Source organism: Phacochoerus africanus, chromosome 11, assembly GCF_016906955.1.
Source record: "Phacochoerus africanus isolate WHEZ1 chromosome 11, ROS_Pafr_v1, whole genome shotgun sequence".
Taxonomy (NCBI): Eukaryota; Metazoa; Chordata; class Mammalia; order Artiodactyla; family Suidae; genus Phacochoerus; species Phacochoerus africanus.
In genome coordinates, this window is record NC_062554.1 from 66,705,865 (window position 1) to 66,776,778 (window position 70,914).

Sequence of the window (70,914 nt, forward strand, 5' to 3'; positions counted from 1 at the left end):
TTGGTTCTGGGCTCTCTTGGTGATTTTCTCAAGTCTCACGCTTTCGCTGCCATCGCTACAGCCAGGACACCAGGCTTACTGTGCTTTATGTAGTCACTCGGAGAGGATGCACCTCTCTGTCCAGCTGGCCACTTGGGACATATTCACTCAGAGGCACCTCCAACTCAACTGGGTCAGCATAGAGAGTATCAGCTTCCCCTTCAAACCTGCTTCTTCTCTCTCCAGTTGTTCAGGTCAGAAATCTGAGGTTCATCTTGGTCATTACCTGCCGTCACCACACTCACTTAAGAAGCTGCTGAGAGTTCCTGTCGTGGCTCAGTGGTTAACGAATCCGACTAGGATCCATGAGGTTTCAGGTTCGATCCCTGGTCTCGCTCAGTAGGTTAAGGATCCGGTGTTGCCGTGAGCTGGGGTGTACATTGCAGACATGGCTCGGACCCTGCGTTGCTGTGGCTCTGGCGTAGGCCGGCGGCTATGGCTCCGATTTGACCCCTAGCCTGGGAACCCTCCATATGCCGTGGGAGCGGGCCGAGAAAAGGCAAGAAAAAAAAAAGACAAAAAAAGAAGTTGCTGAATATCTGACCACTTGCACTTCTCTCAATCCAGACTACGGTTTCCTCTCGACTGAACTGCTAGCAAATAGTCCCTAAGAGGTGTTGTTCAGAAAATCCATCTTTTCCCCTCTACTTAGTAGCTTTCAAAGTCTTCCCTTTGCTCTTAGGTTAGAGTCTCAAAATGTTACCCCTGCCTGTTGTTTCACATTCATCTCCCTCAGGTGTAATGTCCCCACTTGCTGTGTTTCACCTTTTCTTTCTTCCTTTCTTCCTTTCTTCCTTCCTTTTTTTTTATTTTTAATTTTTTTTTTTGTCTTTTCTAGGGCCACACCCACAGCATATGGAGGTTCCCAGGCTAGGGGTCTAATCGGAGCCATAGCCGCCGGCCTACACCACAGCCACAGCAACACGGGATCCGAGCCGCGTCAGCAATCTTCACCACAGCTCACAGCAATTGCGGACCCTTCACCCACTGAGCGAGACCAGGGATTGAACCCACAACCTCATGGTTCCTAGTCGGATTCGTTAACCACTGAGCCACGACGGGAACTTATTTTCTTTCTTTCTTTCTTAAAGCTGCACTCTCGGCATACGGAGGTTCCCAGTCTAGGGGTTGAATCGGAGCCACAGCGGCCGGCCTGCACCACAGCCACAGCAACATGGGCTCTGAGCTGCATCTGAGACCTACGCCACAGCTCACAGCAACATTGGATCCTCAACCCACTGGGCGAGGCCAGGGCTCGAACCCGAGTCCTCATGGATACTACTCAGGCTTGTTACCGAAGAGCCACATTAGGAACTCCCAACATTCTATTTTCTTATATAGTTTAAATTCTGTCCCATATCAAGGCCTCAGAACATGAGAGGGGATGGCAAGGAGAGGGCTATCAGTACAGTTAGTGCCAGCACGAATCTACTTTGCTTCAGAGGCACCCTCTCCTCCTAGTCTTTGCAGTTCTAAGGGGTGTTTAAATATGTGCCTCTCTCTGCTAAGGTTCTCATCCCCTCCCTCTTCATTGGCCAACTCCCACTCATCTTGCCTGTCCAGGTGAAAGTCACCTTCTCATGGACGCCTCCCCTTAACCCTGAGTCTAGGTTAACTGCTCTGTTAAAAGCTCCTACTTCTCATTTCATAGATATCACAATTATAATAAAATTGTGTAGTTAACTTTGTAAGGTCTATCTCCATCCCTAGCTCTGAAATCCATGAAGGTAGTTTCCATGTTTGTCTTATTTACTGCCTTTTCTTCAGCACCCAACATAGTACTGAGACCATAATAGATTTTTTTGTTGGTTGCATCCATGGCCCATGGAAGCTCCTGAACCAGGGATCGAACCTTCACCACAGCAGTGACCTAAGCCACAGAAGTGACAATGCCAGATCATTTGCCACTTAGGTCACCAGGAGACTCTGAGCATAACAGGTTCTGAGTAAATAAATGCACATCTCATGCAAATGCTGATCGGGGGCAAAGTCCAGGGAGAAGCCAGTCTGCCTCTGTTTTAAGTCTCATCCTTGTCATATGTGTATGTAGAGAGTATTCTGTAAGGAGATTTGATTAGTTATTTATGCTGCATACTAACCTCTATTACTAATTCAACCCTGGTGAAGAGATTAATAGGATCTGGTTGGGAAAATGAGGTCCCCCTCTGCATAATTCAGGAAGACGTCTTCAAATAGATGTGAGATTCTGGCTTGTGTATTGGACAAACTAAAGTAGGCTCTCTTATGCAATGGCTTCTCGATCTTGGGAAAAAAATATATGTTTTTCTTGAATAATGGTAAGGAAAAAACCAGAGCAGTAGATGGTCTTGCTTTTTCAGGTTGTTAGCAGGTAAGCAGCAATGATGGAAAAGGAGCACATATGAACAAAGCCCAGTGTTGTAGTCCAGTAAAATTGTAGTCGACCCAATCCACAATTATTGTTATGTGTAACTATTATTGCTTTGAATGGGATTAGGCATTTAGGTTAAGCAGTTCATTTGATTTATGCAACTCAAATGGTTGTGATTCATTTGTATATATTTTTAACTTCATCAAGCCAGGTATTTCTGAGACCAACTTCAGGCACTCAAAAAAATATCATTTCCCTCTTTCCCTCTCAAGTAAAGGGATTGTCCATTTTTTTTTTTTTTGCTTTCCACATAGAAATGGTGGGTAGGGAGACAGAAAGCATTATAATGAAAGGTTAGGGTTTAGTGATAGGCACACAAGTTGTGTTCAGCTGTTTTTCATGGTGTTGGCACCAGTCTTACCATCTGGTTGCATGTGAATATTTTTCCAAATGTCTAAGAATAGAGCTACTTTAATTAAATATTTCTTCTGTGAAGTTCCTGCTGTTGGTGCAATGGGATCGGTGGCATCTCGGCAGTGCCAGGATGCAGGTTCAATCCTGGCCAGCCGAGTGGGTTAAAGGATCTGGCCTTGCAACGCAGGTCACAACTGCGGCTTGGATCTGAACTCCATATGCTGTGGGAGCAGCCAAAAAATTTTTTTTTTTCCTTCTGTGCTTTCCATGTATTCCTGCCTTTATTTCTTATGACAACCACACTTTGAAGGAATGATTTTTTCTCTCCTTAGGTCTCAAGGTCATGTAGCTTGGAGCAAGGTTTGGCAGATTCCAGAGGCTGTACACGTCATTGCTGTGCCACGGAGTACAAGGTAATCTGTGTTACTTTCCCTCAGGTCTTTTCTCTCCCCTGCTTCCTCTCCAACCAGAGTCTGGAAGCTCAGCCCTGCTTGGAGAGGGGAGCTGCTGATGATACACAAATGACTGGGAAACTGTTTAGAGAATTCCTGTGCAGACCTTGTAGACACAGGAATATGTCCTGGAGGAAGGAACAAATGTGAATGGGGCTGGCGGACGGAAGGATGCTGGAATTCGCAACTATGAGCTTGAAGGAGACTTAGTGATGTTGAATCTTTGGACCACAAAGGACCACTGAGATTAATTTTCCTTAGAGACTCTCTCTTTTAAACTGTTTTGGTTGGTTGAATTTTTTTTTGTTTTTTTTTTTTTTTTTTGCTATTTCTTGGGCCGCTCCCACAGCATGTGGAGGTTCCCAGGCTTAGGGGTCTCACTGGAGCTGTAGCCACCGGCCTACACCAGAGCCACAGCAACGCGGGATCCGAGCCGAGTCTGCAACCTACACCACAGCTCACGGCAACGCCGGATCCTTAACCCACTGAGCAAGGGCAGGGACCGAACCCGCAACCTCATGGTTCCTAGTCGGATTCGTTAACCACTGCACCATGACGGAAACTCCTTGGTTGAATTTTTTTAAGGGGATAATTCCATTATCTGATTTGGTTCATCAAGCATATGAAACATAACTACCAAACAGAGCTTGCAATCTGTAAGAAGCAACCTGTTTTTATATACAATGTGGCTATTATTCTAGCCAACATGAAGCAGCGCTTTGAGCCTGTACAGACTTATGGAAGGTAGAGGTGACAAATGCACGGTTCCCACGAGGCTTTTTCGAATTTTCAAAATTGTTCAAACACGATCCTCCCCCTTACCATGAGTGCCTTCAAGAAGCCATGTAAATGGGAGTTCCCATCGTGGCTCAGTGGTTAATGAACCCGACTAGCATCCATGAGGACTCGGGTTCGATCCTTGGCCTTGCTCAGTGGGTTAAGGATCTGGCGATGCCAAGAGCTGTGGTGAAGGTCGCAGACGCTGCTCAGATCCAGTGTTCCTGTGGCTGTGGTGTAGGCCAGTGGCTACAGCTCTGATTGGACCCCTAGCCTGACCTCCGTATCCCACAGGTGTGGCTCTTAGGGAAAAAAAAAAAAAAAAGAAAAAAAGAAGCTGCTTGAATGTAGTGGCCCCAGTTGGAAGCCATCGATCCAGACCCACATCCTTATTTTATTATTGAGGACCCTGAGGCCCAGACAGGGTAAGTAAAATCTCCAAAGTCATCATGTGCGTCAGTGCTGAAAAAGAGTATTGAATAATGGAACATAGACCACCTGGGACCCACCGGCCACTCAGAGATACAGAGGTGACCGGTTCATTCTGTAGATAGTTCTGAAGCTTATGTAAGTTCGGAGATCTTCTTGCCATTTTTGATTCTGGGTGTATGTTCTTATGATCCAGCTCCTATTTCCTTGCAGTGTTATGTCTGATTTTCCAAAAATCACCCCAGGCCTAGAACTGTTCTCCATGTTCCACAATTCAATCCATATACACAAGCATTTTGAGGCGGAATGTTCCATCAAACAGTTTCTGCCATCTGGGCAGTCTTCCTCTTTCCTCTTTCTCTTTGTCTCTGATCTCACGCCCTTCCTTCCAGACTGTGCCTCATTCCTAGGCTGGGAGAACCTGTTTGCTCTTTCTCTGTCTGATCTCTGTCAGATAGGATAACCATACCGTCATCAGAGATTTTTGGGAGTGCTTCTCACTGGCCCCGTCCTGCTCACCTCAGCAGCCGGAAACACAGACAGAGATTCTCATTCTCCACTGATAACCAGACTCTGCTGGGAGGGGAACTGATTGGCAAGGGTGGAGATGAGGTGGTTGCTCTTCTTAGAGAATAAAGATTTGGAAAAAAAAAAAATCCCCATCCAAACTTCATGTCTACACTTTCTTTTGGAAAACACATGTAGATCTTCATACCTGATGTTCCATTTGACCCTTTTTTTAAAATTTTGTCTTTTTGCCTTTTCTAGGGCCACTTCTGCGGCATATGGAGGTTCCCAGGCTAGGGGTCAAATCGGAGCTGTAGCCACCGGCCTATGCCAGAGCCACAGCAACGCAGGATCCGAGCCGCGTCTGCCACCTACACCACACACAGCTCACGGCAATGCCGGATCCTTAACCCTGATCACTGAGCGAGGCCAGGGATTGAACCCGCAACCTCATGGTTCCTAGTTGGATTCGTTAACCACTGAGCCACACTGGGAACTCCTCATTTGACCCTTAAGTCACATCTGGTGTATTCGTCAGCTCAGGTTGACAAGATAAATTCATTTTCTCAGTTCTGGAGGCAGGAAGTGCAGGAATAGGTGTTGGGAAGGTAAGTTTCATTCTGAAACCTCTTCTCTTGGCTTGTAGCCCCTGCCATCTTGCTGTAAGCTCACACGACCTCCTTTTTTGGTGCTAGGAGAGGATGGCGGGGTGGAGGGTAGCAGTGGAGAGAGAGCACACATGAGTAAGCTCTCTATAATCTCTCCTTATAAGGGCACTAATCCCAACATGAGGGGCCCACCCTTATGACCTCATCTAATCTTAATTACCTCGGAAGGAACTGTCTCCAAATACCATCACACTGGGGATGAGGGCTTTAACATGTGAATTTTGAAGAGACACATTCAGTCCATAACACCTGGGAAAGGAGTTTTGCTGCTTTTTCAGATGAGACACTGAGGCTCAGAGAGGTAACTATGTTGGGCTGAGCTGATGAGAGAGGATTGAAGGAGGACCATGTCCGTGACGATGCACTCTGATGCTTACCCAAATCTTCCCCTTCCCCTCCCCATCTAGGAGCCTGATGTGCCATCCAGCTCAAAGCAATTTCTTCTAAATCCTTAGAAGGGTGTGGTAGTTTTAAGACTATGCTTTCTTTGGTACATCTCCCTTCGAAAGGTAGAATCAAATTCGTCTTCCCCCAAATGTGGGCTCTCCTTACCAACGGGCCTCTCACAAATGGAATGTAAGTTTTCTAAGATTAGATCTAAAAGACACCACGACGTCCCCCTTGCGCTCTCTCGTGGATCACTGGTTCAGGGGAAGACAGCTGCCACGTTGAAAAAGACACCCTCGAGACCATGTTGAAGAGGCTCATGCGGCAAGGAGCCAAGGCCACCTGCCAACAGCCAGTGAGGAACTGATGTCTCCCACCAACAGCCCTATGTAGGTGCCATCATGGATGTAAATCATCCAGCCCTGGTCAAGACTTCAAGTGATTGCCACCCTGGCTGTCATTTTGACTACAGATTCATCAGAGACCATTTTGGTCCAAGATGCCCAACCTACAAAAACTGTGAGATGATAAATATTTGTTGTTTTAAGTTGGCAAATTGGCGAGGGGCAACAGCAGATAATGGATACAAAGGAAAAGGTATTTTATGCTGTTCTCTGTTGTCTATCTTCCACATCACCCACGTGGCCAAGCCACGTCAACACTGCTGAGCATCAGTCACCTCTTATAGAAAATAGCAATAAAATACTATATGGTGTAACTGATACTGATAATTGGTATATACAATGCCTGGTACTGACTCACTCGAAAGAAGGGCTCAAGAAATTGTTGTTGTTGTCAGCATCTTATCAGCTATGTGGCTTCTCCAGGTGAGTTTCAGATGCCCACTTCCCTCACACGAGGTGCCAACCTCAAAATGAAGTTAGTGTGCATTGCCTACACCTTCCAGGCCGAGAGGCTCATGGCTTCTTCTCCATTTCAGTAAAGAGAGCCTCCCTCCCTCTCTCATGGTCTTCTGCTAGCCTCCATTATTAACCCTAATCTTTCATCTCAGAATTTCAGCTTTGATGCTTCCCACTTCCTTCCTATGGTTACTTTAACCGAAGTGCGTCAGGTCTTACTGAAAAACTGACCACAGCCACTGGGCTCCCACCCTCCCCTAGACCAGGGTTGCCTGGGCAGAGCGTGAGGGGATCAGTATTTACTCAGCCCATTCTTTCCCCTCTCTACCTCAAGGCATGGGGCTTTGCATAGGGCTTCCCCAGCCACCATGCCCCTCCCAACAGACCGCAGTCAGAAGCCAATCTCACATTTGTCTGGCGGCTCAAGGAGAGAACAGAAGTGCAGCAGCTTGTCCTTGGGTAGCCTATCCACTGGGCTAATTTGCTTATATTCCACTCCATTGGGTCTAGCCTGTTGCCTCTGATCTCAGTTCAAGGAGGATTTGGTGGGAGGTTTTAGGTGTGAATACCGGTGACAGCCAAGTGTGTGTACTAGGACCACCTCCTGGTGTCTGGAGCCACACAGTATTTTATCTTTTATTTTTTTTCCAAAGACAAAATGCACATTTTGTTCATTTGTTTGTTTTTTTGTCTTTTTGCCATTTCTTGGGCGGCTCCCACGGCATATGGAGGTTCCCAGGCTAAGGGTCTAATCAAAGCTGTAGCTGCCGGCCTACGCCAGAGCCACAGCAACACGGGATCCGAGCTGCATTTGCCACCTACACCCCAGCTCACGGCAACGCCAGATCCTTAACCCACTGAGCAAGGGCAGGGACCGAACCCGCAACCTCATGGTTCCTAGTCGGATTCATTAACCACTGTGCCACGACGGGAACTCCCAAAATGCACATTTTAATTCAGCTTCAGAAAAAGTTGTCGCATGAATTTGGATTAGAAAATATAATGGGAGTTCCCGTCGTGGCGCAGTGGTTAACGAATCCGACTAGGAACCATGAGGTTGCGGGTTCGGTCCCTGCCCTTGCTCAGTGGGTTAACAGTCCGGCGTTGCCGTGAGCTGGGGTGTAGGTGGCAGACGAGGCTCGGATCCCGCGTTGCTGTGGCTCTGGCATAGGCCGGCAGCTACAGCTTTGATTAGACCCCTAGCCTGGGAACCTCCATATGCCGTGGGAGCCGCCCAAGAAATGGCAAAAAGACAAAAAAAGAAAAAAAAAAAAAGAAAATATAATGAGGCTTAGTTTTTCTGGAAGTGCAAGGACGAGAAATAACCATTAATAGGTTCAACAATCATTTTCTGGATCTTCCTCTTGCATCAAAAACTATGTATCTTCTCCCAAAGCACCTGCTCCAAGAGGCGACTTGCCCTCTTTATCTTGCTCTAGCCAATACAATCTCATTCCCTTTCACCACACCCCTCTCCTTTCAGTCACACTGTGTGGATGCCAAAGACCATGAGCTCTGACCAAAGGACAGAATTGTCCTTGAAGCCAGCCACCCACAGTGGTGGCACCCAAAACCCCACTCCCAGTCCCCATGGCAGGGGTCACAGAGATGGTATTGTTTCCACTGTCTCAGAAAGTAGGAGCCAAAAGCTGACCCTCAGCACAAATAAAAGCCCAATGTGGAGAGAAAATGAGGGCTCTCAGGCCTAGACTAGGTTGCAAGTTGGGGGCGGGAAAAGAGAATTTTTGCAGTCATTCCATCTTTAGAAATAAGGGGAAAACTGGATTTTCCTACTGCTACGGTTCTACAGGGTTCTCCACTGCTGAGCTCCAAGGGAAACTGCAAGCACAAAAGAATCTAAACAAATCAGAACTTTGCCCTGGCAGAAGGTAATAGTGACAAACAGGAAGATAGGTCAATGTAATAGTTTGTGGGAAAATGCTGTTGGGAACTTCAGCGCTTCACGTGGCTGCCACTCCTACAGAGGACAACACAGTAAGAACCAGTGCAACCACTCCAGCCTGGGGTAGCTGGGAAATCATCAGGCCTTTTCATAGGTCCCACATCAAGTGTCAGATCCCATCCTGGGTGTGATACATGAAAGGGAAGACAAGTGCAAATTTGGCTGTGGAGATAATGCTGGCCCCAAACACAGGGACTCACAAGTTCAAAAGAGATCCAAAGTTTCCAGGAAACAAGAGGGCTGACAAACCAAAGAGAGACACCCCTGCACTCAAGGAAATACCAGTGCCGTGGTGGCAAATGGACATCGCCATGGGAAGAGACCAGCTGTAGACAGTGAAATGGGGAGACAAAGGATCGTTTGAACTGGTGTTCTTATTCCAGAAGCTCTATCTTCTCTTCTTAGGCTGGGGTTCCCAAAGAAACAGCATTTCTTTCTTTTTTTTTAAAGGCATGTGGAGGTTCCCAGGTTAGGGGTCAATTTGGAACTACAGCTGCCGGCCTATGCCACAGCCACAGTAATGCAGGATCTTAGCCGAATATGTGACCCACACCACAGCTCATGGCAACACTGAATTCTTAACCCACTGAGCAAGGACAGGGATCGAACCTGCAACCTCATGGTTCCTAGTTGGATTTGTTTCCACTGTGCCACGATGGGAACTCCAGGAATAGCATTTGTGATATATTTCTGATACAGTGTTTCTGAGGACTAAGGTGGGCACAGAGGCAATGATGGCCAACTTGTCTCAACAAGAGCACTGCCATCTTGGGTTCCGGCCTGGATGGAAGTATCAGTACTTTATCTTAATCCTCACAATAACTCAGGCCAAGTTTGCCCCTGGAACTTTGGAGCTTATAGAAGCAAACAAAAGCAACAACAAACAAAACAAAACAAACAAATAAAACCTCGCCAAACCCCACAAGCAAAACACTCTGAAAAACTTCCTCTATCTTTTTAATTTTGGTACATACAGAATATCATCCTTAGCCTTGAAAATCAGCATGATCATGAAGGATAATTCTTTTTTTTTTTTTTTTTTTTGCTATTTATGGCCATGCAAAGTTTCCCAGGCTAGGGGTCGAATCGGAGCTGTAGCTGCCAGCCTAGACCACAACCACAGCAATACAGGATCTGAGCCTCGTCTGTGACCTACACCACAGTTCTTGGCAATGCTGGATCCTTAACCCACTAAGGGAGGCCAGGGATCGAACCTGCATTCTCATGGATCCTAGTTGCGTTTGCTAGCTGCTGAGCCACGAAGGGAACTCCCACCAAGGATCAATTCTTTAAAGGATTGAGTTTATGGAAGATGGCTTTTGAAGGGAGAATAGCTTTTCACTGATCAGATTAGGAGGCTCCCCTCTCTCCAGAAGAGGGGTGCTGATTTTCTTTCTGGAATGTGGAGTTTATTCATCCAATTTCTTCTTCTTAGACACTTTGAGGGAACAATTTTAGTCAGACAGAAGTCAATGGACACCAAAACATTTGAATAAGACCATTTATTTATTCAAAATTAAAATCTGCTATGAAGACAGACAAACAATGTAACATTCCCAGAGGAATTGAATTGCTTCTAGTTAAAACCGAGTTCTATTAGAACCAATTTTAGGTTGTTTTAAATAACAAGCTGGCCACAGCTTTCAAGAATGAAGTGTTTGGGGAATGAGGTCAGGGGAATCCCTCAGGGCCACCGGAATATTAGCTGTCAAAGGGGCTCCCTAGTTTCTCTTCCTATGAGCATAAGCGACTTTGTCACACTCCGGAAGCCCCAGCCCAGGGACAAGAGAAAGTGGGGGGCAGTCAGGACAAACAGCCCACTAGCTTTCCCGGGTGGTTAGGCTTGGAATGGAAGCTGCAGTTGGCTCCTGAAGGAACATTTTTTTCCCCCCTTATATAACTTAAAATTTCTCTTAAAACAGTTGAACACCATAGGGCACACCCTATGGAAAGCTTAAACACAGGTGAAAATAATAAATACTGAAAAAAGTATAATACTGTGCTTCTTCTAAATAGTTCACAGAGAGGCTCGGTAAATAAATAGAAATGGGAGCTGAGGTATCAGAGGTAATAAATATCTCAGGGGAGAGGTACAGCAGGGTTTCCCAGGGTGCTGGTTCTGCTCCCTGGGAACCTTGGAGCAGATTTTGAGAGTCTCCAATTTATATCCTAGAGTTTAGTAGAGTCGTCATCCTGGAAGGTTTTTCTTTGGTTTCCCTAGAATGCTTCAGTTCTTCCTCATCTTCATCGTCATGTAGGCTTCTATGTAGTTGATGAAGATGTCAAACTCACCCATGGCTTTGTAGACACCCCTCTCTTGGAGCTGTGTGGGGAGATAAGAAATACTTAGTGGAAACCCCATCTGAGCAGGGGCGGGGGGGGCCCTTGCTTGGTGGGGCATGACCTCGGGGCTCAGAAGCCGCCTTGCTCCCTTGTATTAGGAGGTGAAGGAAAAACCCTGGAGACCCGAGGATACGCCTGACTGTCTGGAGAAAACGCGGCACAGTGGCCAGTGAGCAGCAAGAGGAACAGCCCCTGCACAGAGTGCAGTCTTCCAAGTGGTGCCTGTGCAACAACAGTTTGAAAGGTCATGTGCTCACGTGATGCTTATTCAAAATAGGATGAAAAGGCATTAGAGGAACCCCTTTGCAAGCAGGACAACGAGAGGAGGCGAGAAGGAAGCATTTTTATGTTTATGCTCCCCTACCCTTGGGTCCAGCAGGTCCTGCCCGGTTGCCCTGGCCTGCTGTTGCAGATTCATGGCCCCTGATGTTGGAACCCTGCCCAGAGTCTGTCTCCAGCCCACGCAGAGGACGGGGCCCCCAGGGCTTCTGGGAAGTAGGGTAGAAGGGTTCACGGACGGTTGGAAGCGAGAACCCCCACTTGGTTTGAGAGCTGCCAACCTCAGGCGCCTTGAGCGGTCCAAGGGGCAGATGGAAAGAGGGGACCAGTTCCAGATAAGGGCAAACCTGGCTCCCTGCTCTGACTTTTGGGGCGTTCGGGCCAGAGCCTGGGGTGTGTTGGTAAGAGCACGTACACGCGTCAGCTTCCTGCACGTGTGGCTTCAGCCTAGATTCCCAACAAGCTACTTTCTGTTTCCTTTGTCACTCTCCCCAGCACCCAGCTCACTGTGTTCACAGCTGGCTGGCCGGCCCAACCCGCAGGCCTGCAAAGGCGGGGTGCAGTCATTTAGAAACCCCCAAAGAACACTTCACAGAAAACAAATATAACTGAGGCGGCAGCTCCTCACTGGCTGAGGAGGTCACACCATTTCTCGGGTTCCCACACTCCCTCCGAGCTAAGGACAGGGCCTGCCGAGCACCCGCTCCCCAAGGGGCAGAGGTCATGGCCCCCTGAAACCTCCCCACCCGCATCTCCAGCTCACCTTGCTAAAGGCACTCTTCACCTCCTCCACGGCCTTGCTCTTGTTTTCACAGGGCAGAAATTGATGCTGGGGAAGGAAAGAGAAAGTGTGAACGACACTGGCGCCCAGCTCCCAGGTCCGGAGAGCTTGGGGAGAAGCTGGTTGCAGGAGGAGGCCAGACTCATCCTGAAGGTCTATACCCCGCAGAACTCCTGCGGAGGACTGAGCATCCCGCTTCCTTCCCCACCGGAGAGATGACACCTAGCCCAGGGAGATGAACTGCCGTTCCCCCGAGGTTTACAAGGCTGCAGCTAAACCCGGGTCTTGGCGCTTCCTCCCGCGCCTGTGCCAGCGCTGACCCGAGTGCTGAGCCAGCCCTTCTGTCCTTTCCTGCTTCTCTGTCCTGTCCTTCTCCTTCGGTCCCGGGCACAAGGACCATTTCTAAGTCTCCGAGGGATCGAGACACAGTCTCAGCTCTGCCCGTCAAGCCCTTTGCACTGTCCTGTCCTACAAATAGAGACCAACTGATTTCTCCGTGTCACCGAGAGAGCAAAGGAAACCAGCAGTGACAGTATCGTGTCCGTTGGAGAAAGAAATCATCCTGGGGAGTTATTCACAGATACTAGCCTAGGGTTGCAGGAAACTCCCCCCGCCACTGCCACCGCACCGCCCCTCAAAAAATACCAAGAAAAATCCTGTCCATCAGCTGGGCTTCCCTTGAAGCTCTGCTTCCCAAAGTTTAAGAAGAAGAGGAGAGTGATATTTCCTCTCTGGGATCCTCCCCTCTGGCCTCTCCTGCAGGGCCCAGGTCCCAGATCCCAAGGGACCAGGGAGCCCTGTCTGAAGCTCGGGGCCCCTTTCATGAAGACAGAGGGGAATAGCTAATAACCCACAAATGACTCACAAATAACAGGAAAGCTGTTGCAAATGTTCACATGTAAATGCCTAGCAGCCACCCCCACCCCCTGCTCAGAGAGAAATGAGCAAGAGACAGGACTCCAACGCCTGCCCAGAGTGAGAGCCAGCCCGCCCGCCCGTCTTTGTGTGTCTGGGTGTGAGCTAGCCGGGTCAGGAGACGTTTCGGGAAGCGCCGAGAGGCTAAGGAAGGAGCTGGTCTGCTACTCACACAGCGCCGCAGCCTCAGCCTGAGGGTCTTCAGCTTCTCCCCCAGGGAGTTCACGTGCTCCTTGATATCCTCCCCATCACTCTCTGCCTTCGGCATTACATCTTCCAAGTAAAACTGGATCATCTCCGACAAGGCTTGGCAACCCAGGTAACCCTGAGGGCAGAAGCACGGGTGGTTGGTGACGGGGAGGAAGCTTTAGAGGACAGCATTGTCCCTGAGGACCTTCTTAAGTGGCCACCTCCCCCCACCCCCCGGGACTGAGGTCTTTGTTACCCCCCATTCCCACCCTGCACCCTCCGGCTGCTGGCTCTGTGCTGAGTTAAGATCTTCCCACTTCTCCTTTTCTGAAGCAAAGGAAGCGGGGCCCAGCTCCTTGCGGGCGAGAAGCAGAGCCTCCCTTAGTCACGCCGCACACTCCCTCCCAACACCCACTGCAGCCCTCACCTTAAAGTCCTCCAGCAGAGACCCGGTCAGCAACAAGTCGCCCATCTGGTCCTTCGTTTGCTGCAAGAAGAACACAAGGAGAGTGAACCCGAGGTTTGGGGAAATACTGATAATGACTGTCTTTCTGATGCCCTTTTATGTTCTGCCCCCGTCCCCTGCAAATGGACAGGCGAGCTTTCAAAACAGGACGTGCAGCGGTGCTGGGAGCTCTTATTTCAGGCAGGTCCTTCCTTGAAGGATCCAGTCATTAAAAAACAAAAACAAACAAACAAAAAAAAACTCTGATTTTGAGGTCCTGCCTGAGTCCTGGTATTCCTTCTGCAAAGCCGTGTCAGGTGCCAAGGGGCCCCCATGCTAACCCCTCGGTGCTCCTTCTTTTCTTTCTTTCTCCCGGCAGCCCGTCGGGACAACTGATTGCAGTGTTTGCTGCAAGGTCTCTGGGAGTGGGAAGCATCGAATGCAGGTTTCTTTCCTGGGTGATGCTTCCCCAAACCAGTCTCTCAGGTTCTGAAAATCCTCTAAGCCAAGGCAACTTTTGTTTCCCTGCCACAGGGCATGGCGAGGGAACATCTTTACTTCCAACCACGTCCAACTCTTGGTGTGCTCTCCCTGCCAAAGATGCATCATGCTCCAGCCAAATCTTATCAAAGTTTCTGAGCACAAGAGAGGGCATATACTTTTTTTTTTTAAAAGCAGCTTTTTCCTGCACCATTTGCTGCATCACCAAGGCTTAGAATTAGATTACCTCACTGAACCCACGGGCTGGACCATGGACTCTCTTAAGAATTTAAGTTTGCAAGGGGAAGATCATGTGAAAATAAAATTAGGTGAGGAGGAAAAAAAAAGGTTAAAAAAAAAAGAATTTAAGTTTGGGGGGGAAAACGGGTGCTGGAGTTGGAGGTTCTCAGAGCACACGCAGCATGCCTGGCTCAGGAGCTCCTAGGGAGGAAGAAAGGACGGGGGGCATCATACTTACAAAGAAACTCTTCACTGGGCCGAAGGCAGCTCGGAGTTCCCGGAGCATGTGGGGCAGGCTGGTTGGGAAATGGATGCAGCTGTTCTCAGACTTAGTGCTGGCTGCCACCCCTGCCAGGAAGATCAGGCAATAGAGCAGTGCTGAGCTGGGCATGGTAGAGCTGTGCCTTCTTCGTTGAGTCGGACTTGTGGTTTGGTTTTGCAAGAGCAAGCCCCTGTTGTATAGACCTTCACCTACTGTTGTCCCCCTTTTATATTGTGGGTTCAGTGAGGCCTCCCCATTCATAAAAAGCCACAGGTCACAGATTTCCTGGCAAGGTTTCTTCTGATTAAACTCCTCCCTTCCCTAGACCTCTCCAACTTTGCATTCGTTGAACCTCTTACTCAAAGTTTTTAATTTTTGCATCGTAAGCAAAAGAGATGGTTGAAAAATGAAGTTCTGCATATGGTTATTTTTAGGAGAGGCTACCTCTCTCCCCTTAAAAATAAATTTTCAGCTTCTCTTAATAAAAAAAAAGTTGATTTCCTGGGGTGAACAGCTGTTCTGTGCGCAGAGCCCCACAGTTGTGGGTTCCATTCACGTGTTCCTAGGTCACAGTGACGTGGACAAATTGGCCATTCCAGAATACACTGGGATTGAGAAATAGCTGGGTCCCCTCCCCAACCTGGGTTGAGTACTCAAGGGTTCTCCTTGCTGGATTGGGAAGTCACCTCACCTCTCTGGACCTCAGTTTCCCCCAGCGAAAATGGGGGAGTGAACTAAGTATCCTTGAAGCTGCCTTTCTTTCTTTCTTTCTTTTTTTCTTTTCTTTTCTTTTCTTTTTTTTTTTTGTCTTTTTGCAATTTCTAGGGCCACTCCCGCAGCATATGGAGGTTCCCAGGCTAGGGGTTCAATCGGAGCTGTAGCCACCGGCCTACACCACAGCCACAGCAACATGGGATCCAAGCCGCATCTGCAACCTACACCACAGCTCACGGCAATGCCAGATCCTTAACCCACTGAGCGAGGCCAGGGATCAAACCTGCAACCTCATGGTTCCTAGTCAGATTCATTAACCACTGCGCCATGACGGGAGCTCCGAAGCTGCCTTTCTGGTTCTTTTGTTTTCTGTTCCAAGCCCGCTCCTTAAAGAGGCCAGCTTCTCACAGGACAGGCATGGGCATGGGCTCTTCTCCAGGTTGCTTCTCTGGCCCTGGGTTCACTTAGACCCTCAGATCTGCCTTCCCAGCCCCCTTGGCCAGCGCAGTCCTTGGGGGAAGTTAGGAACAACGGGTCATGCTTACTGGAAGCTGTACCTGCCAATCACGGTGCCCTTCATCTCCACTTTACAGTGAGCAAACCGAGGCACAGAGATGTTAGGTGACCTGCCCAAGGTGCATGCGTGCCGATCGAGGGAGCCAGAATTGGTCCCCAGGCCTGCCTGACCCTCATGCCATGTGCCTTCCCCTACTGTCCCCCGTGCTCGGAATGGAAAGTTTGGATTAAGGAGTCATTAGATTCCTTCGGAGTTGTGAGCTTCCACAGCCGGAGACTTCAGCTCGAAGGATAAGGAGGAAGTAGAAATAACAGGGATGGTTCGTTGGGATTCCATGAAGGCTGGATCAGAAGCCCCTCTCTCTCTCCTTACCTACCCCTTCTCCTCCTTCCAAAGAAGCCTTAATTGTCTTGCTTTGGATTTGCACGTGTGAGTGTGTGTGTGTGTGTGTGTGTGTGTGTGTGAGAGAGAGAGAGAGAGAGAGAGAGAGAGAGAGTGTGTGTATAGGGACAGGGTAGCCAGAGGTGGTGAGGAATGTCACTCTACTCTTAGTAAGGGAAGGACAGGGTGGTGACATTACTGCTGTATCGGGGACATCTCTGGGGGTCCTTTGATTGTGTCCTGACCTCCCCCTTCTGCAGGGATTTCTCTCACCACCTCTGTGAAGAGTACCACCCTGGGCAGGGTGGGGGGTGGGGGGGACAGGAGGCCTGGGCTCTGCCCTGGTTCTGTCCCTCTTTAAATTCAGGGCAAGTTGCTTGAGCTCCCTGGGTTGTCCATCTATCCCTCAGGCACAGCCGTACCTACCTCATGCCTGCCAGGGGTCTCTGGGCTTCCCATGGGATGGGGCTGGGGGAGATAACGAGTGGACTCAGACAGGGGATGTCTCCAGTGTTTCTGTTATTTCCTTGCCTTCCTGCATCCGCACGGGGATACCTGGGTGCAACTGGGTTCTGAGCCTGCCCCATTCAAGATGCTTGCTGCACCAGGCAAGGGTGCAGACATACTGGGGCCAGGGCCAGAGTGAGTGGGAGGGAGGAGTCAGAGGGTCCAGGTCCACCCTGTGGATGTAGCTTGTGGGTCAGGATTGGGGCACTCTAGCTTCTCTTCCCAAGCCTCTGCGGAGAGTTGAGGCAGAAGCCTAAGAATTGCAAAGGGAGGAAGCACCTTTAGAAATCAGGGTGGCTGGAGTTCCCGTTGTGGCGCAGTGGTTAACGAATCCGACGAGGAACCATGAGGTTGCGGGTTCGATCCCTGCCCTTGCTCAGTGGGTTAACGATCCGGCGTTGCCGTGAGCTGTGGTGTAGGTGGCAGACGAGGCTCGGATCCCGCGTTGCTGTGGCTCTGGCGTAGGCCGGCGGCTATAGCTCCGATTTGACCCCTAGCCTGGGAACCTCCATATACCGAGAGAGCTGCCGAAAAAATGGCAAAAAGACAAAAAAAAAAAAAAGAAAGAAAGAAATCAGGGTGGCAGGGAACCGAGTTCCATAGCCTTTGAGAAACCATAATGGAGAAGAATGTGAAAAAGAATGTAGGTATGTGTATGACTGAGTCAGTTGGCTGTACAGCAGAAATGACCACAACATTGTAAATCAACTGTACTTCAGTAAAATTAAAAAAAAATAAAAGAAAGAAATAGGCTTGGAGTTCCCATCATGGAGAAGTGGTTAATGAATCTGACTAGGAACCATGAGGTTGTGGGTTCGATCCCTGGTCTTGCTCAGTGGGTTAAGGCTCCAGCGTTGCCGTGAGCTGTGGTGTAGGTCGCAGATGCGGCTTGGATCCCGAGTTGCTGTGGCTGTGACATAGGCCGGCTGTAGTTCTGATTGGACCTCTAGCCTGGGAACCTCCATATGTCACAGGTGTGGCCCTAAAAAGACAAAAAAAAAAAAAAAAAGAAAGTCTTGGACCTGACTCCAGAGCTGCTGCTCCTGCTAAATGTACACTGGACTTAGGAGTTCTGAGTTCTGCCACCAGGAACAGAGGGAAGGGGTCGGGGGCTGAGATTTATATCCCTTCCCCCATCTCCTTCCCTTTTGGCTCCTCGGTCTTCTGGGCTGTGTTTGCTTCAGCCCAGAGGGCTGACCCCTCTCTGAGTTGGGTGTTCCAGGTACAGACCCCCTGGCAGCAAACCAGACGACTCGAACCTGGGTAAGACTCTGAGGCTCTATTTCCCAACCATGGCAGCACAGACATCCCTCTTCCCTTTGTTTGCCACCGTGCCCTGTGCTCTTCCACTACTAAATCCACAACCCGAGGTCACTGTCACCCTGTGCACAATGCCCCCGAACCCCATCAGCTGGGAGCTCTCTGAAGCAGGGTGTGCTTCATTATCCTTTGTGTGACCTGGTGCCAGGTACAGGGTCTGGCCCATGGGATATGACAGGGACACAGCTTCTTTTTTTCTATGTTGGGGTGGGCATAGCAGGATACCCTGTGAGCCTGGACCAGGGTTGGAACAGCCTGGACCAGGGGTGGTCTGGAAATAGGCAAGCACTCAGAGAAACAGGGAGAGCAGCTCAAGGAGGAAGGCAGAATCTCTTCCACTTGCTGCTTACAATTTGAGGTATGTGTGCAAACACACACACAAACACACACACACATGCATGCACATGCACATGATGGCAGGAGAAAGGAGGTAGGCAAGAGCCATTTTTATCTTTCTTTATTCCATCATCCATTAGGTAGGGTTAGGGTTAGGCTCAGACTTCTTTGCCTAGTTTCAAATATGTTGTCAATGATCTCAAGCCATTTGTCAGAGAGTGGATCCTTTCTCTGTTGATTTGAAATCATTGTCCCCTCTCACCTCAAAATGTTCAGAATCAGAAACCCTTTGGGCAACTTCGTTGATGCAATTACTTAATTCACAAATGGAGGTCCGACATCTTCCCTATCCACACATCTCATAGGACTGATGTCAAGCTGTTACGAGAGAATAATAGATATGAATGTTTCAGGGAAACTTAAGACCCTCGGCTCATATGTTGACAAAATAAGAACAGCACAGATGACTCCTATTTCTTAAGATGGTGAAGGTATCGTTCATCTGAAAAGTCATTAGGATCCATTGGGAAAAGTCCCAAACTCCTAGGTCATATAAATGTGACGGAAATGTCAACAGCTTGCATGTTCATCCAAGAGAAGAGCCTGAGCAGGGAAGAGAATGAGGGAGCAGACACTTGCTGTGGATGGATGGTGTGTTCCTCTGGGCACCACTGGGCCCTGTGGATTTCAAGATAACACAAATGCCACTCTTTAGACCATGAGGTCTTTGAAGGAAAATGGCCTGAGTTCAATTTTCCCTTAGGTCCAGATGCATAGGAGGTGTCTATTTTAATTTAATGCTTATTAAATTGAATTTTGATGATTTTTCCCCCCCATGGGGACTCACTGGGAAATCAGAGGAGAGTGTGGGAGGGGAAATAACTCTTCTCTTCCACCCCTGCTCCAGCATATTCCCTAAAGTCCATACTCAGCAGCAAAAGAAAGAAAATCTGACTCACCACGGCTCAAAAAGAAAAGATATTATATTTTTTGTGTCCCTTGACAAAAAGTTCAGAGGTAGGCAGTCTGGGGCTAGAACAGCACTCAGATGTCATCCAGAACCTACCTTTTCTGCTTTCCTATCAGTTGCTATTAGATATCCGGGGGGAGGGGGGAGGAAAGTGGGTCAAGTTCAAAGGTCCAAAGGCATGTCAGGCCAGCAGATCCTAATGATCTTTATGGAAAGCTTCACTTTGTGAGTTTCACCACTTTAGCTGTACAGGACTCCAGGCACACAAGGACTGCATGGATTAGGGAGGGCCCTGTCTGTAGTACACAAGAGCTTATGAAGAATCACTTCCTGCCACCCTCACGCTCAGCGCAGTGGCAGCCAGGCCCTTGCAGTAATTCTGCAACTTGGACCCAAGAGTGGGGAACAGACTGGGAGTCACATAGGGAAGGCTTTGGAATTCAAGCTTACTGGCCTCAGGGTTCAGCCAGCTCACCTGTCAACAGGGATGATATGCAGATCAGTGAAGGTGGGAGGATGCCCAGGGCAAGGGAGCTGAAAGTCCCAATGAAGAATCACCTTGGGGCTTGGCTCCTGCTTGCCCATTTTGTAGTCATTATTTTAAGACTGATAATGGGAGTTTCATTTCTTCTTCAGGACATCTAGAATGTACAATCATTTCCCCAGCTGGAAAATTCTACCATTCCCTTGAATAACCTTCCTTGGCTCCCTGAACGGAGACTTCCTCAGAGGCTGTGCTGCTGCAGGCCTGGTCAACAGCGCAGAGTAGTCTGGTGTCACAACTGGCCCCCACCCCCCACCCCCCAAGTATGGCTGGGTGGGGGCCCACGGGGACAGTGCTCTGTCTTTGACTTTGGCCTTGTGGCTGAGGTGCTTCAGAATGGAGGGTGAGAGGTGTAAAAGGCGCCCGAGTTGGGGCTGGCCCCTAGGCCGAATCAACCAAGGGTTATGCAAACTGGAGTGGGTGCCCTTCCGAAGATCGTGGCCAGCAGACTCTGCAAACCACAGCGGAAGGGTGATCTTTGGACAGCCAATGTGGAATTCCCCTTTGTGCAACGGTGGCGCCAAATCAGGCAATTTGGATTTTCCTTAGGGGACGGACACTGCGTTCTGTAACTTCTCATATGAGAAATTTGGCTACAGGGGCCAGGACCCCAGGTGTTTGGAGCCCTTGTCACCCAGAGGATACAGCTGTTTCTGCTCTGTCTGCATGACTACCTAGAGTAGCTAGTGGGTTCTTGAGCCTGGGGCACAAACAGACTCCTTCAGCTCCAGGGCTGTCCCTCTGATGGGACTGAGCGTACTCCAATTTCCCTGGATGACTGACACCTAAACCCAACATATCCAAGTAGGACATGCGACTCGTGACATGAGACACAGAGATCCCATGCTTGGAAGGGCCCTGCCTTTGCTATGCTGTCGCTATCTTGAAGTTCTTTTTTTTGGGGGGGTACACATGTGGCATATGGAGGTTCCCAGGCTAGGGGTTGAATCGGAGCTGGAGCTGCCAGCCTACACCACAGCCATAGCAGTGTGGAATCCGAGCCATGTCTGTGACCTTCGCCACAGATCATGGTAATGCTAGATCCTTAACCCACTGAGCGAGGCCAGGAATCAAACTGCATCCCCATGGATACTAGTCGGGTTGGTTACCACTAAGCCACAATGGAAACTCCTTGAAATACTTAACAATTGTTGAACAAGAAGCCCCACATTTTCACTTTGCGCTGGGTCCCCAATTTATGCAGTCTGTTCTCTATCAGAAGCTAAAACTCATCAAATTCTTTTTCTGGTTTCGCCTTCATCCAGTGACATGGGGACCTAACTCAGCAACGGCGCCACCATCTAGCGCAACATACAAGCCAGACATTTAGAAATAATGTGTTCGTTCTTCCCTCCCCCTTGCCAACCTATGTCCAATCTATTACCGGGTCCTCCAGCTTGTTCTTCACAAACATCTTTCTAATCTGCTTACTTCTCTCCATTTGCATCAGCAGCAGCCACAACTGTCTGGTTCAAGCTGCCACCTCATCTCTCTTGGGCTTCAAAAAAGTGCCTAATTGCTCTTCTATCCATTCTCCAAACTGTTCTCCAATCTGTAGCCCAAGTGATTATTTCCAAATCCCAATCCGATCATGACTCTCCCCCTGCTTAAACCCTTCAGTGACATGTCACTTTGCCTTTCTGGATAAGATAGGGACTCATATTCTTATTACTGTTTACAACTCACTTTATCATCTGACTCTATTTCTTTGGCCTCAACGTCCAGCATTCTCCATATCCCTCTGAACTCCAGCTTTATTGGCTTTCTTCTTTCTTCTTCTTCTTCTTCTTCTTCCTCTTCTTCTTCTTCTTCTTCTTCTCCTCCTTCTCCTTCTCCTTCTTCTTCTTCTTCTTCTTCTTCTTTTTTTACCCCCCAAATGATCCCTGCTCTCTCTCCTACCACAGGGCCTTTGCATGTGCAGTCCCTCCTTTCTGGATCATGCTTCTCCCGAGCTTCATCCTTCAGTCCTTAGCTTAGGTGTTACTTCCTCAAATGAGTTCTTCCTTATTTTCCTTGGTCTGGGCCAGGTCATTTGTGTCTTCTCAGGACACCCTGCTCCTTTTCTTATGTCAGTTTGTAATTACTTACGTGGCGATGGGGTCCCTTGATTGTTCTCCATCTCTCCTACTAGGCTGCTCTCCACAAGAGCAGGGCTCGTGTCTCTTTTTGATCATCATTTGCCTTGTATGCCTTGTACTTAGCACAGTTCTGTGTATGGCTAAGGTTCTCACTAAATATTTGTTGATGGACTGAGAGACTAAGTGTGTGTTTCCCAAATTTTTGTAGCTGTAACTGGCTGTGTTTGTCTTCTAGCTCAAAGTAGAGAGAGAATTTGGGAGTTTTCGTCGTGGCAAATCCGACTAGGAACCATGAGGTTACAGGTTCGATCCCTGGCCTTGCTCAGTGGGTTAAGGATCCGGCGTTGCCGTGAGCTGTGGTGTAGGTCGAAGACGTGGCTCGGATCCCACGTTGCTGTGGCTGTGGCATAGGCCAGAGGCTACAGCTCTCATTAGACTCCTAGCCTGAGAATATCCTTGTGCTGTGGGTGTGGCCCTGAAAAGACAAAAGACAAAAAAATGAAAGCAAAAACAAAGTAGAGAGAGAATTCATTTGGGGAAACAGCTACCTTCATAACTATATGCCTATTCTCACTTAGTTTTTCCATTTTTAAAATATTAATCCTATTATGCATCTAAGATCTTCCTGGCAGATATTAACCGAATCCCCTATGGTTGTCGGAGTGCTGAAAATATCCTATGTCAGAATATGTCAGAAGAGGAAGGACTTTAGATATTATCTGATCCATATCTCTTATTTTATAGGTGGGCAAACTGAGGCCCCCAAAAAGAAGTGATTTTCCCAGGCACAAGGGATAGTTAATGGCAAAGGTGGAATCAGAACACAATTCTCATTGTGTTTTCCTTCTCAAACCAGTACCTAAATCCTTGACCCAGACACGTGTTGGTTCATTTCCCCTGGTCAGCACCAACAGCCGGGGGGGCGGGGAGTTGTCTAAGACCTGAGCAGTGTGCGGGGTTGCAGTGGTGCGGAGAAGTTGAAAGTCTGTGAAAATAAGTTTCCACCCATAAAACAATGATGAATCTATTAGGCCCTGGCAGGGCACATAGCCCTGTGATTCAGAACTGGAGATGGGGTTGAGGGTTGCTTAGATCTTTTTGTCTTAGGGAAATATTTCAAGCCTGCAAATAGTTGCAAACAGAAAGGAGCCTCTCCTGGAACCTGGCTCGAAGACACGACTGCAGTGGAGTTAAAGACGTGGTTTGGCATGCCCCACCCCACCCCGCAGTACCTCTAAAGCACTGTCTCCTTCTTGAAACCTAATTCAAGAGAGCAGAGAGCCAAGGATTCTCCTTCCTCTTGGACTATTGTTTTTTTTTTTTTGGCCTTGGCCACAGCATGTGGAAGTTCCCAGGCCAGGGATGGAACCTGCACCACAGCAGTGACAATGTTGGGTCCTTAATCTCTAGGCCACCAGGGAACTCCCTCCTCTTGCCTAGACTGATCTTTATTTCTAAGGTGTACCCTGACTCTAAATTCTCAGCCCCACTTCACGTGTGCTAAGGTGCATATCTGCTTCATACGTGAAGAGCCAGCTGCTCCCTCCATCCTGGATTCAGGCCATTTCTACAGTGAGTGTGTCATTTGCACGCCAGTCTGAGGTGCTACACTCTCTGGGCTAGGGAGTGGGAGTGTGCGATGGTCATCAGTGTGGTTCTAGATTCCCTAAGTCAGCTCTTCTCAAGCTATTTTCATTCAGGACCCCGTTACATTCTTCTTCTTCTTTTTTGCCTTTTTAGGGCCACATCCATGGCATGTGGAGGTTCCCAGGCTAGGGGTCTAATCAGAGCTATAGCTGCTGGCCTACACCACAGCCACAGCAACTCCAGATCCGAGCCACGTCTGTGACCTATACCACAGCTCATGGCAACGTTGGATCCTTAACCCACTGAGAAAGGCCAGGGATTGAACCTGCGTCCTCATGGATGCTAGTCATTTCTTTCTGCTGAGCCACAATGGGAACTCCCCCTTTACATTCTTAAAAATTGTTGAAGACTCCAAAGAGCTTCTACTTTGGTGGGTTATAACTATCAATATTTATCATATTAGAAACGAAAACTGAGAAATGTTTAAAAAGCCACTTATGACATTCTACAGGAATAATCATAAAAAACCCATTACATGTTAACCTAAAAAACACATTTTTTTTACATGAGAAATAACTTTGTTTTCCAAGTCAGAACATATTTAGTGAGACGAGTGCATTGTTGGACGTGTCTCCCCAAACTCTTCAAATATCTGGTTTAATAGAGAAACTTATTCTTACATCTGCTCTTACAGCCAGTCTTACAGGTGGTGTGGGTTGAAGCAAGCGGAGAAAAATCCAGCCTCACAGAGACATAGTTAGAAAAGAGAGGACCTCCCAGGGGTCCTTGGACCAGGCTTTGAGAACTGCTGAGTTAAGCATTTCACAAAAATCTCTGAGTGAGGATGACTGGGAGGAGGGTGATCAAAGTTTGGCCTCAGAGGAAGGGGTGGAGGAGGTACACCCAGGCACCTGGACTGCAGGGAGAAGGGAGAAGCCCACTGCTTCACCGCTGCGCCTGTATTCAGAGTTTCCCAATAGCCTCTGCACGCCTCCTGCGCAGCAACTCCTGCGAGCATCAAGTTTTGTCCTGGGAGCTGCAGGGCCTCACATGCCGCATTTGTGGTTTCCAGTCAGAAACCATGGGAGTTTGGGGGCTGATTTGCCGTGCCCCCCGTTACCATAAATCCCCTTACCCAGGACGAGGTTGCAGGTTTCTGTGTGATCAGGGGACACCAGGCTGTAGGAGGGACTCTTTTCACTTCCACTTTTAATTCTTTTCTACCTTTCTCTCTCTCTCGCTTTCTTTCTCTCTCTCCTTCCATTCTGAGGGGCAGTTAAAAACCCTGTTTTCTCTTTGGTTCATCTTGGGCTTTCTCGGTTTTTAGAACAATCTTGAAAATAAAGTCAGGCATTTCCCGGTCCAAGAGGGCAAGGCGAATCCAATCAAATCCTTACAATTTGCTTTCCATTCTCTTCTGCTTGCCTGCAAAGTTGAGTGGCATATGCGGTCAATAGGCTTTGACTGATCTGGCTAATTCAGAAATCAGTTTCAGGTGGGCACATTTTTAGGAATGGGGTTCAGATAAAGCTTGGTCCCTGGTCTCCCATGTCACTGTGGGAAACTCTACAGATTGAATGGAAACAAGTTCTATTTTTTTCCCCCCCCAGAGCTGGATTAAGAGACTCTAAGATGCTTTAACCTTCAAAGGTAGTTCAAAATAAGATATCACTAAACTATAAAATAAATTTAAGGAAGTCCAACAAGGTTCTGGTATTTTTGATGATGATATACATCAATGCTTAAAAAATAAGATCCTTTCAAAAAAATTGAACAGGATCTCTTTGTGCCTGGCTTTTTGGTGATTCGGGACTATTCCTTCAGGTGCCTTAAGCAGGAAGTTGGGTATAAAATAGTTGATTGATTGGTGTCATGACAGAGTGGCTAAGGATTGTGTACTCAAGGTTCCATTGTGTGGCAGACCTCCTATACATCTGATGGCCAAGGCTGGATCTTTAGCAGCAAAGCTCTCTCTTCCCCACTTGCTGGATCTTTGACAGCAAAGCTCTCTCTTCCCCACTTGCCACCCCACAACCCTCTGGGGCCAAGTGTTCAGTTACTGGAAACCACGTGATATACCCTGCCTTTGGGCTGGTCTTTGCTGGAGAATGCGGTGGTTAAATGTGTGGGTCCTAGAGTCAGACTAAATTTGCAACCCAGCTCTGCCCCTCACCATTGGTGTGACCTTGGGCAAGTCATCGAGCTTTCCTGTGCTGCAGTATCTACTGCTGAGGTGATGGCCAACACTGCGGGGGCCTTTAGAGGGACTGGGTGCAAGAACGTGTGTACAGAGGTGCTTAGGTGAGCATCTGGCACTTCCCAAGCAGTCTGGACATCTCAGTTTTAGTGGCTGATGCTTTGCCATGGGAATGTGCAGCTGCCAGAGCCAGAGGGATGTTTTCGTGGACCTAAAGTCTTGGAGCAGGACAAGTGATCTCTCCCAATATTCTTTTTTTTTTTTTTAATAGATATTGGGATTATAGAGGATATTTATTTTCCTCAACCCTTTTTTTTTATTACTCAATGAACTTATTACATTTATAGTTGTACAATGATCATCACAACACCCCAATATTCTGAGGATGTCACAGGGGGCAGAGAAGGCAGCCCCATAGTAGAAAGAACTCTGACTCAGGAGTGCTGGAGGATAGCTTTCAGCCCTCCTTCCTCTGTGAGATCTTGGACAGATCTTTTCATCTCTCTGCCTCGTTCTCGGCTCCTGTAAGTGGGAGGCCTGACTGAGTTGTTTCTCGAAGGTACTTTTCGAGTTTCACCTCGTAGCATTTTGTGATGCTCCTCTTTCCCCCGCCCCGTCTGCCCTCCTGGCAGGAGTTAGCTGGCACGCGTGGTTCTGACACTCCTTCCCCCACCCCCGCCCCTACTTGTCAAATCTATGAGGTCAGCTCGACACGGTGCCCTTTCGGTCGCTTCCAGTTCAGAGGTGGTGCCCAGGCCTGGAAGTGCCATTCTGTAAGAGGAAAAAAAACCTTTTCCCTCAGGCAGCTTTTGCGTGTGTTCACCTGTATTTCCTTCTCGCAATCCTGGCCCCCAGTGTTCTTGAGGTTGCAGTTTCGTTGTGAGTCAGAGCTGCTGAGAGCAGTGGAAAGGAGAGAGGCCTCCGTTCGGTGGGAGGACATGATGCTGCCTTTTCCTCAAGAGCGAGGCCTGGGGAGGGGGGGCTGCGGGGGTGGGGGGGGGTGAGCACCTTCCGGAAGTGGATTTCTCACAATGACTGTCTCTGGGAGGAAAGAATATTACTGGAAAGCCCTCGAGATCGCTTGACATCTCCTTTAGAAGGGCCTTCATATCCTCAAGAAATTATTCGCAAGATGTCTGTCATTTTGATGTTGGCCAGGAGCCAGCTGTTGCCGAAGAGGGGGTTTCTTGCTGTGACTGGCTTGGAACCTGGGGCCTCACACTGCAGGTTTTCTTGCTAGAGGCAGCCTGGGTGCTGGATCCCCCTGGGAGAGCCCAGCGAGTTGGCTGGAGGACGGGGTGGGGGTGGGGGGGCTGCCTTGGGTGGCTGTTTGCCAGTGCTATGGGCTTTGAAGCATAAGGTCCCTCACCCCCTGGTTAGATCCCATGGGGGAAAAGGCAAGGAGGCAGGGAGGAACGGCCAGGGCTGGAAACAGGATCCTGACCATTGTGTAGAAATCACTTTGGAGAACCTCTCCCCTCATGTAGGCTCCGAAGCAGCAGCTCTCCGGCTTCAGCGAAGGAAGCTCCACGGACAAGTAGGTTGGACACCCATAGGCAGTGACGCATAGATGGTACCCAAGGACGTTCAGGCTGCCCCCAGGTTAGAAAGGCCTGTTTTCTGTAGACTCAAATGGCATCTCTTGGCTCTTTCTTATCCTTCTGAAGTAAAGAACCCCTTTCCTCAGGGTTCTGCTTCTGAGAAATCCTTCATGAAGTAGCCAGTACTTTCTAGAGAGCCGTATGGGGTCATCTTCAGAGGTGGGGGCGAAGCCATGCAAAAGAAGCAGGAACCCCTTGGGTGTGCAGACCCCAGAGTCTAGGCTCTGTGTGGGGCCGGATGGCGAGCTGGGACAGGTGTACAGAAGAGTAAGTCACCTGGGAGCTCTTGGTCAAGCAGGGCAGAAGGCAGGGGTTTCAATAGAGGAGTTTTCAGTGAGGGTCCCCTAGGAGGAGGAAGTGGACAGGGACCTCGCAGAGCGGGGTCCCGCAGAGAGGGAGTAGAGTGTTGTAATAAGAGGTGACCCAAGGTGACTTTGTCTATTTCAAATGTTCCCCAAGGCTGGTCATATATCCAATAGGAGAAAGAAACCGTCCTTTGTAAATCTTGTAGACTTCAGGTCCCAAGAACCTGAGCTGAGGTTGGTGCTATTTATTGTATGACCCAGCTGCATTGCAGGCTAGGAACAAATCCGCATTTTTATTTTATTTATTTGACCATGTTGGTGGCAAGCGGAAATTCCTGGGTCAGGGATCGACCGGCGCCACAGCAGTGACACCACCAGATCCTTAATCCACTGAACCACCCGGGAACTCCACATCTGCATTTTTAAAATGAATTTTTATGAAGATATGGTTCCAGGTTCCAAAAAATGACTTACGAACATCTGTGCCTAAGCCAAAAGCTACCCGCCCCGAAGTGCACAAACGCAGACCTGATCAAAGGAACTGCAAGGTTGGACTGTGTGTTGGGAAGGGGTGATGATGGGGGCTTAGGGCTGGGTACATGGAAGCGAAGGGATACATGGACATCTTTAGCAGGGTGTCATGGGCAATGTGGCCCGCTAGTCCTGCATTGGAATCCAGAACCCCATATTCACCTCCACCAAGGAAACCCTTTCGTAGCTGGAAGGTGGGAGAAATAGTAATACCCATCTCCTGGTCATGAGAAGAAAATGGGATAGAAGCTTGTCACAGCGCCTGGCACTTAATGAGCACTCAGTGACTCTTAGCAGGTAGGCCATCCGTGGCTTACTACATAACTATGCTGCACCTCCTACAGCCACAGCTACTAGAACAGCTATGACTGTTGATACTGCCACAATTTCGCCTTCCCACCTGGGCTTCTTGAAATGACTTTGAACATCCTAAGAGTGGTGCAAGTAGAGCTGGTGGGGGCTGCGGGGGACCAAGGAGGCTGGGCTCTTGGCAGAGGGACATGAGCCGGGATGCAGCACATGGGAGTTTCTGGCCACTGTGACCACAGCTAGGGCTTCTGTTTCATTTCAGATAAAATCAGAGTGCTTCAGAGTAAATTGGGAGGTGAGGAGGGGGAGCTGGGCTGCATGTCAGAGGCCACAAGGAGCCAGGGCTTGTTCCTGGATAGGCTGCCATGGTGGAAGAGTTGGGCTTGAGGCTATGGGGGCCACGGTAGCTGAGATCTAGGGCTGCAGAAATGGTGAGGGTGCCGAGTTCTTCACATCAACCCCACCTCTGGTCCCCTGCCCTTCCCGCCCTGCCTGAGCTGGAGGTTCAGCCATAGCTGGTAGTTACTGCCATTGCCACTCCGAGGGCACTCGGCTTAACTTTTTATGCGGATCGTTCCCTTCAATCCTAGGCCTCCAGAGAACAGAAAGCATTCTTTACCGCATTTTCGATCTCTCCAGACCATGGGCTCATCTTCCTAATGCACCAGTATCCTCACCAAACTCCCATTTGAAGGATCATCCATGAGAGCCCAGTGCCTTCCGAACAGAACCCAGCCATGCAAGCTTGGTATTCATACTTCCAAATGCCTTTGCAGCCTTCTCTCCCACAGATTTTCTACACAAGGTCTTTGGCCAAAACAAGCAGGCTTTCGCCTGTTGTCTCTCTCAATTCCTTGCTTCGACCCGTGGCTTTACTTGTCAGCAATGACCGTACCCCTTCCCCCCATTCCATTCAACAGAATCCTCCAGAGCCACCTCTTCTATGAGCCTTTCTTTACCAATCTGATCCTACTGAGCTAGCTTTCTCTTCCTCCCTTCCTTCCTTCCTTCCCTCCTTCCTTTCATCCTCCAGGGCTTACGATCATCCTTGGCCAAGCTTCGTGTGTACCACCACCTAGAGTTGTGAAGCATCTTTTCCTGTGTATGCATTTGTGTGTGTGTAGGTGTATATTTTGTTCTTGGGGCCTGGACCCTTGTTTCACATATGCCAGGGACAGGGAAGAGAGAATCTAGCTAGGTGGGAACATTTTGCTCCTCTTGGCTAGTGGATGGGCTTAAGATTCTCAAATGGTTGAGATCTGGGCCCAGGAGAAGGATATCTGTTTGAGTTTTAGCCTTTCTTCTCTGTGAATATGGAGATGACTTCTAACTTCATTGTGCCTCAGTTTCTGTCTCTTTGAAATGGGGAGACTCCTTCCTTGCAGAGAATCAAAGAGACTTGCCAATACGTTGAAATACTTTAAGGCCACAAAAAGGCTAAAGACATGGAAGAATTAGCCCCTTGGTGGTCTTATCATTGACTCAAGAAGGGAGGCCCTGGTGGCTTTTTCCAGATCCAGCACTAGGCCTTGAATCCAATCTCCCTAGCCAGGCCCCAAACCACTAAGCCTTACAGCCCTCTTCTGGGCTTTATCATTCCCAGTGCCCTGGGTGGTACAGTCTGTCTGGCCTCGCTTTCCTTTCTCCGACCACATTACAGCCATGGGTATCTGAGCTTTTCAGAGAGCTTCCTTCTAAAATCCCCCTCTGCCCAGGGCTCCCAAGGATGCTGAGGACCTTCCTTCTTGTGACACGGCTGGGGAAACACGCTGGTCTGCAGACCTCTTATTCATCTTCTCAATCAGGAGATGGTGAGCTTATGCAATCCAATGTGTTGTGAGTGTGAGAGTGTGCTTGTCAGTGTGTGTGGTATGTGACTCTCTGCAGCTCTTCTATGACTAACTGATGCCAGCTTCCTGCTGCCATGTAGCATGTGTCTCCTGTGTACCATGGATTTGGCCCAAGATGACCCAAGGCCAAGAGCACTTCGGCTCCTGCTGATGCCCATGGTCAACCACTACCTGGCCCACCTGGTTTTCCTTTATCATCACACTGTGATGCCTTACTATGTGCCAGGCACTTTTTAATACTATTGCACTTTAAGTTTTACAGCAACCTCAAGGATTTATTATCCTATTGTCATTCCCATTTTATTTATTTATTTTTTTTTGTCATTCCCATTTTGAAGAAGAGTAAAATGAGGAGTTCCCGTCATGGTGCAGTGGACACGAATCCAACTAGGAACCATGAGGTTGCGGGTTTGATCCCTGGTCTAGGCTCAGAGGGTTAAAGATCTGGTGTTGCCGTGAGCTGTGGGGTAGGTTGAAGATGTGGCTTGGATTTCGCCTTGCTGTGGCTGTATGGCTGTGTCATAGGCTGGTAGCTACAGCTCTGATTCGACCCTTAGCCTGGGAAGCTCCATATGCTGCGAGTGTTTGGCCCTAAAAAGCAAAAAAAAAAAAAAAAAAAAAAAAAAAGAAAAGAAAAGAAAAAGAAAAAAAGAGCAAAATGAGGCTCAGGTAACTCACCCTAGGTCATAGCATTCATAGTGATGGAGGCAGAAATGTGAATCCAGATTTGATCCCAAAATGTAAACCTTAAAAAAATAACTATACCACGTACTTCTTATAAGAGCAAGAATTTTCTCAAAGTGTCATACCTGCTCACTGAACTCCTCTTTTGGGAAACTACTAAACTATTCCTCTACAGTCCTTCTTAATCTCATTTGTTCCCACTCTACCCACCTTCTCAACCTATTGCTTCAGAAGACACTACCTGTGCCCTCACACCCTCTAAAGGCATCTTCTAGGAAGCCCCTCCCACATTCCAGTACATTTAGAAATGGAAATGGTCCAGTTCAATTCCAAAGGGCTGTTGTAGATTATTTCCCAGTCTAACCCTTACGTAGGAGACTTAAAATTTCTTACACTGGAAGAGTAGTCATGCAGTCCAGGTCCTGGCTTTCAGGATATGACCAAACAACCTGGCACCAATCCTTGTTTATTCTTTTCCTAAAGCCTTTGAGAAAAATGCCCTAGTGTTTAATACTCCTGTTGGTCAGAAGATTTTCTTCAATCCATGAAGCCTGTTGCTAGCTTCACGGAGCACTGGGAGGTCCTTCTTCCCAACCTTCTTCCATTGCCATTTACCCAGGGAAACGGAATGTACACAGACCATCTCTGTGTACCTAGAGCATCAAGGTTTACGAAGTGCGCTTACATGGTTCTCCCAGCTACCCGAGGAAGCAGGCAAGGCCAGGGTTCTTCTTGCAGTTTTACAAAGGAAGAAACTGTGGCTTAGAGGCATTAACTGACTTGCCTGAAATCAGATAGCCAGGATGTGCAGAGTGAGGACTTGGCTCTAAGTGCTCCCTATCTGATTTGGGGGTTTATTTTCCAGCTTATTTCCATATTGACCCTCTCTTTTTAAAAAAATTTATTTTATTGAGGTATAGTTGATTTACAATATTATGTTAATTTCTGCTGTACAGCAAAGGACTCAGTTATACATTCATACATATATATGTATATTCTTTTTCATATTCCTTTCACTGTGCTTTATCACAGGATAGTGAATATAGTTCCCTGTGCCATACAGTAGGACCTTGTTATTACCCATCATATAATATATATCTAGACATATTTTGTATCTGCTAGTTTCAAACTCCCAGTCCATCCCTACTCTGTCTCCTTTCCCCTTGGCAACCACCAATCTCTTCCCTGTGTCTGTGAGTCTGTTTCTGTTTTGTAGTTAAGTTCATCTGTGTCATGTTTTATTTTATTTTATTTTTTAAATGATTTTTATTTTTTCCATTATAGTTGGTTTACAGTGTTCTATTAATTTTCTATTATACAGCAAAGTGACCCAGTCACACACATATATCGTGTCATATTTTAGAGTCCACATAGAAGTAATATCATACTTCTATGATACCCTCATACCCTCTCTTTTTACAGGCAAGGATGCTGAAGTTCAGGGCCTTTAAAGGATCTGCCTGCGTGGAATTCGAAATTTGCTCTAATCAGTTCATTTCTTTACCCACATCACCATACTGAGATACGAAACAATGTAGCTTCAATAATTTTTAAAAAGTTAGAAATGTCATTATAGATATCTCTCCCAGGGCAACTCTGCCTTCTGTGACAGATTGCATTCTGCCTGTGGAATGTGTATCTCTCTCCACAAACCTGCTCTCACTTGAAAAAACATGTCCTTGCAACTGAAACCAATAGGATGTTATATGTCAATTACACCCAAAGAAAACACATCCCAGGGGTGTGGGCCTCCCCTCTAGCCACCCTCTCAATGGCCCGGTAGAAAGCCCAAGCCCCATAAAAGTCCATCACTGCTGCTCTTCAGCCTCTTCTCTGGCTGTGACCTGCCCAAGGTCATGTAACTGCAGCCCCCTCCATTGCAACGAGAGGAAAATACGTGCCACCTCCCAAATAGAAAAAGAGTAAGCAAAAAAAACCCCCAAACTCGGCAACCATAGAAGATAAACACATTGAGTCTAAACATGGTTCACTGGCAGAATTTTCCCCAGAGCCAACAGCCCGTGGCAGAGCGATATTTTCCACTCTGGCTACTGAGACCTGGTTGTGGCATACTTGCTTTCTTTCCTTTCGATGGAGACAGACTCTGACGCAGGTTTAGGGCTCTGGCAGGTGTCTGGGGGTTTACGTGCCTACCTCTGGCCTCTGACACCTCATTCCCTCGCCCCACCCCCACCCTCCCTGACACGACCAGACCAGCCAGGGCAGAAGCAGTTGGAGGGAGTTAGGGTTTTGCCATCTTCAGAATCCCCTTAGCATGTGCCTGTAGCCTAAAGGCAGAGCAGGCAGGACAGAAAAAGAGCCTGGATTCCATAGGGGTTGCTCTTAGAACACATTCCAGAAAGTGCAGGGGCACTTCAGGGATGACATTTGGTATCTTTCCTCATTTCTTCTCGCTAAGTCGTTCTCTCTTGTGTGGTGCTTGTGTGGGGGAGACATTTGTGGACAGGAGGGCTTTGCTGGGGCTGCTCAGATTTACCCACTCCTCTGCTGGTCCCCATCGAAAGATGAAGAGTGCCTGTCACAGCCAGCAATAGTCAGACTCCAAGTGGAGGGCCAGGCTGACCTCCTCCGCTTCCTCCTTGGGAAAAAGAAGACCGTTTCCAGGGGTGGTGATTGCGCTGTGATAGGGAGAACCAATCCATGAACCATCGGTTCATTCTTTGGGCAAGGCTGGGCACATTCCCGGCAGCACTGCTGCCGCTCTATCGGGGGGCGGGGGGGTCCCCCCAGGTTTTGACTTTAGTTCTCTGCCTGCTGTGCTGAGCGCCAGCTCTTCCTCTGCCCACGCCCAGCCCTCCAGGGCCCCCTCTTCAGCTCCCTGGCTTCCCAACCTCAGTGTGATTTCCTTCACCAACTGCTTCACCCTTAGTGCGTGTTCCCTTTCCCCCCTCCTACAGACACCCTCTTTTCTTAAAGGTAATTAGCCAACCGAACACTAAAAAAAAAAAAAAAAATAGGTTATAACTGCAAATTTCTCACCCTCGCATGAAAGCGCGTATAGTTTTCACCAAAAACATCACACATAGGGTATCTAAGTAAACTGGTGTGTGTGTGTACGTGCGTGCGTGGGGGCAGGGTTGGGGGGAGACCCTGGACCTTCCCAGGCTGGATGGATTTATCATCACATTGGCCCTTTCCAGGACGAACGATGAACAGTGCCAGTCACGGACAGATGTCCACTGCGTGGAATTGCCCCATCCTGGTAAGTGCTGTGGCTTTTAAGGGCTGAGATTTTTCTAAGTTTCCGAGGGAGCCTGGGAAGAGCAAAAAGTCCACCCTGGAAATAATATATGAGCAAACCACCCACCCGCCCATTTCCTGAGTGAATGTGGCTGGGTATTCCTGAGCTTGGGGGTAGGTCTGAATTCCTTAGACCATCTTCTCCTTCCCCAAAGCCAGCCTGGGCATGGTCTCAGCCCCCTTCCTGCTCCTGTCACACCGGAAGGCTGTATGTATTTCATCGGGTCCGCTCCTGGTGATGCTCCCAGGGCTGGTCTAGGAAAAACTGGACAGTGATGAACAATGGCTGCCCTGGCTGCCCCTTTGGGGTTCAGGACATTCGCCTTAGTGCCCTTGTCCCACTTGCTGTCTGTGTCGGGATGGTTTGCCCTCTAATAACAGTGGGATGAAGGGCTCCCAGGATCCGTCATGGAGCAGAGGGGAAGGGTTTGGGCTGTGAGCACGTTTGGGGGTTCCTCAAGCAAGCCACAGATAGCCAGCCACCTGGGAGGTCCTGGGTTTGGCTTGTGACAGGGCCTCCGGCACATGACTGCGAGTTTCCGACATTTCAAATCTTTCTTTTTCAGGTGGAGTTTTGTCGTCTGAGGCGTTTGGGGGTGGGGGTGGGGGTGACTGCTTTAAAAAAATTGAGAGGCAGCACGTGAGCCGAGTCCCAGGAAGGGAAAGCCATGAATCAGGAGTCATGTAGCAAGACAGGGTTTTCCTTCGGGCCGGCTTTGGTCAGCACAGGTCCGCAGTTTCCTTAGGGATTCCCCGACGACACGACCCAGCGGCCACGCTCTAGCAGAACGCCTCTGATTCCCCCATCTGACCTGACTCACCCCAGCCCCCAGATTGCTCAGCGATCAAGGTGCTGTTTGGAGAGTCCACCAGAGCCCCAGCAGGCATACCCCTCCTCCACCCTCCACCAGGCTGGTGTGTCCACTCAATTCCCGGAAGGAAAGGCTGGACCTTCCTAGCCTTCTTCATCTCATGCTTGGAACCTCAAAAGAGGGAAAACACAAAGGCTGGAAAAATAGTAGAATAATTATCACTGCTTTCTGAATCTCTGACATTGTTCGATTAGTCATAGCCGCAGTTGGGGTGGCAGTGATGATAACACCTCGCTGACCTCCTTAACAGTTAGTTGGTGATGATTAATTAGCTCGTCCAATCTCTGGGCAGGGGAGGAGGGTGCCTGGTGACAAGATGGAGATGCTGAGCACCAGGTGAAGGAGAGCCGGTTGGGGCCAACACCAGGTGTGGGTGAGGGCCCTAGGGGCCAAGGCTAATTCTAGTGCACCTGAGTCATGAAGGTAAAGTCCCTGGTCAGGGATCACCACTCAGTGGGTCATGTCTCCTCTTGATTTTAGGTGGTAGATGGACAATATTCTCCAGCATCCTGGCTACCATGGCCAGGGCCATCTTATTCCATCACTTACTCTTACCCTCAAGCTTCTCCCTGGTTTGGCCACTGGCGGAGGCGTCTTTTTTTTGTTTGTTTGTTTTTTTGTTTTTTAGGGTTGCACCCTCGGCATATGGAGGTTCCCAGGCTAGGGATCAAGTCGGAGCTACAGCTGTCAGCCTATGCCACAGGCACAGCAACGCAGGATCCAAGCCGCATCTGCGACCTACACCACAGCTCATGGCAGCACCAGATTCTCAACCTACTGAGCGTGGCCAGGGATCAAATCCTCAACCTCATGGTTCCTAGTCAGATTCTTTCCCGCTGTGCCATGATGGGTACTCCTGGCAGAGACTTCTCTCATTGACCACCAGCTCAAGTCTTATTCATAGAGACACCTCAGTTTCCCGCTCTGCAAAAGGCAAATAAAAATACTACCACTTTTCTTGGGAAGATAAAATGAAATAACAGGTGGAAAGCACCTGGCACAGTGAGGGCAACAGAGTAGGCATTCAACAAGTGGTGGTTTATTTCATTTCAGCCTCTCTCTCTGTCCCGTCATATACGCCAGGGTTCTGTCCCCTGCTCCCTAAACCACTCTTCCTGCCTCTGGACGTTCACTGACGGCCACGCTGCTGTGCCCTAAGTGGTTCTCCTCCGTGAAGCCTCTTCCCACTGTTTCTGTTCTCATTGACCTGCCCTTCTCTGAGCCTCTTTTGTTTCCATTTGGCCCTTGATTGTTGTGTGCCCTCTTGGGTCCTCTCTACCTGGGGCATGAATGTAAATCTATCTTCCCATGTAGGCTGTCGTTTCTCCAGTTTAGGACCTGGACTCATCGCCTCTTTTGATTTTTCTACCCAACAGGTCACTAAGTGAACAGTAGGTTCTTTAGAAGAGATCTAGGGGGTGGCAGTGGGTGTGTGGCAATGGAAAGTTACCCAAAATGATGAGGAAACCAGCTGGGGCACTTCTGTTTGGGGATTTCCCTCCACCACATTTCATGACCTGTCCCAAGTCCCCTGGGCTTTATCGAACGGTAGTCCTGCCACACTCCCTACTTTCTATACCTGTTTGTGCCCATGGCACCTGTTTGAATTGGCAAAGGCGATGTGGGCTGGAGAAAGTTGGGAATCTCAGGGCAAAGGTCAGTGAGTACATCCTTCAGGGTAGGATGAGGGGCCCCCAAACTTTGTGCTCTGCTGATCACTCAAGGGCCACCCCAATCCCACGCCCACCTCTCTGTAGCTATTGAAGACATCCTGACCGCCCTGCTCAGGACTAGGCCTCTCTCTCTGGGGGGACGCTCTTCTCTCCCTGCACACAGCTCAGGCCTAGGGGCCCGTCTAGGTCCAGACCCTGGGGCTCACTGAAGAATTTGTGAGAAATACAGTAACACCCGGCTGCCAGGGCTGGTACTGTTCACCTGGTAGAGGTCTGTAGAGAGTGGTCTATCGTTAGAGGGGATGGATGAGTCATCTTAAAGCCATAGTCTTTCTAGACTTAGCACCCCACCCCCATGCCTGGACATGTTTTATTTTATTTTATTTTTTGCTTTTTAGGGCCACACCCATGGCATATGCAGGTTCCCAGGCAAGGGTCGAATCGGAGCTACAGCTGCTGGCCTACGCCACAGCCACAGCAACACAGGATCTGAGCTGTGTCTTCAATCTACACCACAGCTCATGGCAACGCTGGATCCTTAACCCACTGAGCGAGGTCAGGGATCGAACCTGTGACTGGACACATTCTAGTTTCTTTGCATCCAGCTGGGTTCGTTGTGTCTTCTGCTCTGGGGCTCCTTTCTAGGGACCAGTCCTGGATGATGCTTGGCAGGAGTGAGATTGCTCAGCCCTAGCTGATATATTTAAGATTAGGTGCCTTGAGATGCCTGTCCCCTCCTATTTAGCACCTGCTTTCTACTCTACCCAAGCCATCTCACCCATGGACCCGTCCCTATAGTTAGGAATTGTAAAGTGCAGAACGCAGGAGCTGAAAAGGGCTGTAGCCGGGCAGTTCACCTTCTTCCTCATTCCGTGAGTGGGGAGACAGACCCAGGGCTGAGAGTAACTTGCTGGGAGCCCACATGGCCTCCACGCATGGAGAACTGAGTGCATGCCTATCCCGGGGAGTCAGAGCCCACCTATTCCCTAGAGCCCACTCTCAGTCTATCAATTGTGTCTGAATCAATACCTCCTTTCTCCTTATTCCTTCTGCTACCAGTCTTAAAACTCACCTTCTCCAAGAAGCCGTCTCTGATTAATTCAGCTCACTCTCCATCCTTTCTTAGGTGGGTGCCTTGAGCTATGCTAATTTTCATTTAGTATTATTTTCTCTCCATGAGCTCCTGTAGGATTTGTCATGCCCATTAGTCTGGCAGCTCCTGGGGCATAAGAGTCCATTGGCTTGCTTCCTCCATCACTCTAGGGGCCCTGGAAAGGCATCATCTTCTTTCTGTGGCTCTTTCCCCTTTGTTCGGCTCAAGGATACAAACCCAGGGAGGCTCACCATCCGGGAGGTGGGTAGCATTGCCTGAGAAGCCAGGTCACAAAGACTCTGTGCTAGGAGTGAGGCTGGGATAAGACTTCGAGGAAGAAGAACCTTCCCTGACTCCTACACAGGGGTCAGCCTCTAAGGGTGAGGGCTCGCCTCCCCCACCCCTGCAGCACAGAGGCTTTGTTGCTGGACAGGATGTGAACATCCTTGATTTCTACTTAATGGTCAAGTTAAGTAACGTGTCTGGGGTCACGCTGTGACACATTCATTGCCAAACCTGGTCATTTTGCCAAGTCAGTCCTCCTTTGTACTTTCTTGCTCAACCCACATAGAGTTCTAAAATGCTCAGGCAGGAGGGGACTCCACAGTGGGGGCTGGGTAGAGTAAGGATGGCCTTCTATGTCCCAAGCAGAACACATGGAAGTCAGAGGCACCAAAGTAGTCCACTTTTACCTGGGGTCGGCCATGTCAGCATCCCACACTTCAAAAAGTTCTGCTGCCATTTTTTTTTAACTAATTAATTTTTTATTTAATTAATTAATTTTTTTATGAACATATCAGAATTTATTTCACCATTTCTTGGAGTTCCCATCGTGGCACAGTGGTTAACGAATCTGACTAGGAACCAGGAGGTTGCGGGTTCGATCCCTGGCCTCGCTCAGTGGGTTAAGGATCCGGCGTTGCCGTGAGCTGTGGTGTAGGTCGCAGATGCGGCTCGGATCCCACGTTGCTGTGGCTTATCCTTCACTGCCTTCTCCTGAGATTGAAGCCTACACATCTTTGTCAAGTGCCTGGCTCAGAGCAGGTGGCTGCTAAATGCTTTTTCCCATCTCTCTGTAGGCCGGTGGCTACAGCTCTGATTAGACCCCTAGCCTGGGAGCCTCCATAGGCCACAGGAGTGGCCCAAGAAATGGCAAAAAGACAAAAAAAAAACAAAAAAACAAAACAGAATTTATTTCACCATTTCTTGCTGTTGGACATTTACATTATACCCGTTTTGGGGTTTTTTTAATTATTAAAAAAAATTTTATTGTTATTTTTTAAATTACCCAATGAATGCATCACATCTGTAGTTGTATAATGATCATGACAATCCAATTTCACAGGATTTCCATCCCACAACCCAAGCACATTCTCCCAGCCCCCAAACTGTCTCCTCCGGAGACCCTAAGTTTTTCAAAGTAAGTTCTGCTGTTCGTGCCAATGACTATATTTCTGCTACTGTAATTTGATCCCGAGTCCCTCGCTTTGTTTTTCCTGCTGATATAGGAATGGGCAGATGTCTACGCTCACCGACCTGAAAAATATTCCTTGAAAAAGTGCCCTCCAAATTGAAGCACCTCGGTTCCCTGATTTTTTGTTCTTGCTCAAGGCTCAGCCAAGCTTCCCGCTGCCCCTTCCAGGCCCACTGCTGTCGCTCACAAACACTGCCCAAGGATGATAGCCACTGGCCATTTCAGGCCATGTCCCCGCAGGGAGCAGGACTCTGGGAAATGACCCGGCCCAGGAAAGGGTGTGGTGTTTTGTCGGAAGTGCAACTTTCTGAAACATTAGCTCTCACTCTTTCTCTAAGTGACTTTGAGATGAAGCAATTTCTGGAGAGGTTTAAGATAAGCAGCTTGGATGTCAGAAAGGCCAATCTCTGATTTTAGAGACGAAAGTACTGAATCACAGAGCCAGCTGGTGACAGAGCTAGGGATCAGGGCCATGGACCTCCTGACCGCTCAGGGAACTTGGAACCTGCTCTGTTTGCTGGTGGTGAGTTGGAGCTGAAGGAGGAAGCAGGCACCCCTGCTGTAGGTTGTGGGGACAGGTGACTTCCCCTGGGCCTCCTTGACAGGGTCCCACACGGAGTCAAAGTGTCCATGGGGACAGTCCTCACCTGCTTCCCAATCCAGAGACTCAGAGCCATAAGGCTTTGGTTCTGCTTCTAGATATACTTTTGCTTTTTCTGAAGCATTGGCCCTGGCCCTTAACAGCCCTGGGCCTTACCCCGGGTCAGCTGTAAAATCAAGAGAATCGCGCATCGCTCCAAGCCTGCAATGCTTTGGGTTCTTCGGGGACAAGGGTGAGGGAAGAGGCTTCTCCAACAGAAGGGCACGATCCTCATGAAGGTGGGGGGCCCAGAGCATTCAAGTTCAACAGCCGTTGGCCTGCGATGCTGACTAGTTATGACGCATGGGAGTCAACCTTACAAGCATTTACTGAGTTGGACATTTTTCTTGAATAATTTGCACAATAACGCTAAGAGGTGGGGTCCATTTTTATTTCAGTTTTACAGAGAGCAGAAACTGGAAGTTAGAGAGAAAGCTGAAATAACTTGGCCCAAAGTCACTCAGCTAAGAAGTGGCTGTGTCCAAGCTCACATTCTGGGCTATGCTGCGTCTCTAGACTGAGGCTTGAAGCTGTATTTGCAAAGATGGGGGTTGAGTTGCCCTTGCCCCCTGGAGACCTTCCCGCCCCCCCCCCCCATAGAAAGGGATTGTGTGTTTTGGGGTTGCCAAAGGGGGATGCTCTGTCAGAGGTAGAAGTAAAGAGATCAGGATAAAAAAGCCTGACAACCACTGTTAGAGGAGTGGCAAGAATGGGAGAGAAACGGCTCATTTCTCTCCTGCTCAAGCTGCCCTATTGGTGTTCTTCACCTGGCCAGGTGTTTCTCTCTAGCCAGCAGGGGACTTGTCCAAGGCCCACCATAAACCAGGCATCACCTTCATAAAGGATGTGCTCCATCGGTGGACCCACAATCTTTTGGGGACTTCAGTTGCTATGGAGATGACGAGGACAGAAGAAAGGAAAGTGAAGCTTAAGCTTGAGCTCCCATTCCCCCCAAACTAAAGTGCCAAGGACTCTCACTTGCACCAGCCCTTTCCAAAGCCCAGGACTCAGTGCTTTTTTGTTTTTTGTCTTTTGCCTTTTTAGGGCCACACTAGCAGCATGTGGAGGTTCTCAGGCTAGGGGTCCAATCAGAGCTACAGCCACCAGCCTATGCCACAGCCACAGCAACGCCAGATCCGAGCCGTGTCTGTGACCTACACCACAACTCATGGCAATGATGGATCCTTAACCCACTGAGTGAGGCCAGGGATCAACCCCGTGACCTCATTCTTCCTAGTCAGATTCATTTCTGCTGCACCATGACGGGAACTCCCGGACTCAGTTTTATATTAGTAATTACTATATTTTATAGTAATAAAAAATATTTTTTATTTATATTTTTTCCTTAGAAAGAGGGCTCCCTTCAATCGCGTATGTCCCAGGGCCCCATCAAACCTAGCCATCCCCTCCCCCACCCAATCAGCCAAATGTCAGAGTCCCACAATACCGCATCCCTCCAAGAAACACCACAGACCCCTCTTTTCCTTGTGGGGCCTCCCACATAGCATGAGCCTTGATTGAAGGTGTGATTCACCTCTGAGTAGCTGGGCTAAGTTTTTGTAAAGAGGTTGCTGTGTGCACACTTTTGTAGACCTCAAAGCCACCAGAGGATGGGAGCTGAGTGTATTTTCTTTGTAATATGACTCTCTATGATTTTTCTCCATAGATAGATGCTTGCATGTGCTCATAGGATTCCAAGAAGATGTGCAGTGGGAGCATTTACAAACGAGTCTGTCTGTCTTCACCACCAACATGTGTGGCTGTAGGTAAGTGTGCATGTATGCAAATGCTTCTAAACTCCCATAAAATGAGTTGCTGCTTCTTTTTTTTTGTCTTTTTGCCATTTCTTGGGCCGCTCCCGCAGCATATGGAGGTTCCCATATGCTATAGCCGCTGGCCTACACCACAGCCACAGCAACGCGGGATCCGAGTCGTGTCTGCAGCCTTCACCACAGCTCACAGCAACGCCGGATCCTTAACCCACTGAGCGAGGCCAGGGATCGAACCTGAAACCTCCTGGTTCCTAGTCGGATTCATTAACCACTGAGCCACGATGGGAACTCCTCGGTGAGTTGCTTCTGTTCTAGGGACCTTGGATGGAGAGCCATTGCCTGGGACTAGGGATACCCAGTTTACTCTCGGTATAGACAGACACCTATATCACCAGGAGGGCCTTTGCCGGGCCGGGCCAGTCCCTTGCTGCTGGACTGCTGGCCAGGTTTAGAGGAGAGGGAGGGCCCCTGGAGGGGAGATGCTGAAGGGAACCGAGGGAATGGACATGAATGTCAGTGAGCTCTACCCTCATACCCCTTCTCCAGTAACCCCCAGCCTGGCCATGGCCCATTTCTTTACATGGCTTTCACCCAAGGTTGCTGGCCACGGTGCTACAGTTCAGCTAGCAGAAGCAAAAAAAAAAAAAAAAAAAAGGAGGGGGGGTATTTATTGTAAGGAGCCTGGGATGTCTCAGAATATCCATGCTGCAGGTTCTTGAGGGCTGCAACCAGGAGCCGAAATCCTCAGAAAGTCAGAATCTGACCCTCAATTGCTTGAGGCCACACGGCTGCTCATTCCTGCTTTTCTTGGTGCTCTTGCATTCTGTTCTCTCCCCAGGCCAGCTTTCTCTGCCCCTCTGAGAAATCTGCAAAAGGCCACAGCTGCATGGCTCCAGAAGCTATTTGTCTTTAAATCAAGGGACCAGCAAATACGGATTAGTGATCTGACGTCTCCAATCCCAGCTCCTGGGAGACAAGAAGAGAGGTCAAGAGGGCATCCTCCAATCAGCTACATCCAGGGGACCGGGGACATGGGACTGCCAGGGTCACACTGGGAAAACATCATACATGCTGTCTCAAGTCAAATGGTTTGTCCTCCATGAGGACCCCTGACCAGTTCTATGGAAGAAGTCTCCTCTCTTCTGTGTTCCCATAGCATATTCTCTGCCCTCTTCTATCACACTTATCGCTCTCTCCCTTGTATTAGTTTTGTTTCTCCCCCAGCCCATGTATCTATAAGCTTCTTGTTTCTCTTCCTATATCTCACAGCTTGGGCCAAATAATTGGGTGTGCACTCAATACATATTTGAAGTCACAATCTTTCCCCAATAAATACATTTTCAAGAAACTCAAACAACTTGGCCAAGTCTTTTATTTCACCACGCTGTCTTGAGTTGATTCCATTCCATTCCATCCCATCAAGTAACAACCAATTTGTATTGCCTGCCTCCTGGAGACCAGGTACCATCTTGGCTGTGCAGTCTGCAACACCACCCAAGGCAAAGAAAGTCCTTACCCCACTGAGCTTCCAACCGAGAGGTGGAGCCTGTCAACAGTGTTTACTACGAACCAGACTTCATGCTGGGTGCTAAGGCTAGAGATGTGTAAGTCCCCAGCACTACTCAGAAGACCCCACTTCCTTTTGGTCACAGACGAATCACCAGACACAACAGGACAGTGCTATTCAAGGGATGTAAGACTTCAAAGAGAGAGTGATTTACCACCTGGGGGAGAAAGGGGTAGTCGGGGGAACTTTCACTGAGAACCATGACACATGACTGAACTTGAAGAGTGAGTAGGAGTTTGCCAGGGAGAGCGTGAGTTGGGCATGCAGTGTGTGTGTGTTTGGGGGGTTGGGGCAGGGGAAAGGAGGTGAGAGTGACAGTGACCCAATCTTTCCAGATAGGTGGAAGCAAAGGAGATTCTAAGCATTATGATAGGGCTATTGGCTCTGGAATATGGTGAGACATTCAGTGTGCATGGAGCACAAGGAACAAGAGGAAGAGAATGGTGAAGTTGGCGAGAGAACTTGCCTGGCCTGGGGTGCCAAGCCAAGGAGGTGATAGGTGAGCATCCACAGCCAGCTGCCCTGGCATCTGGAAGGCAATGATGTTGACTGAATCAAGCATGGGACCATGCAGAGCCTGGAGACCAGCAACAACAGGCTAGGAACATGTTCTAGGAGGCCCTAGGATGAAGCATTGTACTCACCCTGGGTTGTTGACCTCTGGCTCATAGAGACAGATGGCTGGATGATGAGATGAAACTTTCACTCCCAAATTGCAATCTTCCTGAGAAAGTACCAAGTCTTCCTATTTTTATTCTCTCGTGAGCAGAGTGGGATTTTCTAAATTTTGCAATTTCAAGAAATCAAAAGAAAAGCTGTTCGTTTGTAGTTAAAAAAATGCCAGCAGAAGGGGGCCTCCATCCTCATATGTCCCTTGAGTTACCATCCTATAGCTCATGACCCCTTAACCAATGGATTTCTAGAGACTGCTCTTGTCCTGGGATGATGTTTCTCATGGGACCAAACATCTATTCTCTACTGTCCCAATACGCCTGGGCGAGGGTGGCGTGGGGCCAACTTCTTGACCTTTCTCTGGTCAATGCCAACATGTTCGCACCCTGGTCCCCTCTACTTTTCTAGCTCTGCCTTCATTCTCCCCCTCTCCCTCCACTCCAGGTTAGCCTCCAGCCATGCTGATCTCAGATGTTCAGGTCTCCAGAACAGCTGCAGACAACCTTTGCCCTCTTCTCTGCCTATCAAACATCACTCATCCTTCAGGTCAGACCCAAAAGTCCTTGTCTTTGTGAAGCCTTCCCCAACCCATCTGACCCAAGAGCTCCCTCTTCTGTACTCTCCCAGCATTTAGACTTCTGTTACTATCTTACCTCATAGGGTTATGGTTCTTTGTTCTTACGTTAAATCAACTGAATTTGTTGCACTCAGGGACTAGACCTCAGTCATTCTCTGTATCCCTAGACACTAGCAATGGTACCTGCCATATGAAAGGCTCTCAAATACTCTGTTTGTTAACGATGGGTGGTTTAGCTCGGTATGTTGCCTGTTGGGGCTGGGGAGTATAAAGATGACTCTGGGAAGAATTCCAACAAGCAGAAAATGAAGAAAGGGCACTGCAGGTGGAAGAAGCAGGGTGAGTAAATTCACCAAGGAGGAGACCATGGATAAACATGGTGGAGCCTGGAGGGAAGAGGAGGAGAGAAGGTCAGAGCATGGTACAAAGTGTGAGAAAAACTTGGGGAGGGGGATGTTATTCCCAGAGGAGGAGACCGAGGCACAGAAAGGTTGCTCAGCTTATGGGTTGGTGATGGTGATGGGATGAGCCCAATTCTATTAGACCCTAAGCCTATGACTTCTCAGAGTCTTAGCCAACGGTGAGTAAATCAGGTTGGCTAGAGCCCCGACTAACTGAAGAGGAGCAGAGGGAAGTATGGAAAGGTGAATATTACTGATGTACTATTGATAATATCTGGCGTTTTTTGCCTGCCTCACATGGGTTGAAACCTGTCTATGCCCGGCACTTATGTCACGTCATTAAAATTAAGCAGCCCTATTAGATGATCACCGCCTTTTTAGAGATAAGGGAACTAAATCTCAGAGAGGTTCAGTAACTCGTCCAAGGTTACACAGCCAGTAAGTGACCCATGACTAAATTCAGATATTTTGATTCCACAACCCGAGCTCATTGGGAAAGAACTTAATGAGTGAGTCATCGCTTTATACTTCAATTCTGGATGACATAATGACATAATAGGGGTATGGTGTTTTTTTGTTTTTGCTTTTGTTTTTGTTTTGTTTTTGTTTTTGTTTTTGACATAGGCAAGTCCAAGCCTGGGCATCTCTTCCAAGGGTGTCCTTTCCTCCCTGTGCTGTTCTGCCCACTTGTCCGGTCCCCTTTACCCAAATGGATAGCGCTAAACCCTCATGCAAGGGTAACTGCTAGCCTTCAAAAAAGACCAAACGTCTGGCAGATTAGAAATTTTCTTGAGGAAGAGAATGGGTAGGAAGGTAACAGATATGTCAAAAAATAGGGGGCCGTGCCTAGATCTCAAGAAGAGATGGATCAATGGTTCTGGGAGGGTGGGGGATATTGTTGCCATTTTCATGTACTTTTCCTCTTTAGGGATTTAGTCCTGAATGGGTGAAGTTCAAAGTCAGCCTCGCTCAGAATTATCTGAGCCCGCTTGTTCAAAAGGCAGATTTCCTGGCCCAACCCACATATTCAGAAGGGGTGTGTGTGTGTGTGTGTGTGTGTGTGTGAAGCCCAAGAATCTGCCTTTTTAATCAAGCACCCCAGGGATTCTAAATTGAGAACATAGTCTTCACGGTTATACCCATGGGCTTTAGCTATGAGGGCCAAAGGAACTTGGGGTGCCAGGAACTTGGGGCTTGGGGTGGGATGCCTTGCAGTTCCCTTCTCCAATCAGAGGCACTGACCTGGAGGTTGTGTGTAGGAGTCCCCGTCTTTCAGAATTAGTGATGTGGTTAATGTAGCAACGTGACTGCGGATGGAGGCAGGCAGGTCGGATGTGAGAGTCTCCCTCCATGAGCTTGTGTGCGTCATCTCAGTCCCAGCTTATATCTTTACTCTCAAAAACAAGTCATTTTTTGTTCCTGTCAGCATCTTGGCTGGCCCACAGCAGAGGGCAAGTTGAGATGGAGAGGCCCAGATACAGGCTTCAGGTGATGCTTCAGGCCATGGGAGCAGGAAAGTATTCATCCATCAGCTCTAGGTGGCTCGAAAATCCAATTTCAGAAAACACTGCCATGGGACCTAAGAGCTATCTGCTTGCATGAATTTTAGGGACTGTAGTATTTTAGGCTTTTTTCTTTTTCTTTTTCTTTTTTTAAACCAGGGAGAATAGAGTCCAGAGCTCTCTAAGGAATAAATTTCAAACTGGATACATTTCCAAACAACCAAAGAAGCTTTAAAAAATAGAGAGGTCCATTTGCACCAACATGGATGGAACTAGAGGTTCTCACGTTAAGTGAAGTAAATCAGAAAAAGAAAGACAAATATCATATGATAACACTTTTATGTGGAATCTCAAATATGGCACAAAGGAACCCATCTACAGAACAGAAACAGACTCACAGACTTGTGATTGTCAAGGGGAAGGGAGGAGGGAGTGAGATAGACGGGCAGTTTGGAGTTTGCAGATGTAAAGTATTACATTTAGAATGGATAAGCAATAAGGTCCTGCTGGATAGCACAGGGAACTGTATCCTGTCTCCTGGGATAGATCATGATGAAAGATAACATGAGAAAAAGAATATATATATATATATATAGAGAGAGAGAGAGAGGGAGAGAGAAATTAATACTATTATAAATTTGCAATTTATAATTGTAAATCAACTATACTTTACTAAAAATAAATCAAATTAAATTACACAATAAATCAGTGTGAATTTAAAAAAATAGAGAGGTCTAAGAGTTCCCTGGTGGCCTAGCAGTTAAGGATCTGGTATTGAAACTGCTTTGACTCAGGTCACTGCTGTGGCGTGGGTTTGATCCCTGACCCAGGAACATCTGCATGCTGTAGGCATGGGCGAGGAGAGAGAGACAGAGAGGTCCAAGCTTCATCTTGCATCTACTAAATTCAGACTTTCAGGGCTGGTACCTATGTATCTTTATAGAACTCCCTGGGGACTCTGTGGCAGCTGGTCTAGCAGTGCTCCAGGGGATATCATTCGGAAGCCTCTCCAGTAAGGTGAGAGGGAAAATCATTCCAGCTCGAACACTGCAGTATCAAGTCATCACTTCTCTCCTTGCCCCATCTGTCTTTTCCCTTCCGTTCCCGCTGTAACTGTCAGGAGGCTCAGAAAAGCTTCAGCACTCATTTCTCTCAGAGGGCAGCACAGGGACCTATCTAGCCGTGTACAGTCCAGAAGGGTTTTATGCATTGGAATACAATGCATACATTCACTGTCATGATATTTAAATGTGGGCTGCTCACTGTTTACATGGAGCTGCTGAGTTTGCGGTTGACAGTCGCAGTTGTGGGCTCCCGGGCCCTGGAGATGATGGAGCCGAGTTGGATGATATCTACCCAAGTCGTGGATTAGAGTCCGCTGCACTGGCAGAGTCGGACCAATGGACTCTGAAGTCCTTTCCAACACAGACATAACATGGCTTCAATATTAAGCCCTTCAAATTACTCTTTTCTTGATTTTCATCTGTTTTCTATACACACTCCCACCCCCCCTCCCCGTGCCCCTGAAAGACTCCCTACCTGGGCATAACCCCCAGGTTGGGTTCATTGGAATCATACGGGTAGTGAGAGGCTGAAAGTGACTAGAGATGGAAGGAATTAGATGTATGAAGTCTCCCCAAGTGGGCATCTTTTGAGTCACAGATGGTGTCTTTCTTTTCTTTTCTTTTCTTTTTTTTTGGGGGGGGGTGGATGGGAGTTCTCATTCGTGTTTGAAATTCAAAATTAATGGCATTTTTACTTTCAATAACGAGTTTTACTGATGTCAGCACACATTCAATACGAAGGAGATTTGGTGTTTAAAAGAATTCCTGATGAAGATGCCTGGCGTAATGATACAAGAACCAAACAAGAGAGCCAAAGAAACCCCCTAACCAGGGCCCTTGACCGCTTTCTGAACCTTCATTTGTGGGTGGAGAAGAAAAGGATGCACTGGGATTCTTTCCACTAAAGAATTTCTGTTTGGGTCCTGAGCGTCCATAACATCAGAGGAAAGGAGGTGTGCCTTCAAAGGACCAAATGGGTGCTGTCTTGGATGGAGTGATCTGAATACCAGAGGAATGTTCTTAGGAAGAAGATTCCACTAGCCTCCTTCTTTTCCAAATCATACCCCTTCTTCAAAGCGCTCCCCAATCCTGGGCTCGTCCATGGACACTATTCTGATCATTCAAGCGTGAGCTGATGTCTCCTGCCCACATGGGGCTCTGATTCTAGAGTACACTCGTATCAGTACAATTCTTTCAGCTCTTAATCATGTATATATTTCTGATAGTTCTTAATTAGTTGTCTTGTATTGTTATTTATCTTCTTATTCTATTTACTTTCTCAAGGATACTGTGAGCAAACTAGTGCATGTATATCATTCACTGCCATGCGCAACATGTTGAGTTGCTGAGTGTCAAGTTATGCCAGGTATTGATTGTTCTAGGTCCTGGAATAACTATAGCTATCTACCTATCAATATATTGATAGATAGATAAAGAAGATATATGTATTTCAGATGGTAAGTACCATAAAGACAAAGGAGACTAAAGGATATTAAATAGATATTATTGATTTAATCATTGATCAGGAAAATGAACGATAATTCCACTCATTTTTTGGTTTATTTAGCAAAAATACCATATGCTATTTGATGCTTAAAATTTACATCTGTGTCACTAGAATAAGCCATTACAAAAAGGAAACAATACAAGCGGCCAAGTTATTATTAGGCCGGAAAACATGCTTATTGAATTAAACTCTAAAATGGAAGCCATGACTTACAAATGGACACTACAGGAAACTAAATTAGTGAGTAAAAGATCAACTGAAGATAAATTTCCTAGAACACAAAAGCAAAAGATAAAGAAATGAAAATGAAAGAGTAGAATAATCTCGAAAGACAGATATCAAAGAGCCAAACCACGAATAACAGGAGTTCCTAAAACATTTAGAGAATCATTTGTAGCAGAAGCCATAGATATGTAGGACATTAATTAACCTTAGGTAAAATTTTGTTTTCGAAACTGAGTGTGCTCATTGTATGAATGAGGAATCTTTTTAGGTGGTGTCAGGGTCCCAGGTCAAACTGGCTTAAATGACAAAAGGGATTTTATAGGCTCACATAATGAAGTGCACAGGTAGACCAGGAATCCATCTCTCCAGCTCTGGCTTTCCTCTGGAATGGCTTCATTCTTGGGTGCGCTGTTCCCAGGGAGTGGCACCAAATTGGTCCAGGCTTCCATCCTTCTAGTTTTCCAAGCCCAATGAGAGGAAAGAGGTTTCCACTTCTAATTCTTGGGACATTAACCTTGGGTTAATCCTCACTGACTCTGACCTGGCTTGGGTCATGTACCCACCCCCTTGAATCAATCTAGGGACCTGAGAAGGGCTGCTGCATAGTTTCATAGACAGCACACTCTCCTTCCTGGAAGGAGGCATGTTCAGCTCCATCCAGCACCCACATGGACCACAAGTGAGAGAGAGGCAGTTTCCCAGAGGATAATGAGGTTACTGACTCCAGAAGGAAGGGGGATGGAAGCTGAGTAGGACTAATAACATCCTGTTGGGCAGATTAATTAAAAAAACTACTCGGAGTTCCTGTCATGGCTCAGTGGTTAAAAAATCCGACTAGGAACCGTGAGTTTGTGGGTTCAATCCCTGGCCTTGCTCAGTGGGTTAGGGATCTGGCGTTGCCGTGAGCTGTGGTGTAGGTCACAGACACGGCTTGGATCTGGCGTTGCTGTGGCTCTGGCGTAGGCTGGCAGCTACAGCTCCGATTCGACTCCTAGCCTGGGAACCTCCATATGCCGAGGGAGTGGCCCAAGAAATGGAAAAAAGACCAAAAAAAAAAAAAAAAGATGATATTTTCTTTCACCTCATCCATCCCAACCTCCGGGCATCTAGGAGAATCACCAGAAAAGGTGAGTCAGTGCCCTCTTCACCTGTTACGGTAGTGTGTGAGAAGATAAGGTTTGGGGAGCAACTGCCACTAGGTGGCACCACAGCAGTCTGGGCTCATCAGATGGGAGTCATTTCAAACAAGAAATTTGGTGGCTGAGGGAGCGGGCTGGGGGTGGTGAGAAAGATACATTGCCAATAAATGACTTGCAAGATACTTTCCTTAATTTCTAATGAGACTGGCAGGAATTTCCTTTTATTAATCAGTGGACGGTGCATTATAGCTCAGCAGTTGCCAGGTACAGAATCCACCATCCCATCTGTGCTTTTTGGAAACCTTATAGTCATGTTATTTGGGAGCAGTTGCCTTCAAGGGTATGCCCATTCTTCTCAAAACCCACCCCAACTGCTGCCACTGGACTCAGAATTAGGGTCAGATCACAGATTTCTTCTAGAGGGGACAAGTACAAAATCTGACTCAGGAGGAAATAGCTTATACACTGAAAGAAGTACAAGATTTTGTAATACATGTTAGAATGTGTAGGAATATATTATAAGGGTGCTTGACTAAGGATGATAGAATATAGCACTTTATCAGATCAAATTTATTGGGTACATTCATTAGATATTCTGGCTTTAAAGTATTAGCTCTTACAAGTGGAAATGGCTCTAAAAATTTCTTGGTTGGCTTAGACTGAACCTTAGACTCAATGGTCTCATGTTTAATACGGTTGAAATGCTAGAACTTCTCTGACTTCAAGACTCAGAGGAAAGGGATGATGAAGAGGCTTTATTACATGAGATCTGCACACCTCTCCCCTCCCCCCAGTACATCAACCAGAGGGTCCTGAAGACAATTCATTAAGACACTGAATTTTGTAATTAAAAAAAAATATATATTGGGACAAAAAAAAAAAAAAAAAGAGAGAAAAGCCCTCTAGGTGAGGCACAGGAAAATTCTAGAATTGTTTCAAACTATTACACCTCTACTTTTTTTTTTGCTTTTCAGGGCTGCACCCGTGGCATATGGAGGTTCCCAGGCTAGGGGTCAAATCAGAGCTACAACTGCCAGCCTACACCACAGCCATAGCAATGCTAGATACAAGCTGAGTCTTCAACCTACACCACAGCTCACGGCAACGCCAGATCCTTAACCCACTGAGCAAGGCCAGGGATCGAACCCAAAACCTCGTGGTTCCTAGTCGGATTCATTTCCTCTGTGCCCTGATTGGAACCCCACACCTATATATTTTAAATGAAAAAAAAAAAAAAAAAGACATTGAATTTTGTATTTCTGTACAAAATGACCCATCCTATGGCTTTCACTTAAGACCTTGCCCCAGCTATTTCAGTGGTTACTTAATGGGCCTGTGTAGAAAGTGGCCATAATGGCAGGGATCAGGCTTAAGTGTGGGCTCAATAGCATAGACTTACCCTAATCAACCCTTTTTTTTTGACCATCAGTGCTGCTGATTGCCTAATTTTCCAACTAAACTGAGCCCCAAATATGGCACCCTTCCCTAAAAGGCAGTTCCTGGGGGCAAGTTGATTACATTGCACCCCTTCTGTCTTGGAGAGGAGCAAAAATGTTTCCTCACTGGAGGAGATAAGTATCCCAAGTATGTATTTGCTTTCTTGCCCAAGAATCTTCTGCCAGCACCATCTGTGATTACAAAATATGGTGTACTCTACTGTACACAACATTGCTTTTGATGAAGAAAGTAATTTCAAAAGAAGGTCAGCAATGGGCTTATGCCCATGGGATCACATCCCACATCCCACATACCCCACCACCCAAAAGCAGCTGGCCTAACAGATGCAAAAATTACTGCACATATGGCACCAGTTAAGAATTTACACCCTCAGGGAATTCCTGTCGTGGCTCAGCGGTTAGCAAACCCGACTAGCATCCATGAGGATGCGGGTTTGATCCCTGGCCTCGCTCAGCGGGTTAAGGATCTGGCATTAGTGTGAGCTGTGGTGTAGGTTGCCGACACGACCCAGGTCCCACGTTGCTGTGGCCCTGGTGTAGGCCAGTAAGTTACAGTTCTGTTTGGGAACCTCTGTATGCTGGGAGTGTGGTCCAAAAAAAGGTCAAAAAAAAAAAAAGAAAGAAAGAAAGAAAGAAAGAAATTACACCCTCAAAGGACAGAGGTCACAGACTATTTTGAATCATAGACAAATACATAGTCCTGGGTTTCCCATAGCCAGACTGCACGGGTCTGCGAATTAAAGGTGGAAGTAGACTGGCTCCTCTCACACTAAATCTCATAGTCTTCCCACAGATTTTTTGCTTCCAATCCCTGGGACTTGGAGCTCTGCTGGTTTGAAGTCTTGATTCCCAAGACTAGCAGGACATGCCCTAATATTGCATTGATTTGGAAGATGAGACTGCCCCCGGCTATGTTGAGTTCTGCATGTTACTGAACCCACCGGCAAAAGAAAGAGTTACCCTGCTGGCTGGGGTGATTGATATGGACCACCATAGGAAAAATGTGTTACTGCCTCTCACTGGGGGCAGGGAGGACGAGATCTGGAATGCAGGGTATTCACTGGGGTGCCTTTGAGTATTTTCAAGTCCAACAATAAAAGTTAATAGAAGATGACCATTTTCCCACCCCCTGCCAAAGCCATAACCAGGGATGATTCAGACCCTTAGGCAAGATAGATTACCCTGCTGTTTAAAAAAAAAGTCAACCATCTTAGGGACTGGATGAAGACAAAGGATATATGAAATGGGTAGTAGAAGAAGGAGTTATAATTGAGTTGTAAATCTCAATTATGGCCTCATGACCAGTTATGTCCTTGCTTATTATGTGAAAGTGTGTATATATAATTGAGTGCATGAAAGACTTTATTCTTCTCTCTCTTGCTGATCCTTATTATTTTTACATGTTTTGTTGGAAGTTACCTTTCAATCTGGTTTTTGGAATGCATATGTGCAAATGGGATTGTGGCTGAATTTGAAAAATAATGGATGTTGCTCAGAGATGGCTGCAATGGCAGTGGAGATCTTACAGCTCTGAATCTGGGGGAGAAGTCAGCACTGTCTTGGTTTATTTGCAAAAAAGTTGTATTTTGAGGAGGAGACAAAGAATTATTTTGTAGTTATATCAAAGTTGAATTTTTTGTAGTTAGGGATGCTGACTAGCTAAAGGGGTGGCGTGTGTCAGTTGGTTAACTTACTGTGCCTCGATTCCAACTTTTTTTTTTTTGAATGGGAAAATAACTATTTTGTTTGGGAGAGTGGGCTGGCATCCAGCCTCAGAGCTTCTGGAATCGCTTCTTGGTACCAGCAGCCTTGGTGAACTTGAGCATCAAGGATCCTGGAGCTAGTTTCTGAAAAACCGCAGTTTTGCCTTTGCAGTTGGCTCTGCTGATAGGGACACTGGATGGAGACTGCAAGGCTGAAGGAGGAACGAGAGGTTTGCTCCCTGCTGTGTAGTTCTTGAGGGTTTCCTGTCTGATTGTGGTTCCTCTGAGTATGACCCCAGCACATTTCTTTATCATAACATAAGCATTTTCTTCTTGTAGCTGCCGCTGAATCCAGTTTGCAGTTTTTGTGACATTTGCAGAATCAGCCTCATCTAGTCTCCTTTGCGGGTACCCACAATAGCTAGCCAGTGCCCTTTCCCCAGAGGTCTGGGTTCCAGCCCCCTGAGTCCTCTTCTGAATTTGGAAGTCTAACACTGGCTGAGCAATGCCTCCTACTAAGAGGTCTGAGTTTTGGTTCCTCAGGGCCTCTCTACTAAGTTTCTTTTTAAACAGTTTCAATCTTTTTCCTTTGTTTCCTCAAATCTTAACAGTTTCACCTTCTATGATACTTTCCAGTTCCCTTTTAACCCCTTTAGATACTGTGATCCTTAGTTTTATGTATTAACTTGGCGGGTCTATAGAACACAGTTTTTTAATGAAATATGAATCTAAGTGTTGCTGTCAGGATATGTTGTAGGCTTGGTGAACATCTATAATCAGCTAATTTTAAGTAGAGGAGATTACCCTCAATGATGTGGGTGGTTGTCTTACAATCAGTTGAAAGACCATGAGAGTAAAAACTGAGGTTTCCTGGAGGAAGAAGAAATTCTGTTTCAAGATTGCAACATTAGCTTTTGCCAGAGAATTTTCAGCCTGTCCACCCCCCACCCCCACAGATTTCAGACTTGCTAGCCTGTGTAACTGGGTAAGTCAATTTCTTCCAATAAACCTATTTACATTGTAAATCAACTATACTTAGATGGAATTTAAGAAACTAAGAAAAATTGATTTGCATATTAAAAGATTTTGATTCTATTTCTCTGGGGATTCCTGACTGATACAGTTATCTACGTTGTATCTTTAACATTGTATCTATGAATCATGATTAAGCAACATGATTTGGGGGATTAGAATCAGCAAAATGGAAGCAGCATAATCCTGTGTAAAACAAAGTCTTAGCAAGAAAATAACACAAAGGTAAATCATAAACATGTCCTAGAAGCTGTCAGTAAAAGACACAATATGTATAGAACAAAGATAAGTTGAACGGATTTCTCATTGGAAACGATGCAAGTGCAAAGACATGGAGCATTATCTTTCAAGTATCTGAAAAGAAATCTGTCAATCTACAATTCTATAACTGGTGAAAATATCTTTTAAAAAATGACTATTTTAGATATACAAAAGTTGAATGGATTCATTGCCAGCAGGCCTGCACTACAACAAATGTTAAAAAAAAAAAATCCTTTAGCCAGAAGAAAAATTATACCAGATGGGAATCTGAAGGCACACAAAGGATTAAAGAGCAGTGGAAATGGTACTACATGAATAAATACATCAGATTTTTTTTCTTTAAATAATAATCAGCTATTTAAAAAAAGAAATACTGTATTTTGGGGTTTATAAAATAAGTATAGGTAAAATACAACAAAAATAGCATGAAGGTTGAGAGGGAGAAAAGGAAGTACACTATTGTAAGATTATATACTTAATGTGAGGTAGTATAATATGATTTGGAAATAGACTGTGATAAGTGAAATATGTCTATAAACCCCAAGGCAACCACTAAAACAACAAAAAGGAGTTACATGTAAGCCAACAAAGGAGATAAAATGGAACAACAACAACAACAAATATAATAATCTCAATGAATTAAAAAGTAGTCAGGAAGTTCTCACTGTGGCACAACAGGATCAGTGGTATCTCTGCAGTGCCAGGACGCAGGTTCAATCCCCTGCCAGGCACAGTGGGTTAGAGGATCTGGCTTTGGGAGTTCCCGTCATGGCGCAGCAGAAATGAATCCGACTAGGAATGATGAGGTTGTGGGTTTGATCCCTGGCCTCACTCAGTGGGTTAAGGATCTGGTGTTGCCATGAGCTGTGGTATAAGTCATAGATGCGGCTCGGATCTGGTGTTGTTGTGGCTGTGGTGTAGGCCAGCAGCTGTAGCTGCGATTCGACCCCTAGCCTGGGAATCTCCGTAGGCTGTGAGTGTGGCTCTGAAAAGCGGGGGGTGGGGGTGGGGGAGATCCGGCTTTGCCACAGTTGTGGCATAGATGGCAATGTGGCTCAAATATGATTCCTGGCCCAGGAACTCTATATGCTGAGGGGCAGCCAAAAAAAGAAAAAAAAAAAAAAAAGCTATCAGAAAAAGAGAGGGGAAAAGCATTAAAAAACAGATGATAGAAATAGAAAACAAATAGAGGGTAGACAACTATATCAATAATCATATTAAATGCCTAAACACCTTAATTAAAACAGCAGGGCTTGGAGTTCCCATTGTGGCTCAGTGGTAGTAAACCTGATTAGTATCCATGAGGTTGTGGGTTCAATCCCTGGCCCCAATGAGTGGGGTAAGAATCTGGCATTGCTGTGACGATGGTGTAGGCCGGCAGCTTGGCTCTGATTAAGCCCTAGCATGGGAATCTCCACATGCCATGGGTGCAGCCCTAAATTAAAACAAATGAACAAACAAACAAAAAAAAACAGAACTCATCAGATTGCATTAAAAAATAAGGCTGAACTATGTGATTCTCTCTATAAGAAAAACTCTTTAAAGACAAAAATAATTCAAAAGTAAAAGAATACAGAAAATGCTAAAAGATATACCAGGTAACACTAGTCAAAAGTAAACTGGAGATTACACACCCACACCCACACACACACTTTCTGGCCTCAAGGGAATTAAATTAGAAATCAATAGGAGAGGAGTTCCCGTTGTGGTACAGTGGAAACGAATCTGACCAGGAACCATGATGTTGCCAGTTCAATCCCTGGCCTCGCTCAGTGGGTTAAGGATCTGGTGTTGTCGTGTGCTGTGGTGCAGGTCGCAGACACTGCTGGGATCATGCATTGCTGTGGCTGTGGCTGTGACTGGCAACTGTAGCTCCAATTGGAAGCCTAGCCTGGGAACCTCCATATGCCATGAATGCATCCATAAAAAGCAAAACAAACAAACAAACAAACAAAAAAATCCAAACAAACAAACAAACAAAAAAACCAAAAAAACAATAGGAGAAAACTATTTGGAAAATCTTCAAATATTTTGAAAATAAATAACACACTTCTAAATTTGTGGAATATTACTAAAGCAATACTTGGGGGAAATTTTTATAGCACCAAACGCCTGTATTGCAAAAGAATTTCCTCCTGGGAGGCAGTATCTCAAGTAACCCTGAGAAAACTGCTCAGAGGAGGATGGATGGGGGGAGTTAGGATATATAGGAGTTTTGCAATAAAGGCAGCTATTAGGAACATAAGATTACTGTTAATAATAGAAAACCAGATATCTCAGGTTAAGAATTTGGCACTTTTCTATGTATTCGGGAAGATGCAAGGTCTGGGCTCACTGAAATCATTCCTTTGCTATGTATCCTGTGTTTCCTCAGGGCTGTCAGGAGGCGCTGCCGTCTGATGGCTGCTCAATGGCAGGTATTCTGTTTCCTTCCTGAGTTCTCTCAGGGCTCACCAGCTCACCCTTGGAGGTGGCTGCCATCGCTAATGACTGTGACATCCTTTACTGATATGGCAGGCTATATTTTATTTCTCACATGAGAGAAAATATTTGTGACTTCGGCTTAGGCCAAGATTCCATAGATATCACACCAAATGCACAATCCTTAAAAGAACAAGTTGGTAATTTGGACTTGTTGACCTGAAACAGATTGTCAGATATTTCTCCAGCAAAGATGGGTTTACTCCAGATCACCAGAGAATTGCAGTTTGGTATCTGCAACCAAGAGGAGTCACATGCAAGTCCCCACACGGCAAGGGAAGGTGGCCACTTTCATAGGGAAGAAAAGGAAGATGGGAGGCCTGTAGTAAACAAGGTCCATGGCTTTTCCTTGGCTGAGTCCTTGCTTGAAAAAAAAAAGTCCCTCTTCTTCCTGGGCTCTGTTATCCTCACAGGGCGTGGGAGCTCCCCCTACTGGAGATTTATTTAACTGAGGTTTCTGTTTATAATTTTTTTTTTTTTACAGACTTCAAAATAAAAATTTCTGCTCTTCAGAAGGACTGTTAAAAGAATGTAAAGACAAGCTACAGAATGGAAGAAAATATCTTCAAAGGATATATGTGATGAAAGACTTGTATTCAGAAAATACAAAGTACTCTCTAAACTTTGTCATAGGAAACAATTCAGAGTTCTCTTGTGGTGCAGCTGGTTAAAGATCCAGTGTTGTCACTGTGGCAGCTTGGGTTGCTGTTGTGGCATGGGCTCGATCCCTGGCCTGGGAACTTCTGCATGCAGTGAGTATGGCTGGAAAAACCCAAAAGCAAAACAAAAACCAAACCATTCCATTTAAAAAATGGGTACAATATTTGAACATACACTTCACCACAAATGCTATATGCAATACACAATGGAGAGATGCTCAACATAATGAGTCATCAGGGAAAAGAGAATTAAAACAGTGAACATAACAAAAAAGAACCCAACTCGCAGATACAGAGAACAAACTCGTGGTAACCAGCAGGGGGAAAGAAGGGAGAGGGGCAATTAACAGGTAGGGGAGTAAGAGGTACAAACTATTGGATGTGCAATAAGCTACAAAGACATATTTTACAGCACAGGGAATATAGCCAGTATTTTATGATAACTATAAGTGGAATATAAACTTTAACTATATTACACTCCCATAACTTATATAATATTGTATATCAACTCTACCTTGATAAAAAAAAAAAAAAAACCTGAGGAGTTAACGCTGTGGCACAGCAGTAATGAACCCAACTAGTATCCATGAGGACATGGATTCGATCCCTGGCCTCCCTCGGTGGGCTAAGGTTCCGGCGTTGCCATGAGCTGTGGTGTAGGTCGCAGACCTTGGATCTGGCATGGCTGTGGCTGTGGCATAGGCTGGCAGCTGTAGCTTTGATTAGACCCCCAGCCTGGGAACCTCCATATGCTGCAGGTGCAGCCCTAAAAAGACGAAAGGAAAATAAAAACAAAAAAACCGCCCAACACCTTCAACCACCCCACCCCCAAACATAAAACCCTCCAATGAGATACTACTACATTGGAATTTATTAGAATGGCTAAAATTTTTAAAAGACTGACCTATCAAGTTTTAGTGAGGGTTCTCATTTTTGGGAATGTAAAGTGGTACAACCACTTTGGAAAACAGTTTGGCAGTTTCTTAAAGAACTAAACAGACATCTACCACGTACCTACTTCCCTATGAGACATTTACCCAAGAGAAAAGAGAGCTTGTGTCCATACTTCTACACAAATAGAAGCTTAATTTGCAATAGCTTGAAAATGGAAATAGCCCAAATGTCCATTAGAAGGTGAATGGCTAAAGAAATTTTAACCTATATGAACACCGCTCTGTAATAAAGAGAACTGAACTCATATATGTAACACCCTGGATGAATCTCAAGGATGAATTAGAGGCAGCTAAAGAGGCCAGATAAAAAAGACAATATCCTCTATGAGGCTATTTATATAATATACTAGAAAATCCAAACTAATCTAGACTGTCAGAAAGCAGATCAGTGGTTGTCTTGCAGGAGTGGGAGTGGGAACATGAATAAGAGGGGCAGGAGAGGATTCCAGTGGAGCAGGAGAAAACTCTTGGGGGTCCTGAGTAAGTTCATAATCTTGATGGGGGTGATGGTTTTATGGGTATAGACATATGTCAACGTTTATCAAATTGTACACTTTAGTTGTAATAAAAAAGTCATTGTGGCTCAGTCGTTAGTGAACCTGACTAGCATCCATGAGAATGTGGGTTCGATCCCTGGCCTCGTGTTAAGGATCTGGCGTTGCAATGAGCTGTAGCGTATGTTGCAGACACGGCCCGGATCCTGTGTTGCTGTGGCTGGAGGCTACAGCTTCCATTGGACCCCTAGCCTGGGAACATCTATATGCTGAGGGTGTGGCCCTAAAAAGACAAAAAGACAAAAAAAAAAAAAAAAGTCAAGCAGAGTTCCTGCTGTGGTGCAGTGGGTTAAGGATCTGGCATTGCAGCAGCTGTGGCCCCAGCCCTGGAACTTCCATATGCCACAGGTGTGGCCAAAAAAGAGGAGGGGAAAAAAAAAGAGTCAACCAACTCAGAAGTTGACAAAGAAAACAAGTGAAGAGGTATCCCTTCTTTCCAGATCCTACTTAGGATTAGAGTTCAGCATGTCTCAACATCGTCTAGGCCTGGCCTGTCCAATTTGACCACTAGTCACAAGTGGCCATTCAAATTTAAATTAACTACAGTTACAATTAAAAATTCAGTTCCTCATTGGTAACAGCTACATTCAAGGGCTCAGTAGCCATATGGCTAGTGGCCACCATACTGACCAGTGTAGATTACAGAACGTTTCTGCCATCAAAGAAAATTCTCTTTTCTAGGCTCTGAGGGGCTTGGGGGTTGTTAGAACCTCCAAATAAGCATCTTTGCAAACCACTTAGGTCTTTTCTGACTCTTCATTGAGCAGTTACTTGGTACCAGAAACTACCCTTTAAATGAATTATCTTTAATTCTTACAAGGAAAGGCTAAGTGTCAGAGAAGTTTAAATCGTTTCCTGAGGCTCGAAGTTAGTAAGTGTTATAACTAAAATGTAAGCCTACATCTAAGCCCAAAGCCTTAGGTGATTATCATACATCCTATGGCTAGACCACACGTTCTTTCTTTTTTTTTTAGACCACTCGTTCTAAATTCTGTATTTGTGAAATTTTTCTTTTTAGATTCAAACATGGAGTCTTATATTTTCCCTTCAGATTTTCAGAATAGCTTAGGATCCTCATTCTGTCATTTTATACGCCCACTAGCCTTCCAAACATCCTTAGCAACTTTGATAAGCATGGCCTCCTAAACTTTATCCTACTAAGTGATTGATAAAAGTCACTGATGGGACAATCACTGATGGAGGTTCATGGCCGGCTATTAGAAACCCCCCTTCCTTCAAGGTGACATCACTTTATCAGTCTGTACCCTTTGAGCTACTAGCATCCTACCCCATTCCTACCTTTATATCCAGATTCTAGGGATGTGCCCTGTATTTGGAGCCTAAAGCGCCCTTAGCATCATCTAGAATTATATACTAGCATTAATTAGCTGATATAATTAGCTTCCAGATGTTAGCAATAGAGGCCGGCACCTCACTCTCATTTTCGCCCTCCTTTTCCTCCTTGGCTGACCTCATCTTTAAAGTGACTGCCTTGGAGTTCCCGTCGTGGTGCAGTGGTTAACGAATCCGACTAGGAACCATGAGGTTGCGGGTTCGATCCCTGCCCTTGCTCAGTGGGTTAACGATCCGGCGTTGCTGTGAGCTGTGGTGTAGGTTGCAGACGTGGCTCGGATCCTGTGTTGCTGTGGCTGTGGTGTAGGCTGGCAGCTACAGCTCCGATTTGACCCCTAGCCTGGGAACCTCCCATATGCCGCAGGAGCGGCCCAAGAAATGGCAAAAAGACAAAAAAAAAAAATTAAAAAAAAAATAAAGTGACTGCCTTGATCATCTGTTGCCAAAAACCAACCATCTCAAAAAGTGACTTCAAACAATGGCGATCGTTTATTTGCTCATGAATCTGAAATTTGGGCATGGCTCGGTGAGTATAGCCTTTATCCCACATGGCATCGGCTGGGGTGGCTTGAAGGACAGCTGGCCATGGTGTGGTGAGGCTCTGCTGACAAATCTTGTTCAGTGTAAACCCGGAGGTCTAGTGATCTTGTCTCCTTCCTGTGCTGGCCAACATGTATTTCTTAGGTCTTGGCATTCCTCAGCTTTCTGCAGCCTCCACCTTGCATGCCTTTCTTTTCCTTTCCTTGAATAACTCCTATGCATCCTTGAAGATTCAGCCAAGGGGTCACCTCCACCTGAAAGCCTTCTCTGATATCCCCTGCTCCATACACTTTGATCTGCAATTAGTACCTCTCTGCTCTATTCCCACAGCATGTGTGCTTCCTGCTTCCCTCTTGTTTTTTCGTCTTTTTATGGTCACACCTGCAGCATTTGAGAGTTCCCGGGCTAGGGGTTGAATCAGAGCTGTAGCTGCCGGCCTATGCCACGGCCACAGCAATGTGAGATCTGAGCTGAGTCTGCAACCTACACCACAGTTCATGGCAATGAGCCGGATCCTTAACCCACTAAGGGAGGCCAGGGATGGACCCCACAACCTCTTGGATACTAGTTGGGTTTTTAACCTGCTGAGCCACAATGGGACCTCCTGTGCTTCCCTTTTTAAAAGCACTTTCCCTTCTGTGTAGGATTGTTCTTTTTTTTTTTTATTTTTAAAGTTTTTTTGAAGTATAGTTGATTAACAATCTTGTGATAATTTCTGCTGTAGAACAAAGTGATTCAGTCATACATATGATTGTTCTTTTATTTGCCTCTCTCTCTAAACTCTTAGCTCTTTAAAGGTAGGAACTGTTGGGTTTTTATATCCCCATGTGTGGGGATACAAGAAATATTCACATATTGAGGTACAGGGAAGACATTCAGGCTTATACATGAGTTCACTTGAATTGTATGCTAGCTAGAACAGCCTGTTTGTGGCCCATCAAACATACATTGTACGTTTGCTTTAATTATTAGGGAAAAGGGCACATTGGCCAGAAGTAAATAACGTCCAAAGTTGAAAATAAAGAATTAAATCCTTCCCTTCCTGGGACACCAAAGCTGGTACGCTGGCAGTTAGACCCCCTTCCCAGGTGCCAAGGCCCTATTGACTCGAGGCATAAGTGCTGATATGTTTTTTTAAAACCTTGAAGGAATGTATCCCTGACCTGTTTGATGGTTTGTTTTTTTTTTTCCCCCTAACAAGACATAAACCTGCTGAAATCCATGCTTCTCTGGAGCAGTTCCTTAGAGTTATCTGAGATAATATCTTCCAGGCCATAGTCCTCAGTTTAGCTTGGATAAAACACTTTTCTATTCCAGAGTTCCCGTCGTGGCTCAGTGGTTAATGAATCTGACTAGGATCCATGAGGATGCAGGTTCGATCCCTGGCCTTGCTCGGTGGATTAAGGATCTGGCATTGCCGTGAGCTGTGGGGTAGGCCAGCAGCTACAGCTTGGATTCGACCCCTGGCCTGGGAATCGACATATGCTGTGGGTGCAGCCCTAAAAAGACACACACAAAAAGCCCCCAAAACAAAACAAAAAAACCACTGTTCTATTTCTATTATAGATTGTTTATTGACATTTTCATCAACAGTGGGAGAGCGTAGATATATCCCAGCTCAGTATGTGGTGAATGATGTGATGATAGAGCAGATTTTGTAAGTTTAAATGATGCTTTCAAAATACAAGATTAGCAACAGAGCCCAGCACCTGTCCACAGAGGCAAGTTCTCCTGGACTCAAGATTAAATGAGTTCAAGTACATAGAGTATTTTATTTTATTTTTTTTGTCTTTTTTAGGGCTGCACCTGAGGCATATGGAGGTTCCCAGGCTAGGAGTCTAATAAGAGCTACAGCTGACGACCCACACCACAGCTTATGGTAATGCTGGATCCTTAACCCACTGAGCGGGGCCAGGGATCGAACCCGCAACCTCATGGTTCCTAGTTGCATTCGTTCCCACTGCGCCATGACAGAAACTCCTATATAGAGGATTTTAGAGCAGTGCCTTACACATGATGAGAAGTGCTTGCCATTGCTGTTACTATTACTGCTACAACAACGACGACAACAGCTTTGGCAGCTTTCAGAGATAGAGCTGTCCTTGTCAGAAGCTTTTTGCTCTCACATCAGGCTTTTCCCTTGAGCAGGATCCTGGATGTCACCATTGGCCCCCTCCCAGATGCCCCTCCTCCCCCTCAGGCTCTGGGAGTTCCCTGAGGTTAGAATTCCCGAAAGAGGCATCTTCCGAAAGAGGAAGTATGTTCGGGGCTAACAGTTAAGGTGTGTCTTTCTTTGGCAGAAGCTTAGTGCTCCTTCCAGCGCCATCACTTCTTTCCTATTGGCTTCTGTTGCAGCAGGTGGATCCAGGTATGGACACTGCTGGGCGTTTCTGAGCTCCCCCCAGCCTGGCAGAGCTAGGGAGAGGCAGGAAGGAGTCAGTGACTGGCCCCTCTGGTATCTTCCACCTTGGAATCAGCATCACCTTCCCTTTGCCCTTGGAACCTGAGGTCATTTGTGGAAAAGCACTGGAAGGAAAGCCAACCGGGGTTGGGGAGAAGGCTGGTCTGCCCCTTAATTTGGAGGAGGTGCCCAAGCTCTTCAAGTTCCCTCAGGCCTTGCTCTTGCCCTGCCTTTCTGGTCCCCAGGAGCTGAAAAGTCCCAGATTTCTCCTCATCACATCCCTGCCCCACCCTGCCTGGAATTTGGGGGAACTGGAGCATGGCAGTTTTTAGCCTGAACTGTGATGCATAATTGGTGCTGGGAAGACTGGGGTTCCTGGGTATGTCTGAATATTTTTCGGGGAGGGGAGCAGGGAAATTTCCAAGATGCCTTTGAGAGAGGAAGACAGGGCAAGGTCTTGGGGAGGAGCTCAGTGGGGAATGGAGGTGCATTCGTGGGAGATGGCCAGGAGAGAGGGGCTGAAAAGCAAGACACAAGAAGATGGCCGATGGGAGGCCCTGGAAGAGCCGCAGTTTGGGGCGAAGATACGACAGAACTCTTGGGGGAAGAAACTGGAATCTAGTGGGTGATCTGCTTGGAAGAATGGATTTTCTCCATTTCCTCCACCATTTTTTCCCTTGTTTCTGGATAAACTCACCTCCATCAGGAAGCCTTCCCTGACCCATGGACCATGTTAGGGCCCACCCCACCCCCACCATACACCCCACCCCAGGGTAGCACTGTTATAACCCCTGCCCCAGCCCAGAGTCAGACTCTGTGGTCCAGACCCCAGGGCTTCCCTTACTTGCTCTATGGCCTTGTCCAAACATTCAAGCTCTTTTTACCTAAGTTCCCTCAGCCTGTGAGGTGGCTGAATATAGTACCTCCTTAGAGTGTTGTAAAGAGGACATAAACTAATACATTGGAAGGGTTTAGCATGGAGGCCAGCTTTTGAATGGCAAGGGTGATGTAGTGACCATAAGAGATCAATGGTCTGTCCCCGCTTCTGCTCCAAGGCCTGTGGGGCTGTCCCCTGTGGGGCTGTCCCCTGTCCTGCCTGTGTTGTCCACCGTGGTATCCCCAGAACCTAGCACAGTATCTGGCCAGTTGTAAGGGCCCAGTGAGGATTTATGTGGTATCAGTCACTAAGGTGGACTTGAGTTGGGGCTCTTGTAGAGGTTGGGGTCTAGGGTTATGGTCTGTGTGTACCCCAAACATTATTCTCTAGTGAACCCAAGTTAAAAAAGACGCCAAGGGGAGTTCCCGTCGTGGCGCAGTGGTTAACGAATCCGACTAGGAACCATGAGGTTGCGGGTTCAGTCCCTGCCCTTGCTCAGTCAGTGGGTTGACGATCCGGCGTTGCTGTGAGCTGTGGTGTAGGTTGCAGACGCGGCTCGGATCCCACGTTGCTGTGGCTCTGGCGTAGGCCGGTGGCTACAGCTCCGATTCAACCCCTAGCCTGGGAACCTCCATATGCCACGGGAGTAGCCCAAGAAATAGCAAAAAAAAAAAAAAAAAAAAAGACAAAAAAAAAGACGCCAAGGTTATTCTTGGACAGAATGACTATGAGCAACTATCTCTGTTTCCTTCTTCTTTTCTGTGGTCTCCATGATTTTTCTGCACCAAAAGCAAGGATGCCTTTTCGAATGGTTAAAAAAAGAGAAAATGTTGTTAAGCAAACTTTTTTTTTTTGGGGGGGGGTCTTTTCTGTTGTCTAGAGCTGCACCTGAGGCATATGGAGGTTCCCAGGTTAAGGGTCCCATCGGAACTAGAGCCGCCAGCCTACGCCACAGCCACAGCCCCGCGGGATCTGAGCTGCATCTTCCACCTACACCACAGCTCACGGCAACACCAGATCCTTACCCCACTGAGCGAGGCCAGGGGCGAAACTGTGTCCTCATGGTTCCTAGTCAGATTTGTTAACCACTGAGCCACGACAGGAACTCCTGTTAAGTAAACTTAACACTCTACACTGTCTGTAACTGAGAGGTGACAGCAGGATAAGAGTAGGAATGTGGGGAGTTCCCCTTGTGGTGCAGCGGAAATGAATCCGATGAGGATGTGGGTTTGATACCTGGCTTCGCTCAGTGGGTCGGGGATCCAGCATTGCTGTGAGTTGTGGTGTAGGTTGCAGATGCAGCTCAGATCCTTATGGCTGTGACTGTGGCTGGCAGCTACAGCTCTGATTTACCCCCTAGTCTGGGAACCTCCACATCTCCACATGCTGCAGGTATGGCCCAAAAAGAAGCAAAAAAAAAAAAAAAGAATAGGAAGATGACACAGAGAATGCCCTGTGTTCCTGCCCTCCTTCCCATCGGTCTTCTCAGCCCCCCCAAGGCCCCTTGGGGTCTCACAGCTGGGTTCCTGTCCAGGAAAGAGGGAATGCTCAAATGGGATGTGGCTCCTGGCTCTTGTAAGAATGAACTGCTGTACAGCAAAGTGACCCAGTCATACGTGTCTACATTCCCTTTCTCATGCTATCTTCCACCTTGGTCTATCCCAAGGGTCTAGATATAGTTCCCTGTGCTGTACAGCAGGACCTCACTGCTTATCCATCCTAAATGTAACAGTTTGCATCTACGAACCCCAAGCTCCCCGATCATCCCACTCCCTCTCCCTCCCCCTTGGCAATTGTGAGTCTGTTTTCCCTGTCTATGAGTCTGTTCATAGGTTAATTTAAAAAATTTAAAAAAGAGAGAGAACGGAGTTCCCGTCGTGGCGCAGTGGTTAACGAATCCGACTAGGAACCATGAAGTTGCGGGTTCAGTCCCTGCCCTTGCTCAGTGGGTTAACGATCCGGCATTGCCGTGAGCTATGGTGTAGGTTGCAGACGCGGCTCGGATCCAGCGTTGCTGTGGCTCTGGTGTAGGCCGGTGGCTGCAGCTCCGATTCAACCCCTAGCTGGGAACCTCCATATGCCGAGGGATCGGCCCAAGAAATAGCAACAACAACAACAACAACAACAAAAAGACAAAAAGATAAAAAAACAAAAAAAAAAGAGAGAGAAGGATCTGACTGAAGCAAGTTTGCGCTCTAACAGGATCTCCACATGTTCAGAAGGAAAGAAAGTCCTCAGTCCTGAAACTTGTGGTGCCAGAAAATGATCAGGGGTATCCTACCCTGGCACTGCCTCTTGCCAGCAGTGGAGTCATTGTCTCCAGAGGCCTGGGGGTCAGGGGGGACAGGTTGGGAGAAGCACTAGCAGCTGCCCCATGGGGGAGGGGAGAGTGGCCTTGAAGCAAGAGACCTGGATGAAGAACCAGGTGCTTGTTCTTGTTAAACCTGGCTGCCCGATCCTCTAACCACTGAGCCTTAGTTTCCCCATCTGGAGTAAGGAGATAAGGACATCTCTCTACCTATGTGAAATTTTGCATGTAAAGCAACATCCTGTGAGGAGGTGCTTTGGAGAGCCTAGACCTAGACAAGCAAATTTTTTTTTGTTTGTTTCTTTTTTTGCCTTTTCTAGGGCTGCTCCCATGGCATATGGAGGTTCCCAGGCTAGGGGTCAAATTGGAGCTGTAGCCGCCGGCCTACGTCAGAGCCACAGCAATGCTAGATCCAGGCCGCATTTGCAACCTACACCACAGCTCACAGCAATGCCGGGTCCTTAACCCACTGAGCAAAGGCAAGGATGGAACCCACAACCTCATGGTTCCTAGTCAGATTCTTTAACCACTGAGCCACTACGGGAACTCCTAGACAAGCTATTTGTGAATGAAAGGACTGTTGATGGAGAACAGGAAGGCACAGTCTCACCTCAATGAGTTATGTTCCTGTTACTTAACATTTTCAAATTCAAGAAGCTTTATTGAGTTTCCCCCTTCAGCTAGAAGCTGTCCTGTATATCATATGGCTGATCCTCTTTTGCCTGATCCTTTAAAAACTTTTATTGAAGTGTAGTTGATTTATAATGGTGTGTTAATTTCTGCTGTGCAGTAAGGTGACTCATTCGTATTCCTTTTCATATTCTTTTCCATTATGATTTATCACAGGATATTGAATAGAGTTCCTTGTGCTATACAGTAGGAACTTGTTGTTTATCCATCCTACATAGAAGAGTTTCCCTCTACTAACTCCAAACTGCCCCATTTTATAGATGAGAAAACTGAGGCTATTAGAAGATGGTCTTATGGAACTTGCCCAAGGTCACCCAGCTGGGAGGTAGCAGCATCAAAGCTCAGATCCAGCTCTTCTTTTTCAGTTCTGCTTGTGGTAACCAGCTTGTCTCGGTTTGCCCAGGAGTTTTCTGTCTTTAAGACTGAAAGTCTTCTGTCTCAGGAAATGCCTTCATCCCAGGCAAACAGAGATGGTTGGTCACCCTAAGTCCGGGGCTCCTTCCATAACTCAGCATCATTGGCTTTGCCAAGCACAGAGGGGGCTGTAGATGTAGAGGAGCCAGGAGTTATGCACCCCTGCTTCTTCCTAAGGGAGAAATGACCCAAGCCCTCAGCCATACGAAGACCCTTCTGCAGGCTGGACTACCATGAACAAACCCACTGGAAAGACTGGGTGGGCAGCTTCCTTCCAGTATCAGATCAGTTTTCCTTTCTGTGACTTCATCACTGTGCATGTCCTAACCTGCTCCTAGTTAAGTAGGTAGAGGGAAAAGGGACCTCTTCCTTTCCAGATGAGCACCCCTCCCTGCATGCTCATCATCTCTCACACCTGCATTACAGCTTATGATTTGTAATGCAGGCGGGCAGAGCAGGAATTATCACCCCATTTCTCCAGATGAGGAAACGGGAGGCACAGGGAGTTTGACCTGTTCAAAGTTATACAGCCAGTATGTGTTAAAACTGGGCTTAAATCTAAGTCATTTATGTTTTCACATTTAGAGTTCACAGACGCCAGAAGGTCTATAGATGAGTGTCAGAGAAAAAGTTTGTGTGTGTGTATCCTTTTGGCGGGGGTGGGGGTGGGGTCCATCCCATATATTTCACTGATTTCTCGAAGGAATTAATTAGGCACCTTGGATTTGTAGTTTGTGCATGATTAACTTTTTCTGTATTTAGACATTGATTTTATTATACGATAAGCTTTGGGGATGGCGAGTTACCCTGGTCCCTCAAATGTGCTTTGGTGTCACTGCGTTTCAAGCACATTAGGCAAAATGATTCCTTTTACTTTGATACAGCTGTGGCCAAATGGAATTTTTCTCTCTTCTTGTCTGCTATTTCTACAATATCTATAAAACGTCATGTTCAGAATGTTTTCTTCTGGTGCCACATTTTGCTTAATTCTCAGTATAGAAACAAACACCAAAAGAAAAGAGCCCTTGTACTTCAACTCTCCAACAGCCAGGGCGGTCTGCCTTCAACCCTTCCTGGATGCTGATTGTTTTGGACACTGGGAGAGAAGCATGCAAACTCTTTGGGCCTGACCTCTCTGATTTTTCTATGGACGGGCTTCACTGAAGAGGCACAGAAAAATAGGGTTTTTATGGTTACGAATTCAGGGGTCCCTTCCTACTAGAAACCCAGCCTATAGGAGGCAACTGTTTATGTTGAACTCACTTAAACCCCATGCAGGTGGGTGTGGGGGAACACCAAAGGCCCAGGCAATTGTCTCTGCCTTTGGGATGTCCAGTTCCCTGTCATTCACTTCAGAAGCACTTATGGAGCGCCTACTACATGCTGCATTTTGGAGGTAAACTAGTGAGCAAACAGACAAGATCCCTGCCATCATGGAGTTTATATCCAAACAAGAACTTGTCCCTAGTTTCTCAAACTAAAAGGAGCCATCTGGGAGTTCCCATCGTGGCTCAGTGGTTAATGAATCCAACTAGGAACCATGAAGTTGCGGGTTCGATCCCTGGCCTTGCTCAGTGGGTTGGGGATCTGGCGTCGCCGTGAGCTGTGCTGTAGTTTGCAGTGCTGCTCAGATTCCACGTTGCTGTGCCTTTGGCGTAGGCTGGTGGCCACGGCTCCGATTTGACCCCTAGCCTGGGAGCCTCCATATGCTGCAGGAGTGGCCCAAGAAATGGCAACAAGACAAAAATAAATAAATAAATAAATAAAAGGAGCCATCTGGCTACTTGCAGGAATGTACTCTCTGATGGAGAGACGTGGTTCAGTCCTTCTCAAGCGTCAAGTCTGTCAGGACAGAGATCTCAGAACGACTCAACCAACCTCATGTGAAAGTGACCAGAGCACAGAATTGTCCCCAAGGGCTGGGAGAGACCAAGAGGAAAGAGGGCAGTGAGGACGGTGAGAGAAACTCCTGGAGAATTCCTGGAGAATCTGCATCTTGCTTTAAGTTGGAACCCAAGGGTAGAAATCCTATCTCCGTTCTATGGGAGGACACAGGTGACTCGCGCTTAGCAGGCTGGATTGAATGACTCTGTACCTGAGCTATGATGGAGGTTCAGCCGACCCAGGGGAGCAAATCCTCTAGGAGAGGGAGAGTAAGCAAAGCCTTTGGCTTTCTGAATGGATAACAAATACCCTTGGATGATGCCACAGCAGAGGTCTGCTTGTTGGGGTCTCCTCCAGGAGACAATACAGAAGTAAGATACAGTCCTCGTGTCTGGCCTGCTCTCACACCGCAGATTTCAGATCCATCAGCCCCCTCTCTGGCACCCACTTACTCTACCTACGCAGCCAGCCAGCAGCCTCCAGGCCGACTGCCTCTTCCTCCTGGGTCTCCTGAGGTGAAGCCCTCCCCAGGAACTTCCGGGCTCCCAGTGCCCATAGGAGCAGCTCTATTTCACTGACAGGGTTCATTTTACCAATAAGGGGAAAACCACATCCAATTTCCACAGAATCACAGTTTCTACTGACATGCCTGGATTTGTTGGTTGGGAAGGGCACTCTCAGGCCAGACTCTATGCCA

General features: G+C 47.2%; 1 protein-coding gene, 1 long non-coding RNA gene and 1 pseudogene across 3 annotated transcripts; 1 reads left to right on the forward strand and 2 right to left on the reverse strand.

Moving 5' to 3' along the window:
* Nucleotides 1-8,844: 8,844 nt before the first annotated feature.
* LOC125112150 (succinate dehydrogenase cytochrome b560 subunit, mitochondrial-like) lies at nt 8,845-9,613 on the reverse strand (annotated as a pseudogene).
* A 720-nt stretch (nt 9,614-10,333) lies between these two features.
* IL10 (interleukin 10) lies at nt 10,334-15,237 on the reverse strand. The gene is made up of 5 exons (XM_047753375.1): nt 14,757-15,237; nt 13,781-13,840; nt 13,337-13,489; nt 12,232-12,297; nt 10,334-11,169 (listed from the first exon to the last, which is right to left on the reverse strand). Exons 1-5 carry the CDS (start codon nt 15,039-15,041, stop codon nt 11,074-11,076), a joined length of 660 nt encoding a protein of 219 aa, XP_047609331.1. The 5' UTR covers nt 15,042-15,237; the 3' UTR covers nt 10,334-11,073.
* LOC125111433 (uncharacterized) lies at nt 12,165-43,339 on the forward strand. 2 transcript variants are annotated; one of them, XR_007130862.1, is made up of 5 exons: nt 12,165-13,483; nt 30,393-30,488; nt 34,373-34,434; nt 41,891-41,990; nt 42,835-43,339. It is a non-coding gene; the product is annotated as an uncharacterized LOC125111433 (long non-coding RNA). The 2 variants fall into 2 exon arrangements; XR_007130861.1 differs by lacking the exon at nt 30,393-30,488 and having other exon boundaries at nt 12,172-13,483.
* Nucleotides 43,340-70,914: the final 27,575 nt, after the last annotated feature.

What these genes read in the sequence shown, in the direction of transcription:
- IL10 (XM_047753375.1), bottom strand. Translation starts at nt 15,041, where the DNA reads ATGAATGGGGAGGCCTCACTGAACCCACAATATAAAAGGGGGACAACA. An exon ending in GCCCAGTGAAGAGTTTCTTT is followed by an intron (nt 13,841 to 14,756) that starts GTAAGTATGATG and finishes TTCTTCTTGCAG; the next exon opens with CAAACGAAGGACCAGATGGG. An exon ending in CTCTGCTGGAGGACTTTAAG is followed by an intron (nt 13,490 to 13,780) that starts GTGAGGGCTGCA and finishes TTCTGCCCTCAG; the next exon opens with GGTTACCTGGGTTGCCAAGC.